A 72089-nucleotide genomic window follows, 5' to 3' on the forward strand; every position below is an offset into this window, starting at 1 on the left:
AAGTGGGGCGAGGGGTGGGGAGGAAATAGCTGGAGGAGCGGCATCCTCCTTGCTCTAGCTGAGGCAGAGAAGGAGCCAGAGAGGAGGCGGCGGGCGGAGGAGGCAGAGGAGGCTAAGGCAGAGAAGAAAGTGTCGGAGCCGGTAGGTTAGCAGTCTTAGAGCAGAGGACAGTGGACAGCTCCCAGGACTCGCTTTGCAAATCTGTGGTCCGAAGTTGCGGGGCTGCCCATTGGGTAGGGGCCGTGCTGTGCCCGCCACCTGTCAGTGGGCACCGAGAAGGGACTGTTGGGGCACTGGGGCTGGGCCTTGCGGGGCACCAGACGGCGTTCAAGCGGGCTGCAGCCCTGCCCCGGAGCCACGGAAGGTGCTGGGCTGTTCTGCCTGAGGGCGTGAGGTTCCGCACCCTGGACAGCTTCCCTAGACAGAGGTTGGAATCTGGGAGGAAGGAAGTGGATACTGTGCGTCCCACCTAACCTGGGGACCAGCGAGATCTTGCCAGGTGGGTGGTGGACATCGTTTCGGAAACTGAGGGAAGGGCTGGTAAAGATAATGTTAGTATTGGAGCCATAGTTTCTCTGCTCTGTTCTGTCTGGGCTGTCGGAAACGGAGTTGTTTATTTTTAAAGGCAAGTACCTGCTCCTTCTATCGCTTCGGGACAAGTCACCAGCTTTCAGATCCGTTGTTAAGCCAGCGTGTTCCCTACCCGATCCATCATGCTAGTATTGCTGTGGGTATCTGGTGAATACTCTGTAGGGAGTCGTTGATAGTGCGGTCAGAGTTAAATGTCTCCGGAATACTTTTCGGAGAGAGACAAGAGTAGTCTAGCAATTGGGACTGTTTGGCGCACTTTCCCTCAACTTTACGTATAATCGTTTTAGCATTCACAGTAAAGATGGTCATCTTAAAGGAACTAGGTAAGGGTTATGAGTGTGCATCTGCAAAAGGCCTGTCATGTAATATAATAGGATATAAAATCCTTTATCACTGAACGAAATCATTGTATAGAGATTGTTACTGGAAAGATCAGAAATAGTTTTTATTAAGTTACTGCTTTTCTGTTGTCTTAGGTTCGGCTTTAGAGTGTGGTGAAGGGTACTTTTCATGGTGCATGGAAGGAAAGCCAATGCGCAGGTAGGCATTTAGGAAGAAATCCTTCAGTTTCACTAAGTGAAATTCACATAATAATCCAGGGTTTCATTTTTAAAAAATTTTAAAGCTTTTCAAATCTTACCAAATTCTGCTTGGAACTAATGATTCTTGTTCTAAAATAAATCAAAAGTAATGTCAGAAATTAATAGTTTTTAAATAGAGTAAAATATAAAAGTTAAATTTCTAAAGAGTGCTAGGAGGTTTATGTAGTTAACATTTCAACTTTCCTTTTTACATGGATATTCTTTGTGGTAATCATTAAATGTACTATAATACTATATGAGTTGATTATGGTCTTCAATACCCTATAGAATGTAGAGGTTTCTTTTGCCATATAAGACTAATGATTACTTATAATACACTGTATTGAATGTGTAATTATGGTTTTGGTTATTTTATTTATGTCCAATCTACATTTGTTCTATTAATTAAAATAGCTGCTTTGCAGGGAAGATTGAGGACTAAAAAAGGTATTGGACGTAATAACTTAGTCCATAGAAAAATAGAACAATGTATGGGAAAATATAGACAATTTTAGGCCTTCCTAACTCTAGAATTTAGTAATGCTTTTTCTCAATCTGTTCTAACAAATAGGACTCAAATCCTTATTGAAAATCACCCTAGTTCTAGTCCTTCATTTTTAAAACTCATTTTACACTTATTTAACTGTAATCTTTTTTGTTTAACATCAAATATATCTAGCAGACCCTTATAAGAGAAGAAACATGTTATAAAAGGAGTATGACTTAGAACCAGGAGGAAGAATTAGAATATAAGTATTTTTTCCAAATCTGTTAATGGTTTATTGATTCACCTTGACCTAGTCACCTTCGTTATGTCACTTTTGCTAGAAGTCACCTTCGCTAGAAGTCACCCCAGTTTATTTCTCTAATGTACCTGACCAGGATATTGGGAATTAATGAATGCTTGCAAATGATTTGAGATCTCCAGATGTAAAGATGCTATGGATATAAAATCATAGTACACTTAATCTTATTTGTATCTTACTCTAAAGTAGAAATAATATTTGACTGCAAGTACATGAAGACATTAACAACATGTATATTAAATGCTTCGTCACTTCAGCTTCTAACATGGTTGCAAATACCACTGATGGCTTCTCGTCCTCAGCTGCCATAAATGTCATATGTAATTATTAATATAGGAACTTATATTTTAAAAAAGAGAAGGCAGCATGGGGATGTTTTTAGTTTTTCTGTAATTCCTGTATAAAATATTTACTTAATCACTCATACCTACTCTTTTTTCTGTCTTGCTTTATTATGAAATATTGCCAGTTGTTTAAAATCATGTTGGAGAATTCTGGTGTCATTAATTGTTAAGTTACTGTTCTTTTTTCATCACCATCACTTGGCCAGAGCCTGGCCTATCATTGCTCCCAGGTTTTACTTTTACCTGCTACCTGCATTAAGTCGTGGTCACACTTCCCTACCCTTTCCTTACTGGGCTGTGATTCTTGCTGCCAGCGACCCAGACAGCAGTCTCTGAAAAGTAAGGTTGGGTTTATGCTTACCAGCTATTGGAGAAGCTTTGAATGAGAAATAACTCTTCATATTGAATAAATGTTCATTCTCTCTGCTACAGTGGAAGCTCTTTGAGTCTCATATGTCTTCTGTATCTTTGTATCCCTGGCACCTGGTGATCACTGAATAATTGTTTGAATGACTGAATAGCTGAAGTACCTACAGACTGTTCCCATGAGCAGAGAAAAGGCTACGAACAGGAAAAGGTTGCAAAAACATTGTTAGGGTATTCTGATGCTTAATCATAAAGTTTTATGAAACCAATTAGCATTTTGTTAGCAAAGCGTCATTGCATTCATTTATTTAACTAGCTATTATGGGCAAATGTTACAGAATTTCCAAGATAAAATAGGATATTCAGTGAAACTTAAGTCTCCCAGTGCTGACTGTAGCTCCCAATTTTCCTCTCCAAAGGAACCACTTGAAAGCAATTTCTTATGTATTCTTTCACAGTATTGTAATGCATATATAGAATATCTCCTCTTTTTCAAAAACACTGATATTTGCAATTATTCACATTTTTCCCTATTCTTTTTTTCACTTCACATATTATCTTGTTCAGTTCAGTTCAGTTCAGTCACTCAGTCGTGTCCGACTCTTTGCAACCCCATGAACCACAGCATGCCAGGCCTCCCTGTCCATCACCAACTCCCAGAATCTACCCAAACCCATGTCCATTGAGCCGGTGATGCCATCCAACCATCTTATCCTATGTCGTCCCCTTCTCCTCCTGCCCTCAATCTTTCCCAGCATCAGGGTCTTTTCAAATGAGTCAGCTCTTTGCATCAAGTGGCCAAAGTATTGGAGTTTCAGCTTCAACATCAGTCCTTCCAATGAACACCCAGGACTGATCTCCTTTAGGATGGACTGGTTGGATCTCCTTGCAGTCCAAGGGACTCTCAAGAGTCTTCTCCAACACCACAGTTCAAAAGCATCAATTCTTCTGCACTCAGCTTTCTTTATAGTCCAACCCTCACATCCATACATGACTACTGGAAAAACCATAGCCTTGACTAGATGGACCTTAGTCGGCAAAGTAATGTCTCTGCTTTTTAATATGCTGTCTAGGTTGGTCATAACTTTCCTTCCAAGGAGTAAGTGTCTTTTAATTTCATGGCTGCAGTCACCATCTGCAGTGATTTTGGAGCCTAGAAAAATAAAATCAGCCAGTGTTTCCACTGTTTCCCCATCTATTTCCCATGAAGTGATGGGACAGGATGCCATGATCTTCGTTTTCTGAATGTTGAGCTTTAAGCCAACTTTTTCACCTCCTCTTTCACTTTCATCAGAGGCTCTTTAGTTCTTCTTCACTTTCTGCCATAAGAGTGGTGTCATCTGCATATCTGAGGTTATTGATATTTCTCCTTGCAATCTTGATTCCAGCTTGTGCTTCTTCCAGCCCAGCGTTTTTCATGATGTACTCTGCATAGAAGTTAACTAAGCAGTAAATTATGACAAATACACTTAGACCCACCTGTTACTTGTAGGTACTGTTAACTAGTCCCTTCGAGAGACATTTATTTTATGGTTTGCTGTTACAACCAGTTCTTCTATGAATATCCTTGTATGTGGTTTTTGACCAATTGTCTAAGTATAAAATAAATTCTTAGATATAAAATTCCCCAAAGAGTATGTGCATTTTAAAACTTTGAATTACAAATTCCCATCCTTAGAGATTATACCTGTCTGTAGTCTCACCAACAGTGTGACTGGTTCCCAAGATACTATTTTTTAATCATTGGTATAATTTAGAGACACTAAAATATTTTGCAGTGTAATTCTTCCATCTTAAATATAGGAAACTGGACCCAATTTTATTATGAATTGGTTTATTCACTCATCAAACATTTATATCATACTTGTTTTATATTTGTATACCGTATATATACAGGTAGAGTGATGGAAAGACATAACAGATACTATAATGCATCATGAAGGATTTTAATAGAGATGTACATGTCTGCTTTGTAGAGATGAAGAAAGCTTCACAGAGGTGGTGATATTTGAGCTGGATCTTCTAGGAAGGATAAGAATTTGTATTAAAATAAAGAATATACTTGAAAAGATAAGAATTAAAGAAGGGAGATAGTGAAATATGCCATAAACAGAAAGAACCACTGTTCTGCCCAAAAAACGAAAAGACTCCAAGATCTGAAAGTGTATGACATGTATAGAATGGTAAGTATATCTGGAGTGTAGAGTATATGAGGGAGGAAGAAGGGAAAGGAAGGTAGGGGAAAAGAGCCTGAAAAGTGAGGCTACAACCACTAGAAAGAGTCTATACCCTTTAGGTATTTAAGAACCAATGGATGTTGTTATACAATTGAGATTTGTTCTTTGGGTTGATATTTAAGAAGATAGGATGTGGACTAGAAAGAAGGAAGAAAGGATAGTAAAAAGTACTAATTTAAAGGAGTTTGTGGGGAATTCTCTTGTGGTCCAGAAGTTAGGGCTCTGCGCTTTCTCTGCTGAGGGCCTGGGTTCGATCCATGCTTGGGGAGCTAATCCCACAAGCTGTGCAGCAATAAAGAAAAAAGCTGTGGCAGTTAAAGCCGATGAGAGCCTGAAGTAGATCTGTGGCAGTAGGATTGAGAGAAGAGTTTGGAATTGAGAGTTTGTTTAATAGTAAAATCAAGAGGGTTTGGTGGATACAGAGTGAGGAAGAGGTAATGGTACAAGCACCTCCAAAGATCTCAGGTTAGTGCCGCCATAATGAAATGAAAGTACAGGAAGAGGACAGGTTTCACCAAGCCAAGAACAGATTCTCTCTTACGTTCTTTAGATTATTATGTCTAGGAAACAGCCAGGCAGAGATAGCCAGCGTATAATTGGAATATGGGTCTATAGCAGAAGAATGGTTTGAAAATTGTGAATCACCAGTATGCAGAAGATTCTTGAAGTTGTATGTGTGAATGAGAGTAGAGCAGAAAAGGAGGATGCCAAAAACAGAATCCTAGGGAGTACCAGGGGTGTTTCAGGTGGGGCCTAAGATGAAAACCCAGTGAAGGTTCCTAAGTGGGTAAGAGGCTTTAGATTCTTTGGGTCTTATTTTATTTAATTGTATCTAGAGTTTTTACTGACAGTGTTCACTCATGGTGAACATCAGATGAGCTCCTTGAGTTCAACATCAAAAGGCAAATCCCATTCAGATCTCTTGTCTTTAGAATTACTGATTTATTCTAGTCAGTCTAAAATGTATGCCTCAAAATAAATTATAAGATACACCAGCTTGATTTGGCTCTTTCTTGATGTGGCATGCCCTGTAGGTTGGCTTGCTCAATACATCTCCCTTTCCTCCTTCTTCTATTTAGACACAAGAAAAATAAAGTTATACTTTATATCTTTAATATTATTTTCATTTGGGGATGGCTTATGTAACACGTATGGGACTTCTCTGTTGGCTCACTGATTAAGTAACCACCGCCAATGCAGAAGACACAGGTTCAGTCCCTGGATTGGGAAGATCCCCTGGAGAAGGAAATTCCAGCCCATTTCAGTATTCTTGCCTGGAAAATCACATGGACAGAAGAACCCGGCAGGCTATAGTCCATGGGGTTGCAAAAGAGCTGGACACGACTTAGCAACTAAATAAGAAAAACTTTTAACACAGTGCTGCCATTGAGATGTCAGTGGAAGTTGCTGAGAGGTATCCTAGGAAGATTTGTTATTCTGACATAAAAGGAGAAACCAGCTTGTTTGCATGACCTTCCTCCATCTTGCCTTGATTGCTGGGCCAAGGCACCTAGTGCTGACCCTTGTTTCATCCAGTAAACAGTGATGAGATGTCTTAGAATTGAAGTATTCATGACCTATTTTCAGATTAAGGAATTAACAGCCTGGCTTTCTGGTATGGAATCAGGTCTGGAATGTAGTGCCTAGTGGATGCTCTTCTAATAAGCAACACTGGAGTCTTGAGATGTTATTTCTGTTTTAAGAATTTGTATGCACAAATCTCTAGCTCTCCCTATCCAGGCGTGCTTAGTACTTTATATGAAGGTCACCTCAGCTGAATCTTTTAAGAGCAGTGTTAGTCACTCAGTTGAGTCCAACTCTCTGCAACCCCCATTGTAGCCCACCAGGTTCCTCTGTCCATAGAATTCTCCAGGCAAGAATACTGGAGTGGGTTGCCATTCCCTTCTCCAGAGGATCTTCCTGACCCAGGGATCGAACCTGAGTCTCCTGCATTGCAAGCAAATTCTTTACCATTTGAGTCACTGGGGAGGCCCCAAGAAAGTTAATCTGTGTCCAAATTAAGACAAGTTTTTGAAGTATAAAAGGAGAGATGGTTGTTTAGTAGATAGGGAGCACAATTCCAAGCTAAAGAAAGAGAAAATGACTCTTTCCTCAATTAAGACTTACTTTTGAGGTAGATCTGAGGAAGTGCCATGATAGCTTTGCAATTTAAGTTGACTCACACGTTTTGGGTATGTGGAAAGGCTTTTTTTGAATGTACTTTTTGTTTAGTCTCTCAGTCACGTCCAACTCTGTGGCCCTATGGACTGTAGCCCACCAGGCTTCTCTGCCTATGGAATTTTCCAGGGAAGAATACTGGAGCAGGTTGCCATTTCCTTCCTCCTCCAGGTTATCTTCCCTTCCAGGGATTGAACCTATGTCTCTTGTGTCTCCTACATTGGCAGGCAGATTCTTTACCACTAGTGCTACCTGGGAAGTGGTATAGAGAGGTACTAAAACTGTAATATTCCCTTAGTAAAAATGAAGAATATTTAAAATATTTTACTTGTTGTTTGGTTTATGTTTTCTACATGCACATTACTTGATTCTTCTATCATTTAAGGAGATTTTTATATTCATGGGAATGACCCATCCATTTACCTAGCCTGCATTTCCTTAACCTCCTAAAAAGTCATGAGAATTTCACCTTCACTCACTTCAAAAATTCATTCCTACCTTCACTCAGAAAGGCTCTCTCTGAAATCGTTAAGTCATAATAACTTGTTTTCTGACTGTAACCTCTTGAATGCTCACTCCGTCTGTTCTTTGACCTAGTCATAATCAACATGGCTTTTGTCTCTTGTGTTTTTACACAGTTTACTCCTACAACCACTTCAACCATTTTCTGGCCGCTACTCACTCAACTCTTGAGTATGTCCATGGCATTTCTCAATTCTAGATTAATGCAGGCATTTATATTCTCTAATTTGGGCTATAGATTATTGCTAGATAAAACCAGTCACGGGGAATTCATGCTACTGTAGTCAGAGTCTTTAATATCATTGAGCCAACAGTGTTATCCAAAATCAATGCTTACTCATTCCCCACAGTAGCTATTTCACATCCTCACCCATTCTTCTCATGACCCTCTTAGCACTCCTTTCAGTAGCAGCAAGTGATCTGTTCCCCCAACTCCTACTTCACAAAAAAAGATAGAGGCCATCAGGTATGAACTTCCTCCAGCTTCTGACACATCCTTAGCCAGAAATATCTATCCATTTCCACACTGTGTTTCCTCCCACTCCTTTCCCCTGATCGCTTATGGGGAGCCCTTCTTCCTTTTATCTATGATCCATCCTTCTGTATTTTTTTATATTCCACTGTTCAAGAATTTTGCTCCATCATTTATTCTCTCCCTCTTCACATATATTTTAAAACTTCACCCTCCTTCTGCTTCATTGCTTCAATATATAATCGTTTTCCTGCTATTACTCTCTTAAAGTAGATGTAGAACTTTATGTCTCTTTTCACAGCCAAGCTTCTTTCTAGAAATACTGCATACTCATTGTTGCTTTCTTTGCCTTCATTGAGAACTGCCATCAAATACATCAGATTTTTACTGAATGTTTAGGAATAATGAAAGAAGCCATAAAAGTTCTTAGCCATTCAACATTTTTTCACTGGCTGTTTCTGTCCTTAAATCACAACCTGCCACCATTTTTAACCAGTCTTCATTTCTTTTGCTTTCTGGGTTTTTTTTTTTTTTTTAATTAATTAATTTGTTTTAGTTGGGGGCTAATTACTTAACAATATTGTAGTGGTTTTTGCCATACATTGATATGAATCAGCCATGGGTGTACATGTGTTCCCCATCCTGAACCCCCCTCCCACCTCCCTCCGCATCCCATCCCTCAGGGTCATCCCAGTGCACCGGCCCTGAGCACCCTGTCTCATGCATTGAACCTGGACTGGCGATCTGTTTCACATAAGATAATAGACATGTTCCGATGTTTTTCTCCCAAATCATCCAACTCTCACCTTCTCCCATAGAGTCCAAAAGTCTGTTCTTTACATCTGTGTCTCTTTTGCTGTCTCACATATAGGGTCATTGTTACCATCTTTCTAAATTCCATGTATATGTGTTAATACACTATATTGGTGTTTTTCTTTCTGGCTTACTTCACTCTGTATAATAGACTCCAGTTTCATCCACCGCATTAGAACTGATTCAAATGCATTCTTTTTAATAGCTGAGTAATATTCCATTGTGTATATGTACCACAGCTTTCTTATCCATTCATCTGCCAATGGACATCTAGGTTGCTTCCATGTCCTGGCTATTGTAAACAGTGCCATGATGAACATTGGGGTACACGTTTCATTCTGGTTTCCTTGGTGTGTATGCCCAGCAGTGGGATTGCTAGGTCGTATGGCAGTTCTTTCTGTTTTAATTCTCTCTTTCTCCCCTTAAAACTTTCTCCCTTTGAAATTACCATTACTTTATTATACTGAGTAGCTTGGGTCTCTCTGTTCCAATCTTGATACCTCTAGTGCTCTGTGCTCAGTCACTTCAGTCATGTCTGACTCTGTGACTCCATGGTCTGTAGCCTTCCAGGCTCCTCTGTCCATGGGATTTTCCTGGCAAGAATAAAAACAGAGACTAAAAAACAAAGTCCTCATATGCTTTTTAGATAGTTCATGTAAGTGCATGGCATAACTTCATGTAAGACAGAGAGTGGTGGGGACTGTGTGAACTAATATTCCGAGCCCTCCTAATGATATTTAAATTCAATTTAAATTTCAAAACGTAAGAAACCAAAAAGTACTGCAAATGAAGGACATCTAATAATCATCCCAAGGGCTGTCACCTTGCATTTTATAATTGAAAGGCTTAAACAGATATTTCTTTAAAAACACCATCTGTCTCTGAAGTAAATGTGGCCCATTCCCACAGAATGTGAAAGAATAATTTTTAAAAAATTAATAACAGCTTTTTTGTTCCCATTATATAGAGAAATTCAAGTGTAGGAATCATTTCTTAAAATTACTTCATATATAATGTCTGATGCCTGTTTACAGAATTTTTTAGATTTACTGACATTTTGGTACATCCAAATCCTTATTGTTTTATTTTATATGTTTGACAGTGACTTTGCTGTTACATTTTTTTCTCTTTATAGCTGCATTTTGAATCATTACTTTTTTCACATTGTTTTTTCCTTTCATCTTAGGTCAACATTCTTTTTGTAAAAACTGACCGCTTCCACTGAGAAATTTTATTTATTAGTCAAATTCATTAGTCAGTAATTAATTAAACTTTAATTTGTGTTAAAATAACCACCTGCTAAATGCAGACTGTGGAACCATACCCTCAGAGATTTTGATTCTCTATCCCCTCTTAAGAATCTGTGTTTTTACCAAGCACCCTCACATAGCTGGTATTAGAGAAATAGTATTTTAAAATTGAGTGTAACAGCCCAATAGGAATTGGGCTAGCCACTGTGAAGAAAGAGTATCTAGTCTTCTTCCAACATTTTACTTCATTTGAAAGAAAAGATACAAATTCAAACCATACTTCTAACTTTACCAATACCATTTTTAGAAAATTGGATAATAATGGAGCAAGAGTCTCTATAATATACAGAATTAGTTGGCCAGTCAAAGCAAGGGTTATTTTCTATATTCAAGTTGGCTAGTAAATTTAGATATGTGGCTAATTTCACATATTAACTACTTGTTTTTGGTATCAGAAAGTTTGGGGTTGGAATTAACAGTTTCTTGACTCAAACTGGCTTAATCAATATAGCAGTCTTTTATTTACATAACAAGAAGGCCAGAAGTAAGGTGGGCTCCAGGGTTGTTCAATGCATGACTTGATAGTACCATCCTAGACCCAAGTTTTCTCTGTGTCTCCAGTGTAACCTCTTCAATATTAGCTTCATCCTAACCTAAAATTGCAAGAGAATTCAGGCTTCATCCTTATAGCTGGGTACATGATCAGCTTCCCTTGAAGTACATGGCTGGTAAAGAACAAACTAAGGTTATGTTAAGGTTTGAGAGAGTTGATGGTAAATATTCCATTTACAGACTTTATCTTGAAGTTCTGCTTTTCATAAGTGTTTAGTGAATACAAAGTCTGCCAAACTTATTGGCACATTTTATACCCTTTTGGTTTTAGAAAGACTAACTCTTCCTTAGAATTGGCAGTCCTTTTGTGGGAGAAGGCAAAAGCTCTGTTTGGTTTCCATAGTTTGTGAACTGTGGATAGAATCCAGAAAAATCCTTCCACCTAGCTTCTTCAACCTTATGACACATGTAGATTAGTCTTGCAAATTAAGTTAATAAAAATACTATTTGAGTTCAATTTCTTTATTTAATATATTATACGTATATTTACTGTAATATCCTTCATTCACTATTGGGATAGAAATCCACAGATTGAGAAATTAAATAGTTTGAGATCCTCTGGTTTCTCTAGATGAATTTTCACTTGGACAGTCAGGCTTGCTCCCCCACACCTTTAATTAAAAGCTTTCCTAATTAGAAAAAAAAGATACATATGAATTTACTTATAAAACAGAAACTGACTCACAGATATAGAAAACAAATTTATGGTTACCAAAGAGGATAACCGGGGGCGGAGGGTTGGGGGAGAGGTACAAATTAGAAGTTTAGAAGATAAACATATACACTTAATTGTATTTAAAATAAGCAGCAAGGACCTACTGTATAGCACATGGAAATATATTCACTATCTTATAATAAACTATAATGGAAAATAATCTTAAAAAGAACATATAAGTATGTAAATCTGCAAATACATATGCATGAGTGTGTATGTAGAGTGTGTGTACAACTGAATCACCTTGCTGTGTGTGTGTTAGTCACTCAGTCCTGTATGACTCTCTGCGAGCCCATGGACTGTAGCCGCCAGGCTCCTCTGTCCATATGATTCAAGTCAAGAATACTGGAGTGGGTTGCCATTTCCTTCTCCAGGGGATCTTCCCTACCCAGGGATTGAATCCTGGTCTCCTGTCTGAGCCACCAGGGAAGCCCACTTTTCTCTATACCTGAAACTAACACAACATTGTAAATTAACTATTCTTAAATTTTTAAAAAAAGCTTTCCTAGGGCACTTTTCTCTTTGGGGGAGCAGTTCACACTTCAGTTTATCACCCACCCCTCAAATCATTAGAATACTTAATCCATCAGAATCCAAACAAAGGTATGAATATAGATGTGACAAGGTGTGAATGCAATCTATATTTCTAGGATGCTTATTATAAATTCCCTTCAAAGTTGCCCAGAAAAATGTACTGGTATGTACGGTGAGTGTTGAGGGTGGGGAGCATTTTTGCCAGTAGAACTTTTTGGAGGTGATGAGAATGATGCAGGATGCGGGCTGAGCAGTTGTTTTTTTTTTTTTAAGTAAACGTTTACAAAAACAAATAGCAGAACCACAGAAGAAATAACAATGTATAGAATTAATTATAACTTCTAGAATTAAATATAACTTCTCAGAAGATTTACAGTGAGGTACCTCTTACAGTCTTTGATCCCTGTTCTTGCTCCTAAAAGAGCAGTGTACTCTAGCATGTGGATGCTTCATGTGGCAGCATGCTTGCTTTTTCTCCCCTCTAAGAACAACAGTCATGTAAACCAGATTGCCAAGATCATTTCCATTTCAAATGCTCCATCCAATTGACCAAAACTGTTCAGGATAAAGCACTGACTTTGGAATCAGTGAAAGTAAAAGTCACTCAATCGTGTCCGACTCTTTGTGACCCCATGGACTATGCAGTCCATGGAATTCTGTAGGCCAGGATACTGGAGTGGGTAGCCTTTCCCTTCTCCAGGGGATCTTCCCAACCCAGGGATCAAACCCAGGTCTCCCGCATTGCAGGCAGATTCTTTACCAGCTGAGCCACAAGGGAAGCCCTTGGAGTCAGAGTACCTAGTACCTATTAATACATTTAGACAAATTCCAACACTGTCACTTTCCTTGTGAAGTAAGTGTAATTATTCCCACATTACAAATGATGAACTTGAGGATCAGAGAAGTTAAACCATTTGCCCAAGATTATACCTTGTAAATGATGGAACTAACATTTGAGTCTATGATTGCCTGGCTACAGACTAGGCATTCTTTCAAGAGAACTAGACAAGAAAGTTTGGAGGGTATAGGAAGAAAAGTTTAATTCATTTGACAACTATTTAATGAGCACTAAATCCAGGTGTTGAGGTATAGCATTGAGCAAAAGAGAACAAAGACTTTGTTTTCATGGAGCTTATGCTGTCTTTGGGAGAGAAAGCCAATACATTTTATCAGGAAATAATTATTTAAGAAGAAAAATTGAGGACAGTAAAGGGTACAGGATAGTAGAAGTAAGAGATGCTTTCTCATGTAAGGTGGTCTGATAAGTTGACATGTGAACAGAGATCTGAAAGAAATGAGGGAATGAGTTCTGCAGATATTTGGGGAGGAACCTTTCAGAAAGAAGGATTAAGGCTCTGAAGCAAGAAAGGCCTTGGCATGTCCCATAAGCAGCAAGGAAGTCTGTGTGACTAGAGAACCATGAGCAAGGGAAGAGTGGAAGATGAATTCAGAGAGTTAGCTTGGGGAGGACTCATATAGAAGTTCGTAAGCTCTACAGGCTTTGTTTTTTACTATGAGTGTTTAAAAGATTTTGAGCAGAGAAATGGTACAATATGAATTTTCTAAAGGATCGTTTTGGTTGTTTAGAAAAGGAGACTATAAATCAGCAAAGGTGAAAGCAGGCAGATCACTTAGGCAGCTGTTATCATATAAAGAAGGGTGAAGATAGCCTGAATTAGGGTGTGTGTTCAGTTGCTCTTTTGTGTCCGGCTTTTTGCAACCCCATGGACTGTAGCCCACTAGGCTCCTCTGTCTATGGGATTTCCCAGGCAAGAATACTAGAGTATGTTGCTGTTTCCTTCTCCAGAGGATCTTCCCAACCCAGGGATTAGGAATTAGGATGAGACTAGTGGAAAATGAAGAGAAATAGTTGGATTCTAAGAATCTGGGTGTCAGAATTGGCTGATGGCTTGCTTGCATTTGAAGGTATGTGGAAGGAAAAGGGCTCCAAAATGTTTGACCTGAGCAACTAGAACAATGAAGTTATCTTTAATTGATCTGGGAAGACTAGAAGGGAGACTTGTACTTGGGTGAAAGTAGTCAAGGAGTCAAGGAATCAGTTTTAGTATTTGAGATATATTGAGTTTGAGTGATTTGGGGACATCCATATGGATCTGAATTCAGAACTTACCCAGGTAGGAGTTAAGAATCCTTTAGTCATTTATATACGGGCAATGGAAAATATGAGATTAAATGTACTTCTCAAGAATGTGTATAGAGAGCATAGAAAACAGAACTTAAATAGATATGTAGAAATTAGCTTCCATGTTGTACTTGCGTGAAATAAAAAATTGTTTATATCTGAGTTCAACAGTACCATCTTTGTGTACATAATTAAGACGGCAACAAAAACTCTTTAATTTCAACATACAATGTCAGCGTTATAATGGGAATTTTTGAATTGGTCTTGTCTTTAATGGTGGTTCTTTTTTAAAGCTGGAGTACACCACTGTTAACCTCGTGATTTATTCTTTCAGCATCTACTACAAACGACACCAATAAAGTACTGTGGCTAAAGGCTCTTTTGGTTGTTTATGTGGGTGGTAAAAATTGTTTTTTAACTGCTCAGCTTTCAGTTTCAGTTTTAAATTGTCAGGCATAAATGGTGCTGTTTCTACCAGATGTCAGGTATTATGAATAGTTTGTATTGTAGAATACATTTACCTGTAGGCTCAGGCCAAGCATAGATTAAATTTATAAGTGCTTTGGAAAAACAGATGGCAAAGAACTGAATGTAGTTTCCTCTTCCTAAAATGTTCTTTTAGGGTCTCCTCTCCTTTCCAGGGGATTCTCTCAACACACTAGTGTTTTATTATATTGTATGTCTTGTTGGTGCTATAGTTTTAGAGGTAGTAAACTAATACTGTCCCTTGTGGACCAGATATTAAACTATCTCAGTACAGTCATAGATGATTAGTTTCTGAGACTAACTTTAGGCTGACCTAAAACCCAGTGATCAGGACACTGAAGTCACCTACCTCCCTTTTTAATAACATGATACCTTTGAAAGAATTGTACATCAGAAGACTGCCTAGCAAGTATAGAATCAGAAACAGAAGTATAGTGATGTGTGCTTCCATATTTCACCTAAACTATGGAAAAACCCAATGTAATATTTCCACTTCACACACACACACACACAAATACATACCCTTGTAATAACTGAGAGCATATGCCAATCAGGTATATGTTCCAGGATAAACAAATATTTCATAGATTTTGCCTTTCTGAATCATATTTTGTTTCCTGATTGCCTCTTTATATTCCTTTGAATTTTCCTTAGTCCATAGCTAAATGCTTTGTAAACTATAAAAAATAGTAAATATTTGTCAAAAACATAGTTACCGTCTTCACTGAGGGGCACAGATTCTCTCTTTTCCTCCATGTTGATACAGTGTGATGGTTATGAAAATCCAAATATTTTAGTTCTAATTATTTGTCAATAATTTGTTTGTGGCATTTACTTAGTAAATTAACACCTGAATCTCTACATATGAAATACAAATGAAATGCTGGAATGAGCTTCTAAAAATATTGCCATCTTCTTTTCTCTCTCCTACCCCCATTCCTGTAGGTGTACCAACATTCGGCCAGGAGAGACTGGAATGGATGTAACAAGCCGCTGCACCCTTGGAGACCCCAACAAATTGCCAGAAGGGGTTCCCCAACCTGCCCGCATGCCCTATATCTCAGACAAGCACCCTCGACAAACCTTGGAAGTGATTAACCTTCTGAGAAAACACCGGGAGCTATGCGATGTGGTGCTAGTTGTGGGCGCTAAGAAGATATATGCCCATCGAGTCATTTTGTCAGCCTGTAGTCCCTACTTCCGAGCTATGTTTACAGGAGAATTGGCAGAGAGCCGTCAGACGGAAGTAGTGATCCGAGACATAGATGAGAGGGCTATGGAACTACTGATAGACTTTGCATATACCTCCCAGATAACTGTGGAAGAGGGCAATGTTCAGACCCTCTTGCCAGCTGCTTGCCTCCTCCAGCTGGCAGAAATACAAGAAGCCTGTTGTGAATTCTTGAAGAGACAATTAGATCCTTCAAACTGCCTGGGCATTCGGGCTTTTGCTGACACACATTCATGTCGTGAGTTGCTAAGGATAGCAGACAAGTTCACTCAACATAATTTTCAAGAGGTGAGTTGTACTTGGTGGTTTGAATGCATCCACAATGTATTTGTTAGGAGAACGATATAGTATATCAGATTATTTGGTAAGCTAATAATCAGAAAAATGAAATTAGATGTTATCAAAGAATTTATTAAACCTATTATTTTTCATTTATTCATTCATTTAATAAATATCTGTGAAGCTGCTATACTTCCACCTCTGTGCTTGGGAACAGAAGCTACAGTAGTGAACAAGATGCCTAGAGTGTTTGTTCTAGTGGAGACTTATAATCTGGCACAGAAGACAGCTACTGAATTCATAATTACATAAATAATTAATTAGAGTTAATGAGTGCTACAAAGAAGCCCTGGATAATTTAACTATGTATTACAGAGAGATTTAACTTTGGTTCTGGAACAGTTCATCCAAGATTCTGAGACATGAAAAAGCATAACAAGTTTGAGGAACTAAAAGAAACCCAGTGAGATCCAGAGAGCAATAAAGAATGTTACATAATGATTTTACAGAAGAAACAGGGCCAGATCACATTGGAGTTAATAGACCATGTTAAGAATTTGAAATTTGATCTTAAGACCAGTAGAAAACCATTAAAGGATTTTAAGCAAAGGAATGGCATGTCCATTTTATTCTTTAGTATCACTTTTCTGTCCAACAGGATAACGTCTGGTGAATGGATCCAAAATTTAAAAAATACAAAGTGAAACCATGAAAATAGTAGAAGATGACACAAAACAATTCCTTTTGAAGAGGTCTTTCTAATTGACTAACCCAGAAAGCATAGAAGAAAATATTGATAGATTTGACTATATAAATATTTTAAAATTTTGCATGGTAAAACAATAATGAGAGAAAAAATTAAAGACAAACTAAGGTAAAACATTTGCAACTCATATTACAGATGATATCTCCTTAACATATCAAGAGCTCCTTATTGGTCAATAACCTAGGCCAGTGACCTAAAAATGGGTAGTAAACAAGAAGTTCAGATTGCCCTTAAACATGAAAATCTGCTCAGGTTTGTTCACAATAACTGAAACATGAATTAAAACTACACCAAAGTACTATTTCTTATCTACCAGATTACAAATATCCAGAAGTTTGGTTACACACCCTGTTAACAAGGGTGAGATAGCTAATTGCTGCTGCTGCTGCTAAGTCACTTCAGTCGTGTCCAACTCTGTGTGACCCCATAGACGGCAGCCCACCAGGCTCCCTCGTCCCTGGGATTCTCCAGGCAAGAACACTGGAGTGGGTTACCATTTCCTTCTCCAATGCACCAAAGTGAAAAATGAAAGTGAAGTCACTCAGTCCTGTCAGACTCTTAGCGACCCCATGGATTGCAGCCTACCAGGCTCCTCCATCCGTAGGGTTTTCCAGGCAAGAGTACTGGAGTGGGGTGCCATTACCTTCTCCAAGCTAATTGCTAGCATAAGTATAAACTGATATAACCCCTCTGAAAGGAAATTGGGCAGTATATCAAAATTACACACAGTTTGCTCATGCTCTTTGTCTTGGCAATCCCATTTCTGGGAATCTACTACAGATGTAATGGAGAGGGGAACAGCCTGAGGAGGAAAAACCATCGGTTCCATTTTAGATATATTCAGTTTGATACGCCTGTGAAATATCTATAGAGATATTGAGCAACTCACTGTTTATATGAGTCTTTATCTCTGCAAAGAGGTTAGGCTGAGATTAAAATTCAGTAGTTATCAACATAGTAATGCCTGCAATGCAGGAGAACTGGGTTTGATTCCTGAGTTGGGAAGATCCCCTGGAGAAGGAAATGGCAACCCACTCCATTATTCTTGCCTGGAGAATCCCTTGGACAGAGGAGCCTCGCAGGCTACAATCTGTGGGGTCACAAGAGTCAGACATGATTGAGCAACTAAGCACAACAACACAGTAATGAAGTTATAATAATTAAAATGTGTCATAGCCCTTTTTCGGCAGGATATAACCCTGAAGCCATAAAAGAAAAGACTGATAAGATTAATTGTATATAAATTTAAAACTTTTATAACAAAAAGCATCATAAGCAAGGTTAAAAAAATCATTGCCAATGTGATTACCTAGTAGGAGGAGAGAAAAGCCCTCAAGTTTTTCCAGTATTGAAGGATGATTAGTGAAAAAGCAATTGGCAAATAAAACTGAGAATAACTAGAGTAGAGAGAGGAGGAAAACCAGCATGGGCATCATGAAATGCAAAGCAGGGACTGTATAGAAAGGAAGATATACACACACACATACGCACATACACACACACATACGTACATACACACACACATACATACATACACACACACAGTTGGCCTTCCATATTTGCTGGTTCTGCATTCACAGATTGAACCAACCGTGGATCAAAAATATGAAAAAAAAATAAAGTTCCCAAAGGTAACATTTGAATTTGTCAGGTGCTGGCAACTATTTACATATCATTTACATTGTATTAGGTATTATAATTAATCTAGAGTTCTTAAAGTATATGGGAGGATGTGTGTAAGTTACATGTAAATACTATGCCATTTTATATGAGTCTTGAGCATCTAGGAATTTTGGTATCCTGGGGACATGGAGGAGGTGGAGTGCGGAACAGTCCTGGGACCAATCTTCCTTAGATACCAAGGGAAAGCTATGCTAGAACATCCAGGAAGTTTCTAAAATTTAATATTAGAATCATTGTCTTTAAGAAATATGAAAACATTTTGAAACTAAAGACAGAGCAAATCAGTGTAGCTCTGAGTCCAAAAATAGATGTTTCAAATCAGTGGTTCAGTTCAGTCGCTCAGTCATGTCTATCTAACTCGGCGACCCCGTGGACTGCAGCATGCCAGGCTTCTCTGACTGCAGCACGCCTCGAGCTTGCTCAAACTCATGTCCATCAAGTCGGTGATGCCATCCAGCCACCTTATCTTCTGTCGTCCCCTTCTCCTGCCTTCAATTGTTCCCAGCATCAGGGTCTTTTCCAAGGAGTCAGTTCTTTGCATCAGGTGGCCAAAGAACTGGAGCTTCAGCTTCAGCATTAGTCCTTCCAGTGAATATTCAGGACTGATTTCATTTAGGATTGACTGGTTTGATCAAGTCAGTGGAGGAAGGTAAATTTGTTTAATGTATGTCATTAGTAAAACTGGTTATTTGGGGGGGGGGGCAGGAAATAAACTCTTTAAACAGATGGAATTCTCAATGGATAAATAAACCCAAAAATTTAAATTCTAAAAGTACTAGAAGAAAGCATTACTAGGCTTAGGGTAAAAATGGCCTTTCTAGGCAGGATATAACCCAGAAGCCTGATAAATTTGACTGCATAAAAATTAAATGTTATTGTTCATAACAACAGTAACAAGCAAAAAGCACCTTAAACTAAATTAAATAATGCCAAACTCTGAAAACCTATTTGGAGCATACATGACAGAAGAAATACTAATTCTTATAAGACTCATACAAATTGAATGAGAAAAACCATTAAAAAAAATACAGCAGAAAAATAGGCAAAAGATATGAATAAGCAACATATAAAAATATTAAATGTAAATTAAACATGAAAAGATACCATTATACATAACTAAAAAAAAATACATTAAAACAACATTTCTTAACCTATCAGATTGGAAAAAACAATTTTTTTAAACTTTATTTGAAAAAACTATCAAAAATATATATATATAAAAAACTGTAGGAAAAAGAAGAAACTTTCACATACCCTTTACTGAGATTCATCACTTGTTAACATTTTGCTACTTTTTCTTTATCATTTTGTCCTTATTATATATTTTTCTTTCAGCAGTTTGAGGGTATGTTGCATACATCATATTCCTTTACTCATGAACTTTTCAGTGTGTATCATCCCTTATCAGTTGTGTCATCTGCAAATATCTTTCTATTCAGTAGGTTATTCTTTTGTTTTGTCAGTGGTTTCCTTTGCTGTGCAAAAGCTTTTAAGTGTAGGTCCCATGTGTCTATTTTTGCTTTTATTTCCTTTACTTTAGGAGATGCATCCGAAAATATATTGCTGTGCTTATGTCAAAGAGTGTTCTATTGATGTTTCCTTCTAGAAGTTTCATAGTATGTGGTCTTATGTTTAGGTCTTCAATCCATTTTGAAGGGCTTTTTTCTATTTTTTTTCAAAAACAGTTTAATTCATAGTATTATTCATAGAACTTTTGGTGGAGGGGTGTTTATTTTTTTAACTTTTATTGAAATGTAATTGATTTACAATGTTGTGTTAGTTTTAGATGTACAATAAAGAGATCATTATGATTCTTTTTACATTGTCTTCCATTATAAATTATAAGGTATTGAATATAGTGGTTGACAATAGGTCCTTGTTGGTTATCTATTTTATATATAGTGCATGCTTAGTCACTTCAGTCATGTCCGACTCTCTGTGACCCCATGGACCATGGCTTACCATGCTCCTCTGTCCATGGGATTCTCCAGGCAAGAATACAGGAGTGGGTTGCCATTTCCTTCTCCATTTATATATAATATTATATGTATTTGAATCCCTACCTCCTAATTCATTTTGAGTTTACTTTTCAATATGATGTTAGAGAATGTTCTAATTTCATTCTTTTATGTAGCTGTCCAGTTTTTTCCAGCACAACTTATTAAAGAGACTGTCTTTTCTCCATTGTATATTCTTGCCTCCTTCAGTTTCAGTTCAGTTCAGTTGCTCAGTTGTGTCTGACTCTTTGCGACCCCATGAACCACAGCACACCAGTCCTTCCTGTCCATCATCAACTCCCGGAGTTTACCCAAACTCATGTCCATTGAGTCGGTGATGCCATCCAACCATCTCATCCTCTGTCGTCCCCTTCTCCTCCTGCCCTCAATCTTTCCCAGCATCAGGGTCTTTTCAAATGAGTCAGCTCTTTGCATCAGGTGGCCAAAGTATTGGAGTTTCACCTTCAACATCAGTCCCTCCAATGAACAACCAGGACTGATCTCCTTTAGGATGGACTGGTTGGATCTCCTTGCAGTCCAAGGGACTCTCAAGAGTCTTCTCCAACACCACAGTTCAAAAGCATCAATTCTTCTGCACTCAGCTTCGTTTATAGTCCAACTCTCACATCCATACATGACTACTGGAAAAACCATAGCCTTGACTAGATGGACCTTTGTTGACAAAGTAATGTCTCTGCTTTTTAATATGCTGTCTAGGTTGGTCATGATGTTCCTTCCAAGGAGTAAGTGTCTTTTAATTTCATGGCCGCAATCACCCTCTGCAGGGATTTTGGAGCCCAAAAAAATAAATTCACCCACTGTTTCCCCATCTATTTCCCATGAAGTGATGGGACCAGATGCCATGATCTTCGTTTTTTGAATGTTGAGCTTTAAGCCAACTATTTCACTCTCCTCTTTCACTTTCATTAAGAGGCTCTTTAGTTCTTCACTTTCTGCCATAAGGGTGGTGTCATCTGCATATCTCAGGTTCTTGATATTTCTTCCGGCAATCTTGATTCCAGCTTGTGCTTCTTTCAGCCCAGCATTTCTCATGATGTACTCTGCATAGAAGTTAAATAAGCAGAGTGACAATATACAGCCTTGACGTACTCCTTTTCCTATTTGGAACCAGTCTGTTGTTCCACGTCCACTTCTAACTGTTGCTTCCTGACCTGCATATAGGTTTCTAAAGAAGCAGGTCAGGTGGTCTGGTATTCCCATGTTTTGAAGAATTTTCCATAGTTTATTGTGATCCACACAGTCAAAGGCTTTGGCATAGTCAATCAAGCAGAAATAGATGTTTTTCTGGAATTCTTGCTTTTTCCATGATCCAGCGGATGTTGGCAATTTGATCTCTGGTTCCTCTGCCTTTTCTAAAACCAGCTTGAACATCTGGAGGGTCACAGTTCACGTATTGCTGAAGCCTGTCTTGGAGAATTTTGAACATTACTTTACTAGCGTGTGAGATGAGTACAATTGTACAGCAGTTTGAGCATTCTTTGGCATTGTCTTTCTTTGGGATTGGAGTGAAAACCGACCTTTTCCAGTCCTGTGGCCACTGCTGAGTTTTCCAAATTTGCTGACACAGTGGGTACCGTGCTTTCAGAGCACCATCTTTCAGGATTTGAAATAGCTCAACTGGAATTCCATCACCTCCACTAGCTTTCTTTATAGTGATGCTTCCTAAAGCCCACTTGACTTCCGATTCCAGGATATCTGGCTTTAGGTGAGTGATCACACCATCATGATTATCTGGGTCATGAAAATCTTTTTTGTACAGGTCTTCTGTGTATTCTTGCCATCTCTTCTTAATGTCTTCTGTTAGGTCCATACCGTTTCTGTCCTTTATTGAGCCCATCTGTGCATGAAATGTTCCCTTGGTATCTCTAATTTTCTTGCCTCCTTAGTTATAGCTTATTTGACCATAAATGTGTCGGTGTGTTTCTGGGCTTTCTGTCCTGTTCCATTAACGTATTCGTCTGTTTTGTGTCAGTGCCATACTGTTTTGATTGGGCTTCCCAGGTGGCTCAGTGGTAAAGAATCTTCCTGCTGACAGAGAAGATATGGGTTCAATCCCTGGATCGGGAACATCCCCTGGAGAAGGAAATGACAACCTGCTCCAGTTTCTTGCCTGGAGAATCCCATGGACAGAAGAGCCTGACTTGCTATAGTGCATTGGTTCACAAAGAGTTGGACATGACTGAGCAACTGAGCATACATACAAGACACACACACCATACTGTTTTGATTACCATAGCTCTGTAGTATAATTTGAAGTCAGGGAACATGATTCCTCCAGCTCTGTTCTTTCTCCAGATTGTTTTGGCTATTGGAGGTCTTTTATGTTTCCATACACATTTTAAAATATTTGTTTAGTTCTGTGAAAAATGTCATTGGTCATTTGATAGGAATTGCATTGAATCTATAGGTTGATTTGGGGACTAGAGTCATTTTAACAATATTGATTCTTCTCATCCAAGAACACAATCTTTCAATCTATTTATGTTGTCTTCAGTTTCTTTCATCAGTATCTTATAGTTTTCAGAGCATAGGTCTTTTGCTTCTCAGGCAAGCTTATTCCTAGGTATTTTATTCTTTTTGATGTGATGATAAGTGAGACTGTTTCCTTAATTTCTCCTTCTGATACTTGACTGTTAGTTTATAGAAATGCAACAGATTTCTGTGTATTAATTTTGTATTCTGCAACTATACTGAATTCATTGGTGAGCTCTAGTAGTTTTCTGACGGAGAAGGCAATGGCACCCCACTCCAGTACTCTTGCCTGGAAAATCCCATGGATGGAGGAGCCTGGTAGACTGCAGTCCATGGGATCGCGAAGAGTCGGACACGACTGAGCGACTTCACTTTCACTTTTCACTTTTCACTTTCATGCATTGGAGAAGGAAATGGCAACCCACTCCAGTGTTCTTGCCTGGAGAATCCCGGGGACGGGGGAGCCTGGTGGCCTTCCATCTATGGGGTCGCACAGAGTCGGACACTATTGAAGCTACTTAGCAGCAGCAGCAGCAGTAGTTTTCTGAAGGCATCATTAAGATTTTCTATGTATAGTATCTCATCTGCAAACAATGACAGTTTTATGTCTTCCTTTCCCATTTGGATTTCTTTTATTTTTCTTCTCTGCTTGGTGTGGCAAGGACTTCCAAAACTATGTTGAATAAAAATGGTGAGAGTGGTCATGCTTGTCTTACTCTTGATCTTACAGGAAATGCAAGTATATTCTCTGTATGCCTGCCTTTGGGAGAATTTTTATCATAAATGGACACTGAATTTTATCAGAAGCTTTTTCTGCATCCACTGAGATGATCGTATAGTTTTTGTTCTTCAGTTTGTTACTATAGTGTATCCCATTGATTGATTTGCAGATATTTGAAAATTCTTGCATCCCTAGGATCAATCTCACTTAATCATGGTGGGTGATCCTTCTAATGCATTGTTGGATTCAGTTTGCCAGTATTATTTTGTTGAGGATTTTTGCATCTTTGTTCATTGATGATAGTGACATGTGCTTTTCTTTTTTGTGTGTGATATCTTTGTCTGGTTTCATGTCATAATGATGATGGCTTCATAGGAGATTGCAGAAGTGTTCCTTCCTCTGCAGTTTTTGGGAATAGTATAGGTGTTAAGTCATCTCTAAATGTTTGGTAGAATGTTTGAAGCTATCTGGTCCTAGACTTTTGTTTGTTGGGAATTTTTAAATTACTGATTCAATTTCAGTACTGGTAATTGGTCTGTTCATATTTTCTGTTTCTTTCTGGTTCAGTCTTGGGAAACTGTATCTTTGTAAGAAATTGTCCATTTCTTCTAGGTTGTACCCTTTATTGGCATAGAGCTGTTCATCACAGTCTCTGTGATCCTTTGTATTTCTGTGGTATTGGTTTTAACTTCTTCTTTTTCATTTCTGATTTTATTGATTTGGGCCCTTTCCCTTGTTTTATTTTTTTTTACTTTTTTTATTGAAATGTAGTTCATATACAATTTTGTGTTATTTTATGGTGTATAACAAAGTGATTCAGTTTATATAGATAAAATGTATGATATAGCATATAAGTTTACGTACATATATATGAGAGTCAGTTTTATATATCTACATATTTGGCTATTTTTAAGATTCTCTTCCATTTTGTTTATTAAAAAATTCTGAATGTAGTTCCCTGTGCTATACTGTAGGACCTTATTGTTTGTTGTTTATCTATTTTATATATAGTAGGATATATCTGTTAATCCTAAACTGCTAATTTATCCTTCTTTTGCTCTTTCCACTTTAACCATAAATTTGCTTTCTATGTCTGTGAGGTGAGTCTGTTTGGTAAATTAATTCATTTGTATCATTTTTTTTAGATTCCACATGTAAGTGGTATCATATAATATTTATCTGTCTGACTTATTTAGCTGAGTATGATAATCTCTAGGTCCACCCATGTTGCTGCAAATGGTATTATGTCATTTTTTATGGCTGAGTAATATTCCAGTGTGTTTGCATACACACACACACACATCTTCTTTATCCATTCATCTGTTGATGGATCCTTAGGTTGCTTCCATGTCTTGGTTATTGTAAATAGTGTTGCTGTGAACCCTGTGCTGCCTGTATCTTTCTGAATTAAAGTTTTCATCTTTTCTGGATATATGCCAAGAACTGGTATTGCTTGATCATATGATAGCTCTATCTTTAGTTTTTTAAGGAACCTCCATACTCTCCATGGTGGCCACATCAATTTACATACCCACCAACAGTGTAGGCTGCTGCTGCTGCTGCTGCTGCTAAGTCGCTTCAGTTGTGTCCAACTCTGTGCGACCCTATAGACGGCAGCCCACCAGGTTCCTCCGTCCCTGGGATTCTCCAGGCAAAAACACTGGAGTGGGTTGCCATCTCCTTCTCCAGTGCACAAAAGTGAAAAGTGAAAGGGAAGTCGCTCAGTCACGTCAGACCCTTAGCAACCCCATGGACTACAGCCTACCAGGCTCCTCCATCCATGGGATTCTCCAGGCAAGAGTACTGGAGTGGGTTGCCATTGCCTTCTCCAAACAGTGTAGGAGGATTCCTTTTTCTCCACACTCTCTCCAGCATTTATTATTTGTAGAACTTTTGATGAGGTCCATTCTGACCGTTGTGAGGTAATATCCCATTGCAGTTTTGGTTTGCATTTCTCTAATAACTAACAGTGTAGAATATATTTTCTTATACCTGTTGGCCATCTGTATGTCTTCTCTGAAGAAATGTCTGTTTAGATCTTCTGCCCATTTTTTGATGTGATTGCTTGTTTTTTTAATATATTGACCTATATGTGCCATTTTTGTATTTTGGAAATTAAGCCCTTGCCAACTGCATCATTTGCAAATATATTCTCCCATTCTGTAGATTGTCTTTCTGTTTTGTTTATGGTGTTCTTCTGCTGTGGAAAAGTTTATAACTTTAATTAGGTTCTACTTGTTTATTTTTGCTTTTGCCTTAGTAGACTGACCTAAGGCACCTTTGGTGCCTTATTGATTTTCTGTGTAGATGATCTGTCCATTGATGTCATCGGGATGTTAAAGTCTCCTATTATTGTATTCCTTGCGATTTCTCCCTTTATGTCTGTTACTATTAATTAAGGTATTTAGGAGCTCCTATATTGTGGGCTTATATTTTAACAAGTATAATATCCTTTTCTTATATTGATCTTTTTACCAATGTCTTTTTATGATGTCTTCTTTATCTTTCTCTGTGGTCTTTGTTTTAAAGTCTATCTTGTCTGATATGAATACTGCTACTCCTGCTTTCTTATCCTTTCCACTTGCCTGAAGTATCTTCTTTCTGTCCCCTCACTTTCAGTCTGTGTGTATCTTTCATCCTAAAGTGCATCATTTGTAGGCAGCATATTTTAGGCTTTTATTATCCAATCTGCCACTCTATGTCATTTGACTGGAGCATTTAGTCTATTGACATTTGAGGTAATTATTGACATATATTTATTTACTTCCATTTTAAACCTTATTTTCCAGTTGATTTTGTATTACTTTATTCTTTTCTTTTTATTTTTCCTTTTGTGTTTGATGGTTTTCTTTTGTATTATGCTTGAGTTCTCTTTTTGCTTTTTGTGAATCTATTGTATGTCTTTGATTTGTGGTTACCTTGGTTTTCAAGTATGTTAACCCATTACTGTATCTACTTTAAACTGGTAATTATATCATCTCAAATACATTTTTAAAATTTTTACATTTTCTTACTTCCTTCCCCTATATTTTATCATTTCGATGTCCTGTTTTACATATTCATGTTAATGCTTTTGCTGTTGTATTTATAATCAATTTCATAATTTTTTTTTACTTAAAAAGAAACCTCTGTACTGGTTTATTTAAGTGATCTATAATCCCTTTATATATTTGCTTTTCCTATTATGATTTTCTCTTTCCTATAGATTCTCTTTTTTAAAGATGTATTTGTGTTATTTTTGGCTGTGCTGGGTCTTCATTGCTGCCCATGGGCTTTCTCTAGTTGTAGCAAGTGGGGGCTACTCTTCATTGCAGTGCTTGGGCTTCTCATTGTAGTGGCTTCTCTTGTTGCAGAGCCATGGGCTCTGGGCATGTGAGTTTCAGTAATTGCTGCTCATGGGCTCAGCAGTTGCAGCTGCTGGGTTCTAGAGCATGGGCTCAGTAGTTGTGATACACAGACATAGTGGCCCTATGGCATGTGGGATCTTCTGGACCAGGGACTGAACCCGTGTCCCCTGCACTGGCAGGCAAATTCCCCACCAGTGGACCACCAGGGAAGTCCTTAATTTTTTTAGTATATAGGAAGGTTTGTATTTTTGTTCTGATGGTTACTTTTGTAAACTAGAAAAAGAAGAGCAAATTAAACCCAAAATAGAAGGAACAAAGAATAAAGGATAGAGCAAAAATCAATGTTACTTTGAAAAAAACTGATGAACCTCTAGCTGTACTTACCAAGAAAAAAAGGAAAGAAGATACAGATTACCAGTATCAGATAAAAAAGAAGACATCACTATAAATCCCTCAGACATTAAAAAGGATAAAACAGAATATCATGAGCAACATTTTGCTAAGTTCAACACTAAGATGAAATTGACAAATTTTTTGAAAAACACAAATTATAAAAACTTAAGAAACAGAAAACCAGAATAACTCTCTATATCTGTGAAAGAAATTGAATTAATAATTTTAAAACCTTCCCACAAAAAAGCAATCCCAGATGGTGAATTCTGTCAAACATTTCAGAAAGAAATAATGTAACCCTATATAAAATCTTCCAGAAAAACGTGCAGGAGGTTGCCAAATAAGGTCAAAATTACCCTAATGTGCAAACCACAGACACTAGAGGAAAACTGCAGATCAGTACCTCTCATGAATTTATATGGGAGAATCCTTAATATAATATTGATTCCAACAAAATATTAAAGAGGAATAATCATGACTAAATGGAGTTTATACTTCATAAAAATTACCTGCATCAGTATTTTATAGTCAAACTTAATTTTTCATTCAGAGTAAACTTCCTACAACTTCTTTAACAGATTTGACTTTTAACTTTGTTCCACTATTTTTAAAAATCAAATCCACTCTGCAAAAAATAAAGATTTGCCATCATTTAGAATTTCCAAAATAATTTGCCAAAGTCATTGGACCCCAGATTAAGAAATCCCCACTTTAGACTCTTTGGGGATGATGGTAATGTTCTATATCTTGATTGTGGTAATGGTTACATGCATGTGTACATTTATCAAAATTTATTGAACTGTATGTTTTAAATAAAGTTGATTTTTTTTTATTTCTTTCTTTAAACATAGCTTGAGTTTTAGTTTTAAGATAGTTGCAAATATCTGAAGAATATTCTTAATAGTACAGAAGGTTTTAGAATCCCTGGCAGTTCTAACCCTGCCTCCAAAGTGAACCTGATATAACGAAATCTCAGTGAAGAAAACCTTACTTTGTTCATGGACTAGAATGGTTCTGTGTAGATGCAAAATAAGTCACCATTTAGGGCTTACCACTTGTGATTCATTTAAATTATTTTCAGACTTAAATCTCTATTTAATTTCCTTCTATTTTCTTATGCCTAACTTCATTCATCCTGGAGGAGGAAATGGCAACCTACTCCAGTATTCTTGCCTGGGAAATCCCATAGGCAGAGGAGTCTGGTGGGCTACAGTCCATGGGGTCACAAAGAGTCAGACATGACTTAGCAACTAAACAACAACAAATTTAATTCATACAGTGTTATGCTTGCTCATAAACATAATTTTTTTCTTTCAACTCAATGCCACTGAGTTCACCATTCATTTCTGTTACAACTCTAGAATATTTTCCTTATTCATTCTTGTTTTCAGCTTTATTCATTCTTCAAACTGCATCTACATTTATCTGAAGAAACTAAAAGTAAGCTTTTACCATAATAGTGTGGGACTTAAAATTTAGATTTCCTGGAAACTCTTATTTAAAAAGCAGTTATTTGGGGGCTTCCCTGGTGGCCCAATGGTTATGACTTCACCTTACAATGTAGGGGATGCAGGTTTGATCCTACATGCATCAGAGAGCTAAAAACCCCACATGCCTCAGCCCCCCAAAAACAAAACATAAAACAGAAGCAATATTGTAACAAATTCAATAAAGACTTTTTAAATGATCCACATTAAAAAAAAAAAAACTTCAAAATAAAAGGTGGGTATTTTAAAGCAGTATTTTCTTAACCTGGTTGTTTGGTTCGAGGATAGAATTTAGTGCTCAATTTGCCCTAATGGTAGATCATTAATATCTTTGTTCATCAAAAGTATTCTTTTTACTCTTAGTGCCAAAAAATATTTTCTCATACAGATGTTTTTGTCTTCTTGTCCTCTAAGGTTTCCATTAAGTGACTTGTTAATATCAGAGTGATTTATTCATAAACTTCAAACTTGGTGATCCTTGATATTTATGTAATATTTGTTTTATAATCACTAAATTGAGGGAAATTTTTATACTCTGACAAGATCCTAAAATAATGTTAAGGAACTTCACAAAGATATATGATATGACTTGTCTTTAGTAAAGAAATCAAATTGAAGAAAAATTAAGAAGAAAGAAACATACAGCCTTGCTAAAGTTTTGCATGCTGAAAGTCAGCATACTTCATCTAGAACTTGGCCCCAAATCTGGCCCTTAACTTTACATCCCCCAACATAAGTGTGCCAGACAAAATACAGTGTGTCCAGCTGAATTTATTCCAGATGAACAAGTAGTTTTTAGGATAATCATGCCATACATTATTTGCTAAATCCAACAGTGCTGCTGCAGAGGATACAGTGCAGGCATTCTAACTACTAAGTGACCTGGCTAAGCAACCTCACATAAAATTTAAAGGTTTCCAGTTTCATTTCCTGAGCCCCAGAGGGTTTCTCAGTCAGATGATATGAAGACTTGTGGCACAAAAATTGAAGTGCTCTTTAGTATTTTCTACTATAAGTACAGCTGACTTTATATGGCCCTTAATTGTTTTGAGATTTGTATTTTTTTTCTGATGTGCTTGGGAAAAAGTTCTTAACCAAGTAGTCAACTTGTTATGGCTTATCTCAAATCCTGCTAAATATTCTGATTTTCTTGATGAGCATGAAAATAGCCCTGTCCTGAGAGAATATAGCATATGCATCAGAGGTTGCATGGTGGGGATTTGAGCTCTTAAACTATATCCTTCCTACACTAATAGACGTCACAGGCAGAACAATGTTCTGAATGAGACAGAAGCCACATGAAGTATAGCAGTGACTGTTTGCTTTGCACCCTGTCCCTTTTACTCCATATACAGTCTTGACAAGATTTACAAGATTTTAAGATTTGTGGCTGAACTGCACAATCAGATAACATCCTTGTTGCCATTTCATCTGCATTCTGACAATTCCTCAAACCTTGGATACAGATAAATTATATGTTTATAGTTCCATATATACATATGAGAATATGAATATATCTGAGTGGTGTGGCCCTCAGAGGGGTTTTCTTGGGTCTAATGGCTTATATCATTATGTTATTCTTGCTTACAGAAATGCTGACACCCTCATTCTTTTTTCAAACTGGCTCCTTGGTGTTTCTGTCCTAGACATTGCCCTTTCAGCAACTAACCTTCCTCTGAAAGCTTTTCTTGATTTTTTTATATGCCTCTTAATTTCTGGAGTTATAATTTGGTATAGTTTATATTTTGAATATAAATTTTTATCTTGATACTTCATACTGAGGAAAAAAAGCATCATTTTTTTCTTAAATTGTCTAAATCACAAATTACTATTTTTCCTAAATTTGAATTGTTCCATGTGTATTCTCCTATGTTCCCTTTTTTAAAAATTAATAAACTTTATTTTTTTAGAGTAGTTTTAGGGTCACAGGAAAATTGATTAGAAAGTACAGTTCCCATATACCTTTTCTCCACACACTTATGTTGTTCAGTCGCTAAGCATGTCCGACTCTTTGTGACCCCATGGACTGTAGCACACCAGGCTTTCCTGTCCTTCACTATCTCCCGGAGTTTGCTCAAATTCATGTCCATTTAGTAAGCAACAAACATAACCTCTCCCAATATCAACATCCTGCACCAGAGAAATACGTTTGTTACAACTAATGAACCTGCATTGACATGTTAGCATCCAAAGTCCATCACTTACATTATGATTCACTCTTGGTATTGTACATTCTATGAGTTTTGACAAATGCATAATGACATGTGTCCACCACTGTAGTATCATACAGGATAGTCTCATCGTTCTAAAACCTTCTGTGCTCTACCTATCTTTTTTTCTTTTTAAACTTTTCTTGTCCTCTGGTACTATATTGAACTTCAGCTCCATTGTGAAATAAAGCTTTGCCCTACAACCCTGAAGGAAAATATTGCAACAGTCAAATCTGATCACAAAATGTTTTCCCTTTTATTCTTACCTAACTTCAAACAGGTGATGGAAAGTGAAGAGTTCATGTTGCTTCCAGCCAATCAACTCATTGATATAATATCTAGTGATGAACTAAATGTTCGCAGTGAAGAACAGGTGTTCAATGCAGTGATGGCCTGGGTTAAATACAGTATTCAAGAAAGACGTCCTCAGTTACCCCAGGTATGCAGGGAAATGCTTCTTTAAGTAACTGTTTTGTACAGGATAAAACAATACATATTTGATTGGCAAAAAACAAAAAACAAAAAACCGTTATCACTGTCATTCATATTAGACAGTAAGAAAGACCACCTCTTTCCAAATAACCAAGGAGATTAAGTGTTAAGCATTTTAAGTGTTTATCAGTATGAACTTTTTGCTCCTTTGTTTCCTCTGTTTCGCATTAACTCTAGGTTTGGGCTATAGCATAAATCAGAACCTAAATGGTACATAATGAACAAAAGAAAGCAAGGATGGCAGTTATCATGTCTCCCTTCTCTATGATTTGGAAATCCCACCACAGTTTGAAGAGTAAAGGAATGATATGGGTCATGAGTGGTCACTAAATGACATGTTTGATGTTCTTGTTATTACGATTACTGCTGCTACTGCTAAGTCGCTTCAGTCGTGTCCGACTCTATGCAACCCCATAGATGGCAGCCCACCAGGCTCCCCTGTCCCTGGGATTCTCCAGGCAAGAACACTGGAGTGGGTTGCCATTTCCTTCTCCAATGCATGAAAGTGAAAAGTGAAAGTGAAGTCACTCAGTCGTGTCCAACTCTTAGCGACCCCATGGACTGCAGCCCACCAGGCTCCTCCATCCATGGGATTTTCCAGGCAAGATTACAGTCCTTAGCAATTTGATAGTATATTCTTCTAGATTGTTATTAGAAGAGCTTATACTACTGAAAGCATAAAGAAGCATGCTAAAGTGATACTGATTATTCTAATTAGTGAACTGGTGGTTGGAATAAATTTAGTTTTGTATTTATGCCTTCCACCCTCATTATTTATTAGATCAATTAATTTACCCAATTAGATCTCAAGACAATTGGAAACACAATCGGGGAGCATGAGTTATGTATTCTCTTAAATACCTTACAGATGGCGTTTGTGCCTTTAATAGTGTTTATTATCTCATAGGTGCTACAGCATGTGCGGTTGCCTTTGCTTAGTCCCAAGTTCCTGGTGGGCACTGTAGGCTCTGATCCCCTCATCAAAAGTGATGAAGAATGCAGGTATGAATGGTCCTGGATGGTAAAAATCAACAACTAAACATTCCTGTTCTCTCCTAATTTCCTTATTTGTATTGCTTCCTAAATATTATATTTTTTAGTGCTCTAATCAAGGCAGTATTTAACAGATTTTTCTTCTGGGCTAGTCAAGAGGAGATGGAAGAAGAGAAGACTGAGTTTCCAGTATTCCATTCCATTAGTTTTTTTTTTTTTTTTAACGCGTGGTATTTATTGGTGTAGAAGTGGCAATAAAGAGGTAGATTTCTAAGATTTAATGCAAGCTTGAGTTTGAAGAGACAGTTCTCTGCCAGTATATCTTTTCTTGAGATAAGTTAAATAATGTTGTTGACTCCATCATAAAAGTGTGTCAGAAGCACTTTTTCATTCCATCACATATGCCTTGTTAGGAAATAGGACCAGCTCTCTCTCTGAGTTTGTAGACAGAGTTAAAGGTCTGCTACACCCTTAAAGCAGCTGTGGAAAGATTTCCACTAGAGTTTGATGACACAGTTTCATAAATTTTTTTTGATTGAAAGAAATTCTAAATGTTTTTACAAGACAAAACATTTATGTTATTGGGCTATCTCTGAACTACAGTATATATAAAATTTAATAAACTACTTTTCCACTTGACAGATTTTATGGTTTAGTTTCAAATATGAAACCTCCTGGTGTTTTTAACCATTTCTTCCCAGCAGGTTACATTTATAAAAATGAGACAGTGAGTCAGAATTCTCTTTAAACTACACAAACCTTTGGATCTCCCTTAGTGACTAAAGAAACTTGTTCCAGAATCAGGTATCTCTAGGGCAGAGATAGAACATAATAGATTCATTTGCATTTCTTCAATAATTTGAAGCCTGTTCCCTTAACAGGAGGTGTTAGAGAGGGTTTTTATGTGTTTACCTTTTAAACTTAAAGACAAATGGTAATTAACTCCCCTAAATACTCAAAAAGTTACTTTTAAAAGAAGCCTGTTCCTACTTAAACAAACTTACCGTTGTTGGAGTGGGGGGAGGGGAAGATATGGGGGTTTGGGATGGACATGTATACCCTGCTATATTTAAAATGGATAACCAACAGGACCTACTGTATAGCTGAGTCCCTTTGCTATTCACCTGAAATTATCACAACATTGTTAACTGGCTACACCCCAATACAAAATAAAAAGTTTAAAAAAAGGAAGCAGCCTGTTCCTTTTATCGTGACCTTATTAATTACTAGCTGTGTGACCTTATTCAAGTTACTTGAACCTCTTTCTGGTACAGTTCCTTTATTTATAAAATAAGGATAATAACAGTACCTATTCCATAGGGCTGTAGTGGAGAATAAATGAGTTAATATGTATTAAGCCCCTGTTATTCTTGTTACTGTTAATTTTGTGTTTGCCCCTAAGTATTAGCTCTGTAATATTCTTTCTAGGAACACTTGAACAACTTAATTAAAAACCAGCAAGAAGGAGATCACAGTCTTTGTTTTTAGCTGGGGAAGCTAGAAAAAGTTCTTGATCATCAGCTTGGGATTTTGAGGGGTTTTGTTTTTATTTTTAGCATAAATTCAGAAGAGGCCTTAGCAAATCATATACTGGAAGTACATTATTGGGTCACGCCTTGCACTGGTCCAGCAGGAATAAATTACTTGTTGTAATATAAATAGAGAAATGGAAATGTAGTGTAATTTAGGAAGCACTTTCAGAGTTGAGAAAGAACAGAGTAACAGATTGAATTTGTACTAGTCAGATACTGAATCACTCAAAGGACTCAAGTGAAGTAAGTACATAAATAGTTTAAGTTAGGATACTTTATTTAACAAGTGTAATTACTAGGTTCTTCTCATAAAGTATCTTCATAGAAAAAGACAAAACTGTTCATCCTCTGTAGATTTATTGAGAGTGAACTATTCATACAGTCCCAAATAGAAAATTAATATTAAATGATAGTACGGTGTTTCTTTTTAGCAATCCAAATTTTGACCTAGTTTTATTACTTAAATTAATCTAGCAAATATCTAGTGTTGTGGCTGATGTGCTCCTTTGCCAATATCCTGCAAAAGCTTATCAAGTTCACTAGAAGGCAGTAACTATGTAGACTGGTAATTAAGTTGTAATTTTTAGTTTCCCATAAGTCATTGTTAGTCTCAAGTATGTTGAGTTTTAGACTAATTTGCAGTAAGATATGAAGTCATGATGGAAATACCAGTCAACTCACAACTCACACTGTGACTGGCATCATTGCTGTCATGTTCGTGACCTTTGTAATACTGGCTGGCGGGATTTCCCTGGCAGTCCAGTGGTTAACACTCCAAGCTGCCAGTGCAGGGTACACGGGTTCAATCTCTGAGATCCCACATGCCATGTGCCCCAAAAAATAAATAACTAGCCTAAATTAATAAAAATGCTGGCTGGCATTCATGATTTGGTTTGATTTATGCTGCTCCCCTTTGCCATCTTACATATACCTTAACCATATTGAGATTTGACTAACAATATTATTTAGACATTTGGAATAAAGGCAGAATTTTTTTCACAGAGACTTGGTAGATGAGGCTAAAAACTATCTCCTATTGCCTCAAGAACGACCATTAATGCAAGGACCAAGGACAAGACCGCGGAAACCTATTCGATGTGGAGAAGTACTCTTTGCAGGTTTGGATCTTGATATACTGTGGCTAAACTGAATATTTTCCACATGAGAAATTGTCATTTGAGCAGTCCTTTGGATAGTTGTGATATCCACTGTCATGAGAAATACATAATGACTTACCATGGGGACTTCCCTGGTGGTCCAGGGGTTAAGACTCCACACTTACACTGCAGGAGGCACAGGTTCAATCCGGAGAATTAAGCTTCTGCATGCCACACAGTGCGTGGCCAAAAAATAAATAAATAAAATATTTTTAATGTTAAAAAAAATGTACACACCTTTTGAAAACAAAAAATAATTTATGTATCTTGCCTCTTAACTCATGATCCAACACTGGTACTTTCGAAAGAATGCTGTATTTTTATATAACCTAAAAATGTCATGCACTGGATGTTTTGTTATAATAAGTCATATGCATGAATTTATATTCCAGTATGCAAGTCACCTCATAAGTACATGGAACTGTCAAAAAACATTATCTTACATCAAACAATTACACTATTTTGTAGCTCTCCTGAGCTAGATTGAGCCCGAGACATCGTGTTGTATCATTCTGGTGCCACCGTCTGCCCCTAAATATCTGAGAACTTTCAATCTTAGATGTTTTACTTCTATCCACATAAATTCAGCTCCCTTAGTCACTTGAATAACAACTTTCACAATGTTTGGTAAAACATTTTCTCACTAGTTCTGTCTTAGTCTGCTCAGACTGCTATAATAGAAAAGCATATACTGGGTGGCTTACAAACAGTAGAAATTTATTAATTCCTTATAGTTCTGGAGGCTGGGAAGTATTTTGGTGTCTGCTGAGGGCCCGCTTCATTCTTCTTCATAGACTCCATCTTTTCATCTTTTGCTCTGTCCTCAGGTAGAGAAAGGGGCTCAGGATCTCTGTGAAGTCTCTTTTATAAGAGCACTAATTCCATTCCTGACAGAGCACGTCCCTAAAGCCTCACTACCTGATACTGTCACACTGAGGATTAGATTTCAATATATAAATTTCAGAGGGACACGTTCAATCTATAGCAAATTCTTTCTCTTCAATTTTTCTTTTTAAATCCTGATTCATGGAGAAAGATGGAACCTATGGTAATCTTTTTATTTATGTTCCCACATTTCAGAATTCCATTACTCTTTTTTTTTTTTGAACATTAAAATAGTCTTTATTCAGTAAACATTAAAACAGAATTTTCAAAACTTACAAAAGTTCTTGAAATTTCTTAAAATTCTTGAAATCTCTTTTCAGACATTTTTGCTCTCAGGTTACCCTTATATTAACCACAACTTAAGCATAAGATTCAGCACATCATACGTATTTGAACCTTGAAATGTAATGCTCTATTCTTGAATTAGAGTGAAATTTTTTTATATAGAGAAGGATTCGATTGACATACACGTAAAATACATTTGATTGCAAACTGAATTGGAAATAGCATTCCTATTACCAAAACTTTTTGTGTGTCAGTTATATTAAACGTGGAGACAAGTAATCGTCCTTCTCCGCTCTTTTTCTCTGATGAGATGATTGATACTTATTCCCTGTTTTATTTCATGCTCAACAAACCATTCCAAATTTAGCTCTTCCTAAAACCCTGTTGCATATGGGTTTTCAGAAGCATGCTCTCTTTCTTCAGTTGCACACATTAGTTGGCATTTGGTAACAAATTCTTATCCAAAGAGCGAAAAGGAAAATAAAAAGATACATGGCAAATCATCTCCAGTGGACTCATCATTTCTTTTCCAGTCTTCATTTTCTGCTCCAAGTAATTCCAAATATTCCGACTCCTGAATTCTCAGTCTCAGAATTTATTGTCTGCTTCCTCTAAGTGGTGTCATACACATTATCTGAAACTGCCAGTACTGCAAGATGGAGGAAATGTTTTATCCTTCAGGAGTTTAAACCCTGACCACACTCTGGACTTGTTGATAAACAAACAAAAAATCTGCATCATTTCTTTTTCTCCATTACTCTTAAATATAGGCTTCCTGGGATTCTGTTTGATGTGTGAAGTTTTCGATCACTTTTCATCAGGAAATCCCATAGAATCACTGGGTCATAGTATCCTTTCCCATCAACCTAACCAGCTGCCTATCTTTTTCCCTTCAGTTTTATTTTCTCTTGGCAAGTGGGAATATATTTTCCCTTACATTTTTAGAAGAAAAGTTTGACAATTTATGTTTGATTTCTCCTTTTTAAATTTTTTCATCTCAATTTCTTCACATAGAGTATTGCTGCATTTCTTCAAGAAGAAAATGGATGCCAAGTTTTCTTTTACTCTCTAATCCTTATAAGGCTTTTTTTCTCTCTTTTGAAAGCATTCCTTCATTCTTGTTTTAGATTTCAAACTCAATTATTAATTTATCATGTTCTGAATTCTCCTATACTCCTAGTATCCTAATGCCTCTGTTCATTGTTATTAGCAAATTTATTTCTATTATCATTCTTATTTATTCCTGTGACTTTCATTCCTATATATGCATGCTCAGGTACATATTCACATACTCATTTAGGTTTACACAGACACTTGCTTGCATGCTCACACCTATATACATCTGCCTCTTCACTCCCACATAGCATCTATAGTTGCCATCAGTTGGTGAATAAATTTATTGCCAGATCTGGTTAAGTTCCCAGGGAAATCTTTATAACATTAGTTTAGCTTTGTTGGTTAAACTAGATAAATTATATTGTTAAAGTTCTTTTATTTATAAAAGCAGTTTGTTGTGCCAGCTCCCTGTACGTATAAGAATGCTATAAACATCAGAGTTTCTCTTTCCCCAATTTTGAAAGTTGGTTATCTATTTTTTTTTTAATTAGAAGGATGCAAAATCTAGTTATTTGATACCTGTGGTTTATTTTCATGATATCAGGTTGGTTTCAGGAATTCTAGTAGTAGGACCATCTTTGTGGAGGTATATACATTGTTATTAAGATCTATTAAATATTTTACTTGGCTGTTATAGTACCTGAAGTAGGGATACTACTGCTTCATGAGTCTCAGAACATTCTGGCAGAGATTAACAACTAGATTAAGGAAGAGGGGAGGATAATGGAAACTCAGGGGAAAGTAGAACAGAAGAGAACCCCTATATGATCAAAAGCTAGAGACTAAACCAAATAGGTGTATGGGAAGTATATTTCACATCTAGGGTTCTTTCTGGATTCACTGGTGGGAAGATACCAATCCAGTGGAACTAGACAAGGTACACCTTTGGGGATGCTGAGAGAAAATTATGTAGCTCTATTAAACAGAAATTTAAACTTGACTTCACCCTGGTGGGCTACAGTCCATGGGGTCACAAAGAGTCAGACATGACTGAGCAACTTAATTTTCTTTCTTTCTTTCACTTGGATTATTCAACAACTGCCATCTCTATCCTGCTGGTTCCCACCATTTTCTTCCAATGTGACATGATTATAAATTGTCAGGTGCTGTGTTTTCAATCTGTAACCATCTTCACTAAAATCTCATTCGTTTTGGTTGTATAACGGTATTAATGAATCACACTTTGCCTTCTTTAGAAGCCATTTAAAGCCATTTAAATTGGATCAATTTCATGATCTCAAACTCTTGCTAGTAATCTCATAATTTCATATTGCTGATGGGTATCTGATTCCTCTGCTATATTGTTATTACTTCAGAGCAAGGACCAGTTCTGATTTATCTTTGTAGTTTCTAGATTGTATAGCAATCTTGTCAGAACAGGCACTATATAAAGATTAACTGCATGCTGTTGATCCTGCTGAACACTAGTGAGAAATTAGCATTGACCCATCATAATGAATAGAAAAGTAAAATTTGGAAAAAATAATGTATTATTAATGTCACTTTGTAAGTGAAAGATTTATTTTTGAGTAACATTTTCTTTTTCTGAACATAGAAGTGAATACACGTGTAATATGGTGGCTCAGCTGCTAAAGAATCTGCCTGCCGTGCAGGAGACCTAGGTTCAATCCCTGGATTGGGAAGATCCCATGGAGAAGGGAATGGTTACCCACTCCAGTATTCTGGCCTGGAGAATACCATGGACTGTATAGTCCACGGGGTCACGAAGAGTCAGACATGACTGAGCAACTTTCACTCACTCACACATGCAATATAGAAATTGATTAACAGAAAAATATAAAGAATAAAAGTTAAAACATCTGTCACTTCTTTTACACTATCAAGGTTTCCATTTTCATTTGTAGAGAAAAGCCATTAGGTCTCTTCTAATGGCTGGTCTTTTCTAATGGCTTTTCTCTACAACTGGTATTGGTTTTCCCTGCTTTCTTAGTCTCTTTATGCCAGATCTGACCTTTATTCTTGAGTCATACTATTACACTGATATTTTAGATCTTGACTCATCTGTCTCTACTTAAAACTTAATCCTTAATTTTCTTTATTATTGCAATTTTGTTTACATTATCTTTGGAATGCAAATTACCAGTTCTCACTTAACTTTGGAAATTTAGTCTTCCTTTCTTCATCCTGGAAGCCTAAGATCAAATCTATAACCTCAGTAGTTTTTTTACTCAGAAGCATTTACTCCTGTTGATGTCTTCTGGCTTTTCCTCTTGTTTTCCATTAGGTTTCTTGATGCTTCTCAATTCTGTGTTTTTTGTTTTTTTTTTTAGTGTTCACAGTTCTTTGATCTTTATCACAGATACTTTATGAAAGTTGCCTACTTTAAGGTAACACTTTTTGACCAAATCTGTCTTTGAAGTAATTTTTTTTTAGAGTCAACATCTCACACATATAAAACCCCATGTCCCCTTTTCAGCAATATTTTTCCTCAAGTACATCACTTAACACAAATTGGCAATTCTCACAGCAGAAACTGTGCATACACTTTATCTTGCTAAATATCATGTGCATGTATGTGTGCTCACTCAGTCATGTCCGACTCTGTGCAACCTTATGGATGGTAGCCCATCAGGCTCCTCTGTCCTTGGGATTTCCCAGGCAAGAATACTGGAGTGGGTTGCCATTTCCTCCAACAGATCTTCCATACCCAGGGATCGAACCCCACATCTCCTACATTGGCAGGCAGATTCTTTACCACTGAGCCACCTGGGATGCCCCAAGTACAGTGTGCTTGACTTCTAATAATAACTTAATTCAGTCCCAGTTATTGCAATCACCTGCTGCTTTGGAAATTATAGTTCACATAAAATTGCCATGAGGCAGTGGAATTGAACAGCTCTTTCCTTTTCTTATTTCCCTGGGTCACAAGAAAGGTTTAGATTTGATTTCTTAATGGCCTATCTTTTTTTCCCTTTAGTATCAAAAAACAGTTTATGAAGTGATATTAACTTCATTTGCAGGCATGAAATCCAATAAAAAGCTGGTTTCAGTGGCTTTCATTATAAAATTGTGCCTGAGTTTTAATAATTAGGCTGTTTGATTTGTCTCAGGTGTTTATAACCCTCACATTTACAGCCAAATTTTATGTTAGAAGTGAAGGTGCTTTCTCTGATATTGAAACTCCAGGCATATATCCCAGAACAGAATTCAAATTGAAGCAAATTGATATATACAAAACTTACTGTGACTTAGTTGAATACTTAGTATTAGTTGAATATCCTAATTTAAATGAAACCATAATAAAATGTGTACAGCATATTGAGATTTGAAATAAGGAAGTCAGTTTTCAAGTCCAGCAGAAGACGGTTAGAGACATTCTCATTTTATTCTGGCTCAGGAAGTTATTGAGACCTCCTTGAAACCATTAGTTTTCAGATGTTTTGAGGTTAAATTAAATTTAGACCTCACCCTCTATGCTCCAGAATCTAGCTCTTATTTTAGATTGAAGTAGAGATGATTTTAAAGAATAACAAATTAAAACTTTCTGCTATAATTAGTTTTCTTTTTTTTCAGGGAGCACTCAGAGCTTTACTGAACTCTGTTTGAACCTTTTATTCTGAGTGTTACTTTTGAAAAATGTAATTTATTCAAAATGTTTTCTGATCTTAAATGTCATGTTGGATATTGTAGAATTCAATATAGACCAGATAAACAGAAAGCAAAACATTTTGAAATATGTTATAAGAGTTTCTGTATTATTTTTAGTCACAAGACAGTCAGTCTATAAAGAGATCATGAGTAGATGAGCCAAAAATCCCTCCCCAAAAAAGAATAAGATTATGGTAATCCCAGTGGAATAAGCAAAAATCATAATTTATGTTTTAACTTGCTTCTAGAGGCATCTGGAAAGTCCAAGCATTAGGGCTATTTAATGGTTAGCAGTGAGTGATATGCTTTAGGACAGATATTCTCCTGACCGTTTCTGTTACTTCCCCAGTTGGTGGCTGGTGCAGTGGAGATGCCATTTCTAGTGTTGAACGATATGATCCACAGACTAATGAATGGCGAATGGTAGCTTCAATGAGCAAAAGGCGGTGTGGAGTTGGAGTCAGTGTTCTTGATGACCTGTTATATGCAGTAGGAGGCCATGATGGATCCTCTTATCTCAACAGTGTTGAAAGGTAAGGTGAATTTGAATCTTTTTCTGTACTATCCATATTGTTTTGTTTGAGATACTAATTAGAAACTGATGTAACTTGTGGCTTTAGTTTTGTGTTTGTGGCACTAGTTGGCAGCCTAGACCACTTATTGTGACACATAAGTCCTTTATGATCTGACCTCCACCTATTTTTCCAGTCTGTCTTCCTCAGCACACCACTATTTCTTAAACACTCTAGTGCAGACCCACCAAATTGCTTGCAGTTCCTGGACATGCTATCCCCCTTCGTCCTTTTTGCCTATATGTTTGCATGCCGTTCTCTCTTCCCTGGAATGTCTCTTAAAGATTCAAAGGTTACTTATTATATAAAGCCTTGTCTGGCACCATGCAGACTAGTTAATTACTCAGTCCTCTGATCTTTCACAAGTATTTTGAATATACTTGTTCATGTCACATTGGCTATAATTGCTAAAATATCTTCTCCCATATCTATCACAATGCCTGGCACACTGGAAACATACAATTGATTTTTTAATAACTTCTAGCTTCTTGTCACCTACCCTTTTTCATTCAGCCATGTTCTTGATACTTATGAAATACATCTGTGAAACCTTTCAGTGTATCAAGATCTAGAGATACAAATTCTGTAGTTGAAAAGAAAAATAACATGAACATCAGAAGAATCAGTGCCATAGAAGTTTAAAAAAACACACTTAAAAACAAATTGAATTAAATAGGGTGGAAATGATTAAATATTAACTATATCATATGTCACTGTGTTCATAAGCCTAGCCAAATTTTCTTTGTGTAATACAGACCCTGTCTTGATGTGCTCTCTGCAGGTACGACCCCAAAACAAACCAGTGGAGCAGTGATGTAGCTCCTACAAGCACCTGTAGGACGAGTGTTGGTGTGGCTGTGCTTGGAGGCTTTCTCTATGCTGTGGGTGGCCAGGATGGCGTGTCTTGCCTCAACATTGTTGAAAGGTGATTTTTTTAACTCACTTTGTTTTTTTTTAAAAGAATATGGAGGGCTTTTTAAAAGGAATAATTTAGAACACTAGAAAATCACTATCCAGTAGATTTCCCATGAGCTCTAAGGAAAAGGTTTTCAGTTAACCTTATAGTCTAGGAAGATGAAAGATATAACCCAGTTTTTAAAGTTATATGTTATACAGGCTGAGCCTAACATTGAAATGTTGGAATCATATTTTAAATTACATTTTATGTATGATATCAAGCATACCAACTTCTGAAATCTGTTCTGATTTTTTCCCCCAGTATTTAGAATGACTTTCCTCAGAATTCCTTCAGAAAAATGATTAATTCTTGGTGCAGTATATATCTTATAAGGACTGTAAAGTATTTTATATATGGATTCTCATTAATTCTTGAAGTATACTTAGGGAAATATTAGTGGGCTGCCTTGATTTATTTTATACTTTTACAGATCAGTGAATTTTGGTGAAATAGATTCTATTCTTAATTTCTTGCTCCATCATTTTTTTGTCATTCTATCTTAGAGATTAGGTCTTGGAATCTCATGTACTTAATTATTGGCAAGAGCATTCTATACTTCATCCTCTCCTCTTCTTCTTTATTTATTTATTTATTTTAGTTGGAGGCTAATTACAGTATTGTAGTGGTTTTTGCCATACATTGACATGAATCCGCCATGGGTGTACATGTGTTCCCCACCCTGAACCCCCTTCCCACCTCCCTCCCCATCCCATCCCTCAGGGTCATCCCAGTGCACCAGAGCACCCTGTCTCATGCATCAAACCTGGACTGGCAATCTATTTCACATAAGATAATATACATGTTTCAGTGCTATTCTCTCGAATCATCCCACCCTTGCCTTCTCCCACAGAGTCCAAAAGACTGTTCTTTACATCTGTGTCTCTTTTGCTGTCTTGCATATAGGGTCATCGTTACCACCTTTCTAAATTCCATATATATGCATTAATATACTGTATTGGTGTTTTTCTTTCTGGCTTACTTCACTCTGTATAATAGGCTCCAGTTTCTTCCACCTCACTAGAACTGATTCAAATGTATTCTTTTTAATGGCTGAGTAATATTCCATCGTGTATATGTACCAAAGCTTTCTTATCCATTCATCTGTTGATGGACATCTAGGTTGCTTCCATGTCCTGGCTATTATAAACAGTGCTGCGATCAACACTGGGGTACACGTGTCTCTTTCAATTCTGGTTTCCTCAGTGTGTATGGCCAGCAGTGGGGTTGCTGGGTCATGTGGCAGTTCTACTTCCAGTTTTTTAAGGAATCTCCACACTGTTCTCCATAGTGGCTGTACTATGAGTGTACTTCTTGTGAAGCCCTTCCTAAATTCTTGATTCATGGAATCATATGGTTAGTGTGTAAAGTCACTGAGTTTGAGGTGGTTTGTTACACAGTGGTAGATAACTGGAGCACTGGTACTGTTATCTCAGGAACTCAGGAGCTGCTTCTCAGAGCTATGACTAAAACTTCCAACAAGGCTTAGCTTTGGAAGTGCTAGAAAAAGTCTAGAATCTGAAATTAACTGTGGCAGCCAGAATGAAGGGCCATTGCTGAGACAATATTGACAGGGTTGGCAAACAAACAGAAAGTGTCTGGTCTTTCCTTTTGGCAAAATCTAGTAGAGAGCCACCTTAGCAAAGGAGAAATGTAGTTTTCAGATTTCTAGCATCATAAGTCAGAATACTAATAACAATGGAAAATATGTTAGATAATCACTGTACACTGGACCATAGCAAATCTATATATCTAATATATCTTTAGCATGATTTCATATCTTATGGAAACAGCTTCACTTAACAAAAACATGCATGCAGTCTTTGGTTTCTCTTACTGCAGGTATGATCCAAAGGAGAACAAGTGGACTCGGGTGGCTTCTATGAGTACCAGAAGACTAGGCGTAGCTGTGGCTGTGTTAGGAGGGTTCTTATATGCTGTAGGTGGCTCTGATGGGACATCTCCACTCAACACAGGTTAGTCCCTTCCCAAGTCAGTCTGGTTCCCCCCAATCAACACATCTTTCTTAGGAGAGTCCCCTCACAAAAAGTATAAGACATCCATGTTATCCTATAATTTATTAAGAAAATCATTTTTCCACTAGGAGAGTGCAACTCATAGCTCTTCATCAGGTCTTCTGCAGCCATAGTCTACTGGTGTATTTCCAAAGTATTTCGTTCTCCCTTCATTTCACAAGTTACTGGGAATTTATAGCATTTATATAATGCTATATAAATTAACATTATATAAATGCTAGAGAGAGAAACTTATTACTATAAACCATTTTATAGCTATCCTCTCTTTTAAACATACAAAGAGATGCCACAAGTCACCTAGCTTAGAATAGGTACTTTGACACCAACACATGTCCTTACCACCAGCCATACCTAAAAGAAATCAGTCCCTGATGAGAGTATAGTGGTATTGTCCAGAGGTAGATGAGTCTTTCTCAAAAGCAAAAATCAGACTGCTTATTTAAAAAAAAAAAAAAATGTTATCAAAAAGCAGAATAGCTATGAAGAAAACTAGAGGTGGGAGGAAATGATTGAACAGTCACTTACTGGTTTTTCTTTTCCCTGCAGTGGAGCGTTATAATCCTCAGGAAAACAGATGGCACACCATAGCCCCTATGGGGACCCGGAGGAAACACCTAGGCTGTGCAGTGTATCAGGATATGATCTATGCCGTAGGAGGCAGAGATGACACTACAGAGCTTAGCAGTGCTGAGAGATACAACCCCAGAACTAACCAGTGGTCTCCAGTGGTGGCTATGACATCCCGCCGTAGTGGAGTAAGTGCCTGGCTACTGGAAACTGAAAAGCAAGCACCAAAAGAGGGAGGGCTATGCAGAAGTCTGATCTGTAAAATATAATACAATGGGACACAGAGGGGATGCACTCTGTATGCAGAACAACCCCTATTACTTTTGTACTGGAAAAAAAAAAAGTTAATTTCTTTTAATTACTGTTATCACAAGAAGATACATAACTTATATCCAATCATATCTTTACTTAGAGAATTTCCTTTTATGATTTATTTTTATTGAATTATAGTTTATTTACATTGTTTATTTCTGCTGTATAACAAAGTGTATAGTTATATTCTTAATACTCTTTTCCATTATGGTTTATCCCAGACTACTGAATATAGTATACCCTGTGCTATACAGTAGGACCTTGTAGTTTATCCATTCTATGTAATAATTTGCATCTTATGTTTTATCTAATAATCAGTTGCTTCTTTGAAAGGCATCTTCCTGTCTTATCTACTACGTTACCTAATTTTACTCATGTTCATTGATATCTATCAGATATATGGGTTCATCTATACCTAATGAAGCTAAATATTCCTACCTAGTGTTTCTAGGTGATATTCTAAGTAGTTGACATATCAATTAAATGTTTAGGCAGAAACACATCTGGCCCCACCACTATTCTACACAGACTGGTTTGAGTCTATCCCATCTATAGTATAGATGACCTGTGTCCTGGTCCACACCATGAACAATGAACTGTGACTACAAGAAACTTCCAGGGTGGGGTGTAGAAGTTATCCATTCTAGGAGATTTGACTCAGGGTGAAATTTAACCAATAAACCATTGATCCCATCAGAAGCCCATCAATGCAGGATAACAGGTGGGATAACCCAGCTTTAGCTAACAATTTCACAATCTAAAGGGATAAAAGGGAGTGAATTCTGGTTTGCAGAGATCTGAGACCACCACCAGTGGGCATCAGCTAGTCAAAGCAGTCACATGCCCGTGGCTCTTTATTAGTGTCAACAGCAGCTTCTTTGTCATGTTCCTATTGTTTTCACTGCTACATTGTGTTGATTATATATCCACTCATTTAGCCAATACTTATCATGCAAAGAGTTGACTCATTGGAAAAGACTCTGATGCTGGGAGGGATTGGGGGCAGGAAGAGAACGGGACGACAGAAGATGAGATGGCTGGATGGCATCACTGACTCGATGGATGTGGGTCTGAGTGAACTCCGGGAGTTGGTGGTGGACAGAGAGGCCTGACGTGCTGCAATTCATGGGGTCGCAAAGAGTCGGAGCGACTGAACTGATGTTCTGGGAAAGCAAAAATGAGTATGACTTGATTCCTATCCTCAAAGAGTTCCCAATTTAGTAAAGGAAATTGAAGTGTTTATAGCTAACTAGGGTTTCCCTGGCGGCTCAGCGGTAAAGAATCTGTCTGCAGTGCAGGAGACATAGGTTTGATCCCTGGGTTGGGAAGATCCCCTGCGTAGGAAATGGCAACCCACTCCAGTATTCTTGGCTGGGAAATCCCAAGGAGAGAGGAGCCTGGAGGGCCACAGTCCACAACGTCACAAGAGTCAGACACAACTTACTGACTAAACAACACAGAAGACAAACCCTCTAATAGCAGCATGTGCATTATAGGAGAACATGGGAGAGTATGCTTCACTTTTGGAACAGTGAAGAGACTTACCAGAGTAAGTTACATGTAAAGTACCATGAAAGAAGAGTAAGACTTTCTAGAAGAGGGAAAGAAAATATCAGGGAACAACACATGCAAAATTATGGAGGCATTTTAAAAGTATGTTATTTTCTGGGACTAGCAACTAATCTGATATTAACGCAACATAGATTACATTAGAAAGTGAGGTTAAAAGGAAGCAAAGTATCGATTTCTGAAGGTCCTGACATAATAAGAACTTTAAACTTATCTTTTAAAAGAGAATTTTATTGACAACTTAGGTAGTGGCTCAGAACAGGCAAATACTAGAAGAACTGAGAGCAGTTTGGAGGTTCTTGCTCACTCCCAGTGAACATTTTACCTAACATTTTCAAGAAATAAATGTTTTCAACTCTGTGTAAATATTCTAGTTGGGTATATAGTTTTATAGTTCTCATAATTAAATAACTTTTGTGAATACTTTTTTCCTTCTGTGTTCAAGTAAACCAGAATGTAAGGCCATAAAGACTTATCTTTTATTAAAGAGATTTATCTAGAAACCAGTCTAAATTTCATAGTGATTCTCTAGTTTCTTCAGCAGCCACTATATTTTGGTCCCGTAGGTTGGCCTGGCAGTAGTGAATGGACAACTTATGGCTGTAGGAGGTTTTGATGGCACAACGTACTTGAAGACCATTGAAGTTTTTGATCCTGATGCCAATACATGGAGGTAACTTTTAAGCTATGTTCAAATCACCTCACTGCTGACCTGAAAATCATGGGCTTGAGATAATAGTCTATGACCATCAAAATCAGGATGGTCAGTACATTGAATTACCTCTGGCAATATGTTGAAAAGGACTCAAAGTTACCCATATTTGATGGCTTATTTTGACCTCATTGCTCTAAAGGGGCTGATATCATACAAAATCCCTGTCTTTGGTAACTGTCCAGTTTTAAAATTAGAGATAGCAAAGACAGAAAAAACAATCTCCCTGCTAACCACACCATGTTCAGCTCAGGAAACTAAGGCAATGAGAAATAAAATGACCTGCCTAAGCAAGTTAGTGAGCACTAGAATTAGAACCTGGACCTTTGTCTCCCAGTCTGTCATTGCAGTTTTTATGCCCAGGAAAAACAAATCGCAGTTACTTTTTAAAAAATATTTCATTTTAAAACTGATATTTTTCTTTGAGTTTTAAAAATACTTAAATATGTTATTATTCTATTTTAAAATCTGCAAATTTTAACAGTCACTTTTAGAGAAGAGGCTACATCTTAGGAGAGTTTAACTAAGCTAAACTGTATTTATAGGTCTGACTTGACTTTGCTTTTAAATCGTCAGTTGTCTTAACAAATCCTTCCCAACTATTTAAGTAGTTCTTACAAATTCACATCATCAGGTGACTCTTGAATTTATTTAAAATATTCAAAAATGTTTACAAATTTAGCAAAATTCTCTTAAACCTTTCAACTTAAAATCTGAAGTCTAAATCTTTGCTCAGTCATGCAGTTTTTCTTCACCACAAAGCTAATTGGATAGATGCTCTAATATTCCAGTCTCTTAAAACACTGCAAGAACTTAAAAGGTCTAATATATAGTTAATTCTCAAATTTAATATAAAACATTAGGAGTATGGGTTTGAGGTACTTTATACTAATATTCTTCATACTAGCTATTCTTCATACTAGCTTTTCTAAGAAAATAGTTTTACCTTTAAAGCATTTGCAGGTTTCTTTCTCAGTAAGTTGGACTTATTTGCCTAAACAAGTCTGTGTAACCATCTCAGCAGTTGAGGTTGCACATTAACGACAGATAACAGTCTGGACATGAGATCTGAGGCAGCAGAGGTTCTGAAAGACTTTTCTCATGACCATGCAAGATAAGCTGACATCCTCTATAGTCACTATTCCAGAAGGGGCAGTCTTGAAAGCCCATTCCTGCTGCATTCTAAGTATTTCTAATTGTGAACCTGTAACTGCCCACCCAGGTCTTTTTCATTAGTTTATAAGATTTAACTCATAGGTTTACTGGGTTCTTTCATCCCTGGGAAAACCACTTTGACAGATACCTGAATGACATTCTTTGGATTCTGCATCTCTCTCATGCTCCGCAAGGCTCAGTGGTCACAATACTAAAGTCAGACTTCTACATTGTCGCACTCTTTGCTTCTACCTCCCATTTTCACAACCTCCTTCATGAAGTAAAGGTTTACTGATTGTTCTAGACCCTAGGGATACAAAGGTGAACAAAACAGTAAGCATAATTTGGAAAGAGAGCCAAATTTCTTTCTCGTTTTCTGACCATGATTCTATGAAGGACTTGTTTCTCAGCAACTATTACTAATATATGTTTGTAGTATTTGACCAAGTAATATTCATGAAATTCTTAAGGACCAACTGTTGAGGGATTATGAAGTTTTATTTATAATCATATCCAGTTTTCTTCCATAAAGCTTTGAGAAGACTTCTGAGAGTCCATACAGAACAAAAGGATAAAAATAACTAACCGAAGCTTAGGCAAAAGGAAAATGTAGGTGGGGAAATATTATAGCTAGGGTAAAAATTAGCCACAAAAATGTAGAATATGTGATTCTGCATAATTGTTATTAAGTCAGTCTAGATGTAGAGTTATAAAGTTATAAGGCAAAAAGTGTATATGGCACTTCTCTTAAAATAGTATTCTGTAAGTCAGAGAATTTAGTCAGTGTCTGAAATAATTCTGCTACTTTCCAGTGCTCAGTTCCAGGTCCTCATCTTTGGAAGAGACGTACAAAGCTAAAAATATTAGTTGTGATAGACAAAGAAATGTGTTTTATTAACATTTATGTTATGGAAGAAACAATGCTTTTTTCAATTGGAAATCTGATTGTGTTTCTTTCTTTGCAGGTTGTACGGTGGGATGAATTACCGTCGGCTCGGGGGTGGTGTAGGAGTTATAAAAATGACACATTGTGAATCCCATATATGGTGAACACGTAGAAGACAGTCATGTATATCTTCCTCTGTATTCTGGAGCGCTTTGACTTTGGAGCTTTGTACAGCTCTAGAAAACACTAAACAAATCTTATTCTTTGCTGGTGCCTCAACATGTGGAAATACAAATACAGTGAAAGTACTTCACCTGCAAGATGCCACCTTTGCACAATAATTTTCGGTTGTGTGCAGAAAAATATTTATTTTCGGTTTTAATTTATCATGGGATTTTTGTTGTTGGGGGTGGTTTTTTGTTTCTGTTTTTGGATTTAGACTTCCTCCCATCAAAAGAAAAAAAAAATACAAAAAAAAAAAAGATTTCAAGCAGTAAAACCTTATTTTTAAGATACTAAGTTTGAAACCACCAATAAGGGAAGAGGGCTATATGTGATCTAGTTGTCAGTTCTAAGCACTCCATCCACAAGACTCCACTACTTACAGAGACGTACCAGTGACAAAGATAGGAATACAAAGTGTATTAGTTAGCCATCATTCTTGCACTAAGCACCAGAAGACTTGAAATATCTAAAAAACAAAAGAAACATCTCATTTAACTAGGATAATTCAAAAGGAATATTAAATCAATAAAACCAGGACTCAGATGCCAAAGTTCTCATCAGTGGAAGCTCACATCTTGTTTCCTTCCATCTAAAACTTGTTTGCCACTATATTTAAAGTCTTTTTTTCAAATATATTCATTGAGTTTCTGCTAGATCTAGGGCTCTGCTCAGTGCCTCTACAAAACAGTGTACAATTCTCTTATACTGTCTTGAGAATCCCCCGGTAGAATCATGTGCAACTCTGCAAGAGTTTTTGCTCAGAAACATTACTGACTGAAGCAACTTTACTTTCTATTTCTTAATGCTACTAAGGACCAGCAGGGAGAAATGTCCTCTCCCCAGCAGTGAATACTGTTATGCAATTTACATTTGATGCTCAGGCCTGCTGAAGCTGAGGCTTACCTGTAATCATAGCCTTCAAGGGGATGAATTCTTCAGTTCATCTAATAGTACGCTAACGAGTGTAAAGTCACTTGAGGCATTTTATTAACAAAATCTTGGTTCTTTTATAAAAACTATGTATCATTATCCTCATACTATAAAGCCACTGTTACTACTACTCTCAAATTGCACTTTCTGGTAAAAAGCTAACATTTTTAAGGAAAAAAAGATACATATTACAGTGGTTTAAGTTTTTTTGTTATTGTGTTCATAGATCAGTTTTTTTCAATGTATTTTGCAGGAAAATCTTTGAATAAGACTTCAACCACAACCAAAAGGAATAATCTTTTTCTTCCTCCCCTCACTACAAAAATGTTTGGCAACATTTGTGTTTACATTTAAAGATTATTTGCACCTTTACAAGGAAAAATATAAGTATTTGGTAAATAATTGTTTACATGTATCATTTATGCTTTTTTCTAGCATGTATAACTTTTTAAAATAAAGGTAGTACTTACCATAAAAATTTCTGGTTAATGCTTTTTTAATGCCTGTATCTTTTATTAATTTAGATTTTTCTTTTTCTATATCATTTATATTTTCTATATGTAAAGCTATAAGTACTTTCAACCTGAAGGAATAAAGGGATTGATAGCTAGAATTATTAATTTTTATTATATATTTTATCAATAACCTCACATATGCAGATGACACCACTCTTATGGCAGAAAGTGAAGAGGAACTAAAAAGCCTCTTGATGAAAGTGAAAGAGGAGAGTGAAAAAGTTGGCTTAAAGCTCAACATTCAGAAAACTAAGATAATGGCATCTGGTCCCATCACTTCATGGCAAATAGATGGGGAAACCACTGCTGGACCCGAAACATGGTCTGGAATTAAATATATTAATAGACCTAAAATTAATCCTAGTATGCAACATTGAAAAAGTATAAAAACTTTTATGAGATCCTTATGGTACTGCATCATTAATAGTCTTCAAGACAAAAATCACATTTCCTAAGACTCTATTTCATATATTTGAAGGAAAGAAGAGGAATGATAACAGGAACAAAATTCTAAGAATTAGACTCTCCATAAGCAGGGAAGTCCCCAGTAAGAGCAATTCACATGGCAGTGATTCATGAGTAGAGACCTATGAGTAAACACCCAGAGTGTTTGTTGGAGCCTAAAGGGTATTTTCTTCCTTCCTGAAGGTGCTACAGTTTTATTAAGTGAAATGTACTTATTCTACAGAAGACATCGGTGTAAAATAGAATATTATTTGCATAGTGATTTCCATCACTTCATGGCAAATAGATGGGGAAACAGTGGAAACAGTGGCCTACTTTATTTTGGGGGGCTCCAAAATCACTGCAGAGGGTGACTGCAGACATGAAATTAAAAGACGCTTTACTCCTTGGAAAGAAAGTCGTGACCAACCTAGATAGCATATTAAAAAGCAGAGACATTACTTTGACAACAAAGGTCCGTCTAGTCAAAACTATGGTTTTTCCAGTAGTCATGTATGGATGTGAGAGTTGGACTATAACGAAAGCTGAGCACAGAAGAATTGATGCTTTTGAACTGTGGTGTTGAACTTGAGAGTCCCTTGGACTGCAAGGAGATCCAACCAGTCTATCCTAAAGGAGATCAGTTCTGGGTGTTCACTGGATGGACTGATGTTGAAGCTGAAACTCTAATACTTTGGCCACCTGATGCAAAGAGCTGACTCATTTGAAAAGACCCTGATGCTGGGAAAGATTGAGGGCAGGAGGAGGAGGGGACGACAGAGGATGAGATGGTTGGATGGCATCACCGACTCAATGGACATGGGTTTGGGAGACTCCGGCAGTTGGTGATAGACAGGGTGGCCTGGCATACTGCGGTCACAGAGTCAGACATGACTGAGCAACTGAACCAAACTGAACTTCACAACTCTAAGAGTAAACTTGGAATTGAGTTGGGTTGGTGGTTATCTTCATTTTATAAGTAAAATGACATGGTAGAAGCTGAACCTCAAATGCACATTCCCTGATTCCAAATCCATTCTTCTTTATACTATTCTCCACATTTCTGATATCTGATGTCACTGTTCCCCAGTTTTGTTCTCCAATATCTTACCTGCAAATATCTACACTGCAGAGACTAGTTCTTGACAACTGTGAAGTAGAAAAGGTCCTTCCTGAACAATATCTGAGTGAAAGTAAGGAAAAAGCATTTTGAATTTTATATTAATTTAGGAAACAGATAGAGGGGATCTGATGAGGAAAGAAATACAGGAGAGAAGAGAAGATGGAAGAAGCAAAAATAGCCTGCTGCTGCTAAGTCGCTTCAGTCATATCCGACTCTGTGCAACGCCATAGACGGCAGCCCACCACGCTCCTCCATCCCTGGGATTCTCCAGGCAAGAATACTGGAGTGGGTTGCCATTTTAGTAAGCCCAAATATCACTGGCTCATTGTCTTAAGTAGTTTATGACTTTGGCTCTGTAAATTGCTCTGAAGTCTCTGTACTGGGAGTGATTCATAAGAATCGTTCCTAGAAATAACAAAACTTCAACTGTAGTTGTCTCAAGGGTCCTCAACAATAGTAATCTTTAAGTTATTTTGTCACTTTGGGTTAGTAACTTATATTCTTATAAATGTAGAAGATGGATGGTATTAAAAAAATGAAACTGTTAGTCGTTCAGTCATGCCCAACTCTTGGTGAACCCATGGACTGCAGCCCACCAGACTCCTCTCTGTCCATGGGATTCTCAAAGCAAGAATACTGGAGAGGGTTGCCTTTTCCTTCTCCAGAGGATCAGCCTGACCCAGGGATCAAACCTGGGTCTCCTGCATTTTAGGTGGATTCTTTACCATTTGAGTATTATAACAACATCAAATATTCAGTGTACCAATAACTGTCAGTAACCTATTAATATCCTAGAAAGTTAGAATATTTGCTAAAGGTACTCCAAACTCCTAGGAAAAGAGGACAGATATCTCTGGTGTGAATTTAGATCAATGTGCATTTGGACTCCTACTGAAGAGGTACAGTCCTTACCTTCAAAAAGCTTAGCTTCACACTTTTGAGTTTCATCAGTGGTTCTCAAAGTGAACCCTGAAGTCCTCAGGATTCTTTCAGAATATCCATGTCAAAGCTTTTTCTTTAGTAATTCTAGGAAGTTTTTTACTTTTTTCTTCCTGTGATGACATTTGCACTGACGCAGAAACAATGGTAGATAAAACTGCTGAGATATTAGCATAATTCAAAGGCTACTACTAATTATTCACCACCATTCAGTTAGAGTTCAAGAGACAGAAAGTCAATTTCATCTAAGAAATTTCAACCTTTGGATATATGAAATATTTCTGCTAATACCAAAACACAGTGATTGTCACAAGAAAAATCTTGTGCGACTGTCTTGAGTTACAAGCTTAACAAGCCACTTCTTTTTGAAAGGATGACAAGGTTATTCAGATGTGAGTGTTGGTAGACATTTTCTGGAAAATGAACAAAGTGAGGCTGTTACTTCAAGGAAAACAACTGACAGCATTTATCATCAATAGTAAAATTCAAGTTTTCAAGAGAAATTTTGGAGACAGTTGTATGGACCCACTGTGGTGGTTAATTTTGTGTCAAATTTGACTTGGATAAGGGATGCCCAGAGAGCTGGAAAAACACTTTTTCTTGTTGTCTGTGAAGATGTTTCTAGATTAGCATTTGATTCAGTTAACTGAGTAGACTTCCACACTCACCAAGGTGGGTGGGTATCATGCAATCCATTTCAGGCCATACTGAACAAAAGAGCAAAAGAGGGCAGAATTCTCTCTTGCTTGAGCTGGGATGTCCATCTTTTCCTGCCCTTGAACATCAGAGCTACTAGTTCTCAGGCCCTTGGACTTGGACTCCTTACACTGCTGGCTTTTCTTGGTTCTTCAGCTTGCAGAGGCAGACTTTGGGACTGCTTAGCCTCCAGGACTGCATGCACCAGTGCCCATAATAAATCTATAGATACAGAAAGATGACAGATAGAGAGACAGATATCAATCCTGGTGGTCCTATTTCTCTGGAGAACCCTGAATGATACAATTATGATAAGCCCAGATTCAACAAAACTCAACAGTATAATGCTATAGTCTTTACTACTGAAAAATATCTACATATAATTGAAAGTGTGAAAGTGTTAAGTTGCTCAGTTGTGTCCAACTCAGGTTCAACAAATTCATGAATGTCCACGTACCCACCATTCAATTTCAAAAATTAATACTTGGCTGATCTTGTTTTACCTATTCCCTCCCAATCTCACTTCTCCCACCACCACTCAGTTCAGTTCAGTTGCTCAGTTGTGTCCGACTCTTTGTGACCCCATGAATCGCAGCACGCCAGGCCTCCCTGTCCATCACCAACTCCTGGAGTTCACTCAAACTCATGTCCATCGAGTTGGTGATGCCATCCAGCCATCTCATCCTCTGTCGTCCCCTTTTCCTCCTGCCCACAATCCCTCCCAGCATCAGAGTCTTTTCCAATGAGTCAACTCTTCTCATGAGGTGGCCAATACTGGAGTTTCAGTTTTAGAATCATTCCTTCCAAAGAAATCCCAGGACTGATCTCCTTTAGAATGGACTGGTTGGCTCTCCTTGCAGTCCAATGGACTCTCAAGAGTCTTCTCCAACGCCACAGGTCAAAAGCATCAATTCTTGGGCACTCAGCTATCTTCACAGTCCAACTCTCACATCCATACGTGACCACTGGAAAAACCATAGCCTTGATTAGACGGACCTTTGTTGGCAAAGTAATGTCTCTGCTTTTCAATATGCTGTCTAGGTTGGTCATAACTTTTCTTCCAAGGAGTAAGCGTCTTTTAATTTCATGGCTGCAGTCACCATCTGCAGTGATTTTGGAGCCCAGAAAAATAAAAGTCTGACACTGTTTCCCCATCTATTTGCCATGAAGTGATGGGACCAGATGCCATGATCTTTGTTTTCTGAATGTTGAGCCTTAAGCCAACATTTTCACTCTCTTCTTTCACTCTCATCAAGAGGCTTTTTAGTTCCTTTTCACTTTCTGCCAAAAGGGTGCTGTCATCTGCATATCTGAGGCTATTGACATTTCTCCCAGCAATCTTGATTCCAGCTTGTGCTTCATCCAGCCCAGCAATTCTCATGATGTACTCTGCATATAAGTTAAATAAGCAGGGTGACAATAAAAAGCCTTGACGTACTCCTTTCCCTATTTGGAACTAGCCTGTTGTTCCATGTCCAGTTCTAACTGCTGCTTCCTGACCTGCATATAGGTTTCTCAAGAGGCAGGTCACGTGGTCTGGTATTCCATCTCTTGAAGAATTTTCCAGTTTATTGTGATCCACACAGTCAAAGGCTTTGGCATAGTCAATCAAGCAGAAATAGATGTTTTTCTGGAACTCTTTTGCTTTGTTGATCATCCAGCAGATGTTGGCAATTTGATCTCTGGTTCCTCTGTCTTTTCTAAAACCAGCTTGAACATATGGAAGTTCACGGTTCATGTATTGCTGAAGCCTGGCTTGGAGAATTTTGAGCATTACTTTACTAGCATGTGAGATGAATACAATTGTGCGGTGGTTTGAGCATTCTTTGGCATTGCCTTTCTTTGGGATTGGAATGAAAACTGACCTTTTCCAGTCCTGTGGCCACTGCTGAGTTTTCCAAATTTGCTGACATGTTGAGTGCAGCACTTTCACAGCATCATATTTCAGGATTAGAAATAGCTCCACTGGAATTCTATCACCTCCACTAGCTTTGTTCGTAGTGATGCTTTCTAAGGCCCACTTCACTTCACATTCCAGGATGTCTGGCTCTAGGTGAGTGATCATACCTTTGTGATTATCTTGGTCATGAAGACCTTTTTTGTACAGTTATTCTGTGTATTTTTGCCATCTCTTCTTAATATCTTCTGCTTCAGTTAGGTCCATACCATTTCTGTCCTTTATCGAGCCCATCTTTGCATGAAATGTTCCCTTGGTATCTCTAATTTTCCTGAAGAGATCTCTAGTCTTTCCCATTCTGTTGTTTCCCTGTATTTCTTTGCATTGATGGCTGAGGAAGGCTATCTTATCTCTCCTTGCTATTATTTGGAACTCTGCATTCAGATGCTTATATCCTTCCTTTTCTCCTTTGCTTTTTGCTTCTCTTCTTTTCATAGCTATTTGTAAGGCCTCCCCAGACAACCATTTTGCTTTTTTGCATTTCTTTTCCATGGGGATGGTCTTGATACCTGTCTCCTGTACAATGTCACGAACTTCAGTCCACAGTTCATCAGGCACTCTATCTATCAGATCTAGTCCCTTAAATCTGTTTCTCACTTCCACTAGGACACACTAGGACCACTGTGTTGTCTAACTCAATGAAACTAAGCCATGCCCAAGACAGGCGGGTTATGGTGGAAAGGTCTGACAGAATGTGGTCCACTGGAGAAGTGGCAAACCACTTCAGTATTCTTGCATTGAGAACCCCATGAACAGTATGAAAAGGTAAAATGATAGGATACTGAAAGAGGAACTTCCTATGTCTGTAGGTGCCCAATATGCTACTGGAGATCAGTGGAGAAATAACTCCAGAAAGAATGAAAGGATGGAGCCAAAGCAAAAACAATACCCATTGTTGATGTGACTGGTGATAGAAGCAAGGTCTGATGCTGTAAAGAGCAATATTGCATAGGAACCTGGAATGTTCGGTCCATGAATCAAGGCAAATTGGAAGTAGTCAAACAGGAGATAGCAAGGGTGAACATCGACATTCTAGGCATCAGCGAACTAAAATGGACTAGAATGGGTGATATAACTCAGATGACCATTATATCTACTACCGTGGGCAGGAATTCCTTAGAAGAAATGGAGTAGCCATTATGGGAAACAAGAGTCTGAAATGCAGTACTTGGATGCAGTCTCAAAAACAACAGAATGATCTCTGTTCGTTTCCAAGAGAAACCATTCAGTATGACAATAATCCAAGTCTTGCCCCAACCAATAACGCTGAAGAAGCTGAAGTTGAACAGTTCTATGAAGACCTATAAGACCTTCTAGAACTAACACCCCAAAAAGATGTCCTTTTCATTATAGGGGACTGGAATGCAAAAGTAGGAAGTCAAGAAACACCTGGAGTAAGAGGCAAATTTGGCCTTGGAATACAGAAGAAGCAGGGCAAAGGGTAATAGAATTTTGCTAAGAGAATGCACTGGTCATAGCAAACACCCTCTTCCAACAACACAAGAGAAGACTCTACACATGGACATCACCAGATGGTCAACACCGACATCAGATTGATTATATTCTTTGCAGCCGAAGATGGAGCTCTATACAGTCAGCAAAAACAAGACCAGGAGCTGACTGTGGCTCAGATCATGAGCTCCTTATTGCCAAATTCAGACTGAAATTGAAGAAAGTAGGGAAAACTAGACCATTCAGGTATGACCTAAATCAAATCCCACCACCACTGGAGAATTTTAAAGCAAATTCCAGGCATCATATTATTTCCCTCATACTTGAATATTTAGCAGGTAAGGTCTACTTACAATAATACTATCACATCTGATAAAATTAACAATTCCTTAACATCCCTAATACCCAGTCCATATTAAAATTTCCCTAATTACCATTTTATTTATGTCTACAATTATACCTTGGAGTTTTCTTCTTTCCTGTCCTTCCATTTACTCATCTGGTTAAATTGCTCTTTTGTTTCTTTGCTCAATCATTTTTGGAAATTCTTCTTTAGCCTCTGTAGTCTCTATTCTATGTATATGTGTGTATCCCCCATTGTCAAAGTAGTAGTCAAACCTGTATTTCTCTATAAAAATATTTAAATATTTATAAACACTTCATAAGCTTTCTATTGCATCAATCAGGACATATGTAATATCTAAACAGCCCACTATGTCCCTTGTATCATTGCTGTCACCCACTTATATATAGACCTCCACAAATAAATGTTTATATGTATATATGCATATATATAACACATTTATATTACATATATTACATAGACACATAATCAAATATATTGTTGCATTATTATTTTGAATACACTGTCATATCAATTCAGAAATAAGAAAAATAAACTATTTTGCCTTCACTTATTCCTTCTTTGATGCTCTTTCTTACTTTACACAGATCCAAGTTTTTATCTATATTATTTTCCTTCTCTCTGAAGAACTTCTTTTAACATTTCTTACAAGGAAGTTCTGCTGATGACAAATTTCAACTTTTATTCGTCCAGAAAAATATTTGCATCTCCTTCACTTTTGAAGATAATGTCACAGAATTCTAGGTTGGTGGTTTTTTTCTTTAAACATTCCAGTCTTCTTGTTTGCATGGTTTATGAGAAGTCAGATGTAATTCTTATCTTTGTTCCTCTATGGGAAAGGTGTTTTCTTCCCTTTAGCTTCTTTCAGGATTTTATCTTTGATTTTTCTGTAGTTCGAATATTATATGCCTCGATACAGTTGTGCTGTTTTTTGTTTGTTTTTTAATCCTGTTTGGTGTCCTCTGGGCTTCCTCTATCTGTGGTTTGGTGTCTGGCATTAATTTGAGGAAATCCTCAGTCATTATTGTTTCCCGTATTTCTTCTTTCTCTCTCCTGGTATTCTCATTGTATGTTAACAGTTGACCCTTTAACAACAACACAGGGGGTTAGGGACACCAACCCTCTGCACAGTTGAAAACTGGCCAGCTTATAGTTGGCTCTCCATAGACACAATTCCTCCATATCCATGGTTCCTCTGTATTTGCCGTTCCACATCTGCAGATTCAACCAACCTTGTATCATGTAGTACTACAATATTTACTACTGAAAAAAATCTGTGCATAAGTGAACCACTGTGGTTCACACCCATGCTGTTCAGTCAACTGCATGTTAGACTTTAACAATTGTCCCACGGACCTTGAATGTTGGTTGGTTGGTTTTTTCAATCTTTGTTCTCTTTGCTTTTCAAGGATTCTACTGATATATTCCTTAGCTCAGAGATTCTTTCCTCAGCTGTGTCATCTACTAATAAGCTCACCAAAGGCATTCTTCATTTCTGCTACAGTCTTTTCTATCTTTAGCACTGCTTCTTGGTTCTTGGGATTTCCATTTCTCTGCTTACACTGCCCATCTGTTCTTGCATGGAAATACTTTATGCACTGGATCCCTTAACATATTAATCATGATTGTGTTAAACTCTGTCTGATAATCCTAACGTCTACCATGTCTGTTCCTTCAAATTGCTGTGTTTGTTTTTTATGTTTTTCATTTTTGCCTTTTGGCATGCCTGGTAATTTTTTTCTTGACAGCCAGACATGATGAACCAGGTAAATGAAACGGCTATTAATATAAAAAGGCTTTTAGTAATGTGGTCGTGAGGTACTGAGAGAAGGGAAGGGCTCTACAGTCCTGTGATTAGATCTCAGCCTTGTAGCGAGCCTATGCTTATGGACTGTGAACTTCACACAAGTTTCTCAGTTTTTTCTGCCCCCTGAGGTGGGAGAAGATGGCTAGAGTGGGCCCATGTTAGATATTTCCCTTTCCCCAGGTCAGTTGGGCTCTGCATAACTATCTCCCCTGAGGGCACACTTTGTTAAGAAAAAACAAGTACTCTGATATATTTCAAAATGTTCTTTTTCCCTCCCCTCTACCAGAAACATAAGAGAATTTTTCTCCGATATTTACTGTGGAAACCTGGTTGAGCTCCTGGAGGTAAATCTCACAATACTGTGAGGGTTCCCCTATGACCAAGTCCCCCTGGAGTTTTTCTGAGGTTTACCCACACTGAGGCTCCAGCAATTCCATTATAATTCAGGTTTTCTGACCCAGGCACTGGTTCCACACTGGCTTCTGCTCATGAGTTGCTGCTCCTGCATTGCTGCTCCTGCAAGCCATGACTCCTTGTATTGGCCTGTGTGTCTCCCCAAACTTGGGGCAGCTGTTTGTTCTGCCCTCCTACTTCTAACAGATCCAAGAATAGTTCATTTTTCCATCTGTTGATCTAATGACTTGTTAGGACAGAGTGGCAACTTTCAGAAATGGAAGCAACCTAGATGCCCATCAGCAGTCGAATGGATAAGAAAGCTATGGTACATATACACAATGGAGTGTTACTCAGCCATTAAAAAGAATACATTTGAATCCGTTCTAATGAGGTGGATGAAACTGGAGCCAATTATACAGAGTGAAGTATGCCAGAAAGAAAAACACCAATACAGTATACTAACGCATATATATGGAATTTAGAAAGATGGTAACGATAACCCTGTATGCGAGACAGCAAAAGAGACACAGATGTATAGAACAGTCTTTCGGACTCTGTGGGAGAGGGAGAGGGTGGGATGATTTGGGAGAATGGCATTGAAACATGTATAATATCATATAAGAAACAAATCGGCAGTCCAGGTTTGATGCAGGGTACAGGATGCTTGGGGCTGGTACACTGGAATGACCCAGAGGGATGGTACGGGGAGGGAGGTGGGAGGGGGGTTCAGGATGGGGAACACGTGTACAGCTGTGGCAGATTCATGTTGATGTATGGCAAAACCAATACAATATTGTAATTAGCCTCCAATTAAAATAAATAAATTTAAATTTAAAAAAATAAGTCATGAATCATCTCAATAGATGCAGAAAAATAATCTGACAAGCTCCAACATCCATTCATAACTTAAAAAAAAAAAAAACAAGAAACCTTCAGGAGGAATTCCCTGGTGGTACAGTGGCTAAGACTCCAAGTTTTCATTGCTGAAGGAACAGATTCAATCCCTCATTAGGGAACTAAGATCCCACAAGCCATGCAGCAAGGCCAAGAAAGAAAAAGAAAAAAAAAACATAAACAAAGTAGGAATAGAAAAGGACTTCTTTAACCTGATAAAGGGGATCTATGAAAAACCGAGGAAGCAACCTAGACGTCCACCTACAGATGAACAGATAAAGAAGACGTGGTACATGTATCAGTGGACTATTACTCCACCATAAAAAATAATGAATTTTGAGTCAGCTTTAGTGAGGTGGATGAACCTACAGCCTATTATATAGAGTGAAGTCAGAAAGAGGAAAACAAGTATCATACATTAGTGCATATATATGGAATCTAGAAAAATGGTATTGATGAACTTATTTACAGGGGACAAATGGAGATGCAGATGTAGAGAATGGACTTGCAGACACAGTGGGAGGAGAGAGTGGGATGAATGGAGAAAGTAGTATCAACATATATACACTATCATGTGTAAAACAGATAGATGAGAAGTTCCCATATAACACAAGGAGCCCAGCCTGGTACTCTCTTACGACCTAGAGGGGTAAGAATAGGGCGAGGGGAGGGAGGTTCAAGAGGGAGGGTATATATGTATAATTATGGCTGATTTGCATTGTTGTATGGCAGAAAATAACACAACATTGTAAAGCAATTTTCCTCCAATTTAAAAACATGTATTAAAAAAAGATGCAATGTCCACTGGTCAAATACAGCTATTCACTTAAATTTTAAAAAGAGAGAAACCTACAGCTAACATCATATGTAATGGTGAACTATGCTTTCTCACTAAGATCAGGTACAAGATAAGACTGTGGGCTTCCCTGGTGGTAACTGGATAAGAATCCACTTGCCAATGCAGGTGACACAGGTTCAGGTCTGTAGAGCAGCTAAGCCCATGCAACACAAGAGCCCGCACTCTAGAGCCCTTAAGGTGTAACTACTAAAACCTGCAGCCTAGAGCCTGTGCTCCGCAATGAGAGACACCACTGCGATGAGAAGCGTGCACACCACAACTGGAACGTAGCCCCTGCTCTCCACAACTAGACAAAGCCCACGCACAGCAACAGAGACCCAGTGTAGCCAAAAATAAATAAATAAAAATAAATTTTTAAAAAGATAAGACCGTACATTCTCATTCCTTCTATTTGCCATTGAACTGGAAATTCTATCCACAGCAATTTGGCAAGAAAAAGAACTAAAAGGCATCCAGATTGAATTAAGAAGTAAAACTGTCATTATTCACAAAAGACATACTCATAATCTGAGGAAATTCACCTAAAAAACTACTAGAATAAACAAGTTCAGCAAGATCACAGGATACAAGAACAAGACACTAAATCAACTACATTTCTACACACTGGCAACAAACAATTCTAAATTGAAATTAAGAAAACAATTCCATTCTCAATAGCACAAAGAAACAATTTAGAAATAAATTTAACAAAAAAGTGCAATACTTGGACACTGAAAATGATAAAACACTGTAGAATAAAATCTTGAAAGGTTTAAATATATGGAAAGGTAGCCCATGTTCATAGATTAGAAAACTTAGTACCATTATGATGGCAATGCTCTCCAATTTAATCTACAGATTCAAAGCTATTATATCAAAATCCCAGCTTTTTAACAATGATTGACCAGCTGATCCTAAAATTCTTATGACAATGTAAAACAACAAGAACCAAAACAATCTTGGAAAAAGGACAAAGCTAGAAGACTCACCTTCTTGATTTCAATAGACTACAAAGCTACAGTAATCAAGACAGTGTGGTACTGGCATAGGGATTATTTACATCAATGAATTAAATTTGAAAGTCCAGAAATAAACCCAAACGTTTACAGTCAATTGATTTTTAAGAAAGGTAACAGACAATTCAATAGGAAAACAACAGTCTTTTCAGTAAATGGTACTGGAACAAATGAATATTCATATGCAAAATGATTAATTTGAAATGCTTACCTCACACCATACATAAAAACTCAAAATGTATTATAGATCTAAATTTAAGAGCCAAAGTTATAAAATTCTTTTTTTTTTAATTTTTTTAAAATTTTTTTTAATTTTAAAATCTTTAATTCTTACACGTGTTCCCAAACATGAACCCCCCTCCCACCTCCCTCCCCATAACATCTCTCTGGGTCATCCCCATGCAGCAGCCCCAAGCATGCTGTATCCTGCGTCACACATAGACTAGCGATTCAATTCTTACATGATAGTATACATGATAGAATGCCATTCTCCCATATCATCCCACCCTCTCCCTCTCCCTCAGTCCAAAAGTCCGTTATCGACAGCTGCGTCTTTTTTCCTGTCTTGCATACAGGGTCGTCATTGCCATCTTTCTAAATTCCATATATATGTGTTAGTATACTGTATTGGTGTTTTTCTTTCTGGCTTACTTCACTCTGTATAATCGGCTCCAGTTTCGTCCATCTCATAAGAACTGATTCAAATGAATTCTTTTTAACGGCTGAGTAATACTCCATTGTGTATATGTACCACAGCTTTCTTATCCATTCATCTGCTGATGGACATCTAGGTTGTTTCCATGTCCTGGCTATTATAATCAGTGCTGCGATGAACATTGGGGTGCATGTGTCTCTTTCAATTCTGGTTTCCTCGGTGTGTATGCCCAGCAGTGGGATTGCTGGGTCATAAGGCAGCTCTATTTGCAATTTTTTAAGGAATCTCCACACTGTTCTCCAAAGTGGCTGTACTAGTTTGCATTCCCACCAACAGTGTAGGAGGGTTCCCTTTTCTCCACACCCTCTCCAGCATTTATTGCTTGCAGATTTTTGGATCGCAGCCATTCTGACTGGTGTAAAGTGGTACCTCATTGTGGTTTTGATTTGCATTTCTCTGATAATGAGTGATGTTGAGCATCTTTTCATGTGTTTGTTAGCCATCCGTATGTCTTCTTTGGAGAAATGCCTATTTAGTTCTTTGGCCCATTTTTTGATTGGGTCGTTTATTTTTCTGGAATTGAGCTGCATAAGTTGCTTGTATATTTTTGAGATTAGTTGTTTGTCAGTTGCTTCATTTGCTATTATTTTCTCCCATTCAGAAGGCTGTCTTTTCACCTTGCTTATAGTTTCCTTTGTTGTGCAGAAGCTTTTAATTTTAATTAGATCCCATTTGTTTATTTTTGCTTTTATTTCCAGAATTCTGGGAGGTGGATCATAGAGGATCCTGCTGTGATTTATGTCTGAGAGTGTTTTGCCTATGTTCTCCTCTAGGAGTTTTATAGTTTCTGGTCTTACATTTAGATCTATAAGAAAACATAAGAATAAATCTTTGGGACCTTGAACTAAGCAATGATTTCTTAGATACCACACCTAAAGCACAAAATGCAAAAGGAAAAAAAATTGACAAACTGAGATTCATCAAAATTTAAAACTTCTCCACTTCAAAAATAAATGAGTCCTGTTATTTCCAATTCAAATTTAACACTATAGAGTTTCTACTTATAATTGTGTTACACACTTGTACACTGAAAATCTTGGTTTCTAACACTGTTCTAATTACATATATTTTATTATGAATAGTGATATAATAACAATGTTGTTGTTGTTTAGTTGCTAAGTTATGTCCAACTGTGTGACCCCATGGATTGTAGCCTGCCAGGCTCTTCTGTCCATGGGATTTTCTGGTCAGGGATACTGGAGAGGGTTGCCATTCATTCTCCAGGAGATCTTCCCAACCCAGGGATTGAACACGTCACCTGCATTGCAGGGGGATTCTTTACTGAGCCACCTGTGAATATTGGTATAACAATACTGATATTACTAATAAAAAGGTAGCTGAATGCAATTTAAAATTCCTTTGCTAGGAATCTTTTCCTAGGATATAGCCTACTCACAATGTATAGTCAAAATATAAGGATTTAGAGATACTGAAAATAATTTTTTGTATGTTTATGGCCTAAACATCATACAGTTAGGTTCACTTTCAAATTTTAAGGACTCTTTTTCATTTTGATCTAATTTTGTTTCGTAATATATAAAACACTTCAGTCAGTTCAGTCACTCAGTCATGTCTGGCTATTTGCGATCCCATGAATCGCAGCACGCCAGGCCTCCCTGTCCATCACCAACTCCCGGAGTTCACTCAGACTCACGTCCCTCGAGTCAGTGATGCCATCCAGCCATCTCATCCTCGGTCGTCCCCTTCTCCTCCTGCCCCCAATCCCTCCCAGCATCAGAGTCTTTTCCAATGAGTCAACACTTCGCATGAGGCAGCCAAAGTACTGGAGTTTCAGCTTTAGCATCATTCCTTCCAAAGAAATCCCAGGGCTGATCTCCTTCAGAATGGACTGGTTGGATCTCCCTGCAGTCCAAGGGACTCTTAAGAGTCTTCTCCAGCACCACAGTTCAAAAGCATCAATTCTTTGGCACTCAGCTTTCTTCACAGTCCAATTCTCACATCCATACATGACCACTGGAAAAACGATAGCCTTGAGTAGAGGACTTTTGTTGGCAAAGTGATGTCTCTGCTTTTCAATATGCTATCTAGGTTAGTCACAACTTTTCTTCCAAGGAGTAAGCGTCTTTTAATTTCATGGCTGCAATCACCATCTGCAGTGATAAAACACTTAGATGGTTCCAAACTACAAACAAGGAATATTCAGAAAACTCCTAAATTTATTCCTGTCCCCTCTCTACCCAGTTGATTCCCCTCATTCCACTAGCAATCACTTCTACAATTTTTTGGTGTATCCTTCCATTGTTTCTGAAAATGGAAGGAAATACACACACACTCATATTCCCCACCCCATTCCTTCCATAAAAGCATACGATACACTCTGTCCTCATCTTGTTCTTTCACGTAACTATATCCTAGAGATAACTCCAGTATTCTTGCCTGGAAAATCTCATGGACAGAGGAGCCTGGCAGGCTGCAGTCCATGGGGTGGCTAAGAGTCGGACACGACTAAGCGACTTCACTTTCTTTTTTTTTTTTTTTAATTTTTATTTTTACTTTATTTTACTTTACAATACTGTATTGGTTTTGCCATACATTGACATGAATCCACCACGGGTGTACATGCGTTCCCAAACATGAACCCCCCTCCCACCTCCCTCCCCATAACATCTCTCTGGGTCATCACCGTGCACCAGCCCCAAGCATGCTGTATCCTGGGTCGGACATAGACTGGCGATTCAATTCTTACATGATAGTGTACATGTTACAATGCCATTCTCCCAAATCATCCCACCCTCTCCCTCTCCCTCTGAGTCCAAAAGTCCGTTATACACATCTGTGTCTTTTTTCCTGTCTTGCATACAGGGTCGTCATTGCCATCTTTCTAAATTCCATATATATGCGTTAGTATACTGTATTGGTGTTTTTCTTTCTGGCTTACTTCACTCTGTATAATCGGCTCCAGTTTCATCCATCTCATCAGAACTGATTCAAATGTATTCTTTTTAATGGCTGAGTAATACTCCATTGTGTATATGTACCACAGCTTTCTTATCCATTCATCTGCTGATGGACATCTAGGTTGTTTCCATGTCCTGGCTATTATAAACAGTGCTGCAACGAACATTGGGGTACATGTGTCTCTTTCAATTCTGGTCTCCTCGGTGTGTATGCCCAGCAGTGGGATTGCTGGGTCATAAGGTAGTTCTATTTGCAATTTTTTAAGGAATCTCCACACTGTTCTCCAAAGTGGCTGTACTAGTTTGCATTCCCACCAACAGTGTAGGAGGGTTCCCTTTTCTCCACACCCTCTCCAGCATTTATTGCTTGCAGATTTTTGGATCGCAGCCATTCTGACTGGTGTGAAGTGGTACCTCATTGTGGTTTTGATTTGCATTTCTCTAATAATGAGTGATGTTGAGCATCTTTTCATGTGTTTGTTAGCCATCCGTATGTCTTCTTTGGAGAAATGCCTATTTAGTTCTTTGGCCCATTTTTTGATTGGGTCGTTTATTTTTCTGGAATTGAGCTGCATAAGTTGCTTGTATATTTTTGAGATTAGTTGTTTGTCAGTTGCTTCACTTGCTATTATTTTCTCCCATTCAGAAGGCTGTCTTTTCACCTTGCTTATAGTTTCCTTTGTTGTGCAGAAGCTTTTAATTTTAATTAGATCCCATTTGTTTATTTTTGCTTTTATTTCCAGTATTCTGGGAGGTGGATCATAGAGGATCCTGCTGTGATTTATGTCAGAGAGTGTTTTGCCTATATTCTCCTCTAGGAGTTTTATAGTTTCTGGTCTTACATTTAGATCTTTAATCCATTTTGAATTTATTTTTGTGTGCAGTGTTAGAAAGTGATCTAGTTTCATTCTTTTACAAGTGGTTGACCAGTTTTCCCAGCACCACTTGTTAAAGAGATTATCTTTACTCCATTGTATATTCTTGCCTCCTTTGTCAAAGATAAGGTGTCCACATCTCTGGGCTTTCTATTTTGTTCCATTGATCTATATGTCTGTCTTTGTGCCAGTACCATACTGTCTTGATGACTGTGGCTTTGTAGTAGAGCCTGAAGTCAGGCAAGTTGATTTCTCCAGTTCCATTCTTCTTTCTCAAGATTGCTTTGGCTATTCGAGGTTGTATTTCCATACAAACCTTGAAATTATTTGTTCTAGTTCTGTGAAAAATATGGCTGGTAGCTTGATAGGGATTGCATTGAATTTGTAAATTGCTTTGGGTAGTATACTCATTTTCACTATATTGATTCTTCCGATCCATGAACATGGTATATTTCTCCATCTATTAGTGTCCTGTTTGATTTCTTTCATCAGTGTTTTATAGTTTTCTATATATAGGTCTTTAGTTTCTCTAGGTAGATATATTCCTAAGTATTTTATTATTTTCATTGCAATGGTGAATGGAATTGTTTCCTTAATTTCTTTTTCTACTTTCTCATTATTAGTGTATAGGAATGCAAGGGATTTCTGTGTGTTGATTTTATATCCTGCAACTTTACTATATTCATTGATTAGCTCTAGTAATTTTCTAGTGGAGTCTTTAGGGTTTTCTATGTAGAGGATCAAGTCATTTGCAAACAGTGAGAGTTTTACTTCTTCTTTTCCAATTTGGATTCATTTCTTTTTCTGCTCTGATTGCTGTGGCCAAAACTTCCAGAACTATGTTGAATAGTAGCGGTGAAAGTGGGCACCCTTGTCTTGTTCCTGACTTTATGGGAAATGCTTTCAATTTTTCACCATTGAGGATAATGTTTGCTGTGGGTTTGTCATATATAGCTTTTATGTTGAGGTATGTTCCTTCTATTCCTGCTTTCTGGAGAGTTTTTATCATAAATGGATGTTGAATTTTGTCAAAGGCCTTCTCTGCATCTATTGAGATAATCATATGGTTTTTATTTTTCAATTTGTTAATGTGGTGAATTACATTGATTGATTTGCGGATATTGAAGAATCCTTGCATCCCTGGGATAAAGCCCACTTGGTCATGGTGTATGATCTTTTTAATGTGTTGTTGGATTCTGATTGCTAGAATTTTGTTAAGGATTTTTGCATCTATGTTCATCAGTGATATTGGCCTGTAGTTTTCTTTTTTTGTAGTATCTTTGTCAGGTTTTGGTATTAGGGTGATGGTGGCCTCATAGAATGAGTTTGGAAGTTTACCTTCCTCTGCAATTTTCTGGAAGAGTTTGAGTAGGATAGGTGTTAGCTCTTCTCGAAATTTTTGGTAGAATTCAGCTGTGAAGCTGTCTGGACCTGGGCTTTTGTTTCCTGGAAGATTTCTGATTACAGTTTCAATTTCCGTGCTTGTGATGGGTCTGTTAAGATTTTCTATTTCTTCCTGGTTCAGTTTTGGAAAATTATACTTTTCTAAGAATTTGTCCATTTCTTCCACGTTGTCCATTTTATTGGCATATAACTGCTGATAGTAGTCTCTTATGATCCTTTGTATTTCTGTGTTGTCTGTTGTGATTTCTCCATTTTCATTTCTAATTTTATTGATTTGATTTTTCTCTCTTTGCTTCTTGATGAGTCTGGCTAATGGTTTGTCAATTTTATTTATCCTTTCAAAGAACCAGCTTTTGGCTTTGTTGATTTTTGCTATGGTCTCTTTTGTTTCTTTTGCATTTATTTCTGCCCTAATTTTTACAATTTCTTTCCTTCTACTAGCTCTGGGGTTCTCCAATTCTTCCTTTTCTAGTTGCTTTAGGTGCAGAGTTAGGTTGTTTATTTTTTTCTTGTTTCTTGAGGTATGCCTGTATTGCCATGAACTTTCCTCTTAGCACTGCTTTTATAGTGTCCCACAGGTTTTGGGTTGTTGTGTTTTCATTTTCATTAGTTTCTATGCATATTTTGATTTCTTTTTTGATTTCTTCTGTGATTTGTTGGGTATTCAGAAGTGTGTTGTTCAACTTCCATATGTTGGAATTTTTAATAGTTTTTCTCCTGTAATTGAGATCTAATCTTAATGCATTATGGTCAGAAAAGATTTCACTTTTCACTTTCATGCATTGGAAAAGGAAATGGCAACCTACTCCAGTGTTCTGCCCTAGAGAATCCCAGGGACAGGAGAGCCTGGTGGGCTGCCGTCTATGGGGTCACACAGAGTCAGACATGACTGAAGCGACTTAGCAGCAGCAGCAGCAGAGATAACTCCATGGCAATATTAGCTATCTTCCTCAAATCCTTTTATAACTACATAGTAGTAATTCACTATGCAGACATATCATAATTTATTCAATAAATCCCTTTCTGATGAGCATTTGGATTTTTTTTTGTCTTGCTATTACATATACTGTTGTAATATAAATAGCCTCATTCCCACTTCAATTTGTATTTTTGCTAGTGTATTTTGGGGACAGAATCCCACAAGTGGGATTGCTAGCCAAAGGGTAAATCACACGTAATTTTGCTAGATATTGCTAACTTCCCCATGAGGCAGCACCATTTCTAGTAAACGTTTTTCCCTTTTCCACTCTTGCATACCTAAAACTCTTTCTCCATTATATCTTATAAAATCTTATAAGATACAAATTGGGTCACATTAACTCTTCTGCTTAAAACATCAGTGGCTCTCCATTGCATTTAGAATAAAATCCAGTTTCTTCACAGTACCAGTAAAAACTTAAATGATGTGGATCCCTCCTCTATCACTTAGAATTAGGTTTGGACTATGAGCAAGAGAAACCAAAGTAACAAGAGCTTAAACAAGATAGAAGTTTACATCTCTGATACGTAAGTCTGGATAAAGATCATCCAAGAATGGCACTGGGTTTCAGCTTCAAGAAGTTCTCAGGGGGACTTTCCTGGTGGTCCAGTGGATAAGAATCTGCCTTCCAGTGCAGGGGACTGGGATCCCTGGTTGGGAAACTAAGACCCTACACAGCTCAGGGAAACTAAGCCCGCATGCCACAACTAGAGAAGCCCTCACAACTAGAAAAGTTTGTGTGCTACAATGAAGAGCCCACAGACCTCCACCAAGACTCAGCATGTGTGTAGATGTGTGCTCAGTCATTTCTGACTCTTTGCAACTCCATGGAGTACAGCCTGCCAGGCTCCTCTGTCCATGGAATTTTCCAGGCAAGAATACTGGAGTGGGTTGCCATTTTCTCCTTCAGGGGATCTTCTGGATCCAGAGATCAAACTCCTGTCTCCTGCATTGACAGGCAGATTCTTTACCACTGAGCCATCTGGGAAGGCCCAAGACCAAGCATAGCCAAAAAAATTCCTCAGGGCACAAACTCCTTCCAGGCCATACTCTGCCATCCCTAGGACCTGACACTCACACTAATGACCTAAAAAAGCAGCTAGAGAACCAGTCATTATATGCATTCCAAACATCAAAATTGGAAGAAAAATAAGAAAAGGGCAAGGGGTGCATGCCTGTGTACTAAGCTCCTAGAAGATCTATATGACACTGGCATTTTTATGCCATAGGTGAGAACTCAGTCATTTGACTATACCTACCTGAGAAAAGCTAGAACATGTCATCTTTAACTGGGTAGCCACATGCCCAGGTGAAAATTGGGAGATACAACACCATGGCCTAAGTAAGTCTCGGCTGCACTCTTCAGTTTCATCTCATGCTACTCCACCCATACTCCCCATGCTCCGGCCACACAGACTTCATTTATTCCTCAAAGAAGCCAAGCTCTTACCTTTCTCAAGGCCTTTGCTCTTGCAGTTTCACCTGTCTAGCACACACTTGCTCAGATCTTCA

The 72089-nt window shown here is 37.6% G+C and overlaps 1 protein-coding gene across 1 annotated transcript; it reads left to right on the top strand.

Moving 5' to 3' along the window:
- The first annotated feature begins 490 nt into the window (after positions 1–490).
- On the top strand, positions 491–50501 carry KLHL20 (kelch like family member 20). The gene is made up of 12 exons (XM_052653939.1): positions 491–499; positions 1068–1131; positions 15596–16169; positions 31538–31696; positions 32657–32751; positions 35277–35392; positions 41676–41859; positions 42680–42823; positions 44696–44829; positions 45436–45644; positions 47904–48010; positions 50170–50501. Exons 2-12 carry the CDS (start codon positions 1109–1111, stop codon positions 50252–50254), a joined length of 1830 nt encoding a protein of 609 aa, XP_052509899.1. The 5' UTR covers positions 491–499; positions 1068–1108; the 3' UTR covers positions 50255–50501.
- The last annotated feature ends 21588 nt before the right edge of the window (positions 50502–72089 follow it).

Source organism: Budorcas taxicolor, chromosome 16 (assembly GCF_023091745.1).
Source record: "Budorcas taxicolor isolate Tak-1 chromosome 16, Takin1.1, whole genome shotgun sequence".
Classification (NCBI taxonomy): domain Eukaryota; kingdom Metazoa; phylum Chordata; class Mammalia; order Artiodactyla; family Bovidae; genus Budorcas; species Budorcas taxicolor.

Bases quoted from the DNA above. Each gene is read 5' to 3' on its own strand.
- KLHL20 (XM_052653939.1), top strand. From the start codon at position 1,109: ATGGAAGGAAAGCCAATGCGCAG. The intron at 16,170-31,537 runs GTGAGTTGTACT...AACTTCAAACAG, and splicing joins CTCAACATAATTTTCAAGAG to GTGATGGAAAGTGAAGAGTT. The intron at 32,752-35,276 runs GTATGAATGGTC...TTTTTTTCACAG, and splicing joins AAAAGTGATGAAGAATGCAG to AGACTTGGTAGATGAGGCTA.